At 43.8% G+C, this 72,089-nt stretch overlaps 1 protein-coding gene and 1 pseudogene across 1 annotated transcript; both read right to left on the bottom strand.

Annotated features, from left to right (window-relative positions):
* Positions 1 to 29,088: 29,088 nt before the first annotated feature.
* On the bottom strand, positions 29,089 to 39,985 carry LOC123396071 (receptor like protein kinase S.2-like). Its single transcript, XM_045091104.1, has 11 exons — positions 39,818 to 39,985; positions 39,456 to 39,714; positions 34,962 to 35,171; positions 34,702 to 34,859; positions 34,363 to 34,566; positions 33,674 to 33,949; positions 33,292 to 33,559; positions 31,135 to 31,372; positions 30,815 to 30,962; positions 30,388 to 30,679; positions 29,089 to 29,568 (listed from the first exon to the last, which is right to left on the bottom strand). Exons 1-11 carry the CDS (start codon positions 39,983 to 39,985, stop codon positions 29,519 to 29,521), a joined length of 2,271 nt encoding a protein of 756 aa, XP_044947039.1. The 3' UTR covers positions 29,089 to 29,518.
* Positions 39,986 to 43,888: 3,903 nt separating this feature from the next.
* LOC123396061 lies at positions 43,889 to 49,448 on the bottom strand (annotated as a pseudogene).
* Between the last annotated feature and the right edge of the window lie 22,641 nt (positions 49,449 to 72,089).

Below are 72,089 nucleotides of genomic sequence, written 5' to 3'. Positions count from 1 at the left end.
ATTAATTGAACTAATTGTCATGAACATAGTCTAATGGTCTTTGCGAATTACGATGTAGCTTGCGCTATAGCTCTACTGTTTTTATATGTTCCTAGAGAAAATTTAGTTGAAAGTTGATAGTAGCAAACTTTGCAGACTAAGTCTGTAAAACCGAGGATTGTCCTCGTTGCTGCGCAGAAGGCTTATGTCCTTAATACACCACTCGGTGTGCTGCAGCTCGAGCGTCGTCTGTGGATGCTGTGAACATCCGACATACACGTTTCTGATGACTACACGATAGTTCAATGCAAAATACTTAAATGGCTTAGAAGCAAGGCGCCGAAAACGTTTTGAAACGTCACGAAACATAAGTGATGTTCTAAAGAGATGAAATTGTGATTTCTTGCTTGTGCCCTTGTTAAGAGGTATGAGACCTCCGACAAGATTCTTTGTCCATGAAGTAAAGGAGAAAAGCTTAATCGTTGAGCGTGTGCTCAAATTGTCTGAGTACGACAATCGCTTGAATCAAGTGGGAGTTAATCTTCCAGATGAGATAGTGATGGTTCTCCGAAGTCACTGCCACCAAGCTGTGAGAGCTTCATGATGAACTATAACATATCAAGGATAGATACAATGATCCTTGAGTGATTCGTGATGTTTGACACTGCGAAAGTAGAAATCAAGAAGGAGCATCAATAGTTGATGGTTAGTAAAACCACTAAGTTTCAAGAAAGGCAAGGGCTAGAAGGGATACTTCGTGAAACGGCAAAACAGTTGTTGCACTAATGAAGAGACCCAAGATTAAACCCAAATCCGAGACTAAGTGCTTTTGTAATGAGGGGAACAATCATTGAGGCGGAGAAACTCTAGATACTTGGTAGATAAGAAGGCTGGCAAAAGTCGAAAGAAGTATATTTGATATACATAATGTTGATGTGTACTTTACTAGTACTCCTATTAGCACGAGGGTATTGGATACCGATTCGGTTGCTAAGTGATTAGTAACGCGAAATGAAAGCTACGGCATAAACGGAGACTAGCTAAAGGCGAGGTAACGATACGTGTTGGAAGTGTTTCCAAGGTTGATATGATCAAACGTCGCACGCTCCCTCTACCATCGGGATTGGTGTTAAACCTAAATAATTGTTATTTGGTGCTTGCATTAAGCATGAACATGATTGGATTGTGTTTATTGCAATACGATTATTCATTTAAAGAGAATAATGGTTACTCTATTTTCTTGAATAATCACCTTCAATGGTTTATTGAATCTCGATCGTAGTGTTACACATGTTCATGATATTGGTGCCAAAAGATACGAGGTAATGATGATTGTACCACTTACTTGTGGCACTGCCGCTTGAGTCATGTTAGTATAAATTGCATGAAGAGGCTCCATGCTGATGGATCTTTATATTCACCTGATTTTGAATCACTAGTGACATGCTAATCATACCACATGAGCAAGGTCTTATTTTCATTGAGATGAAACAAGATAGTAACTTGTTGGAAGTGATACATTTGATGTATGCAGTCCAATGGGTGCTGAGGCACGCAGTGGATATCATTATGTTCTTACTTCAATGATGATTTGAGTAGATACAAGAGTATTTACTTAATGAATCACAAGTCTGAAATATTGAAAAGTTCAATTCTGTTTCAGAGTGAAGTTCGTCGTAACAAGAGGATAAACTATCTACGATGTGATCATAGAAATGAATATCTGAGTTATGAGTTTTGGTACGCAGTTAAGACAATGTGGAAATTGTTTCGCAGTTCATGCCACCTGGAACATCATAGTGTGATGATGTGTCTGAACGTCATAGCCACGCACTATTTGGTATGGTGCATACTATGATGTCTCTTATCGAATTACCACTATCGTTTATGGGTTATGCATTAGAGACAACCGCATTCACTTTAAATAGGGCACCGCGAATTTCTGTTGAGATGACACAGTATAGACTGAGGTTTAGAGAAATCTAAACTGTCGTTTCTTGAAAGTTTGGGGCTTCGACACTTGTGTGAAAAAGTTTCAGTGTGATAAGCTCGAACCCAAAGCGGATAAATGCATCTTCATAGGATATCCAAAACAGTTGGGTACATCTCCTATCTCAGATCCGAAAGCAAAGTGTTTGTTTCTAGAAACGGATCCTTTCTCGAGGAAAGGTTTCTCTTGAAAGAATTGAGTGGGAGGGTGGTAGAACTTGATGAGGTTATTGAACCATCACTTCAACCAGTGTGTAGCAGGGCGCGGGAAGTTGTTCCTGTGGCGCCTACACCAATTGAAGTGAAAGCTAATGATGGTGATCATCGAGCATCGGATCAAGTTACTACAAGCCTCATAGGTTGACAAGGTCGCGTACTACTACAGAGTGGTAAGGTAACCCTGTCTTGGAGGTCATGTTGTTGAGCAACAGTGAGCCTACGAATTATGGAGAAAGCAATGGTGGGCCCGGATTCCGAAAAATGGCTGGAAGCCATGAAATCCGAGACAGGATCCATGTATGAAAACAAAGTGTAGAATTTTGGAAGAACTACTTGATGGTCATAGGACTATTGAGTGAAGATGGATCTTTAAAAGGAAGACAGACGATGATGGTGATAAGTCACTATTAAGAAAAGCTTGACTTGTCACAGAGATGTTTCCGACAAGATCAAACAGTTGACTATGATGAGACTTTCTCACTCATAGCGATGCTAAAAGTCTGTTAGAATTATGTTAGTAGTTGCTGCATTATTTATGAAATGTTGCATGTAGGATGTCAAAACATTGTTTCCTCAACGGTTTCCTTGAGCAAACATTGTATGTGATACAACCAGGAGGTTTTGTCGATCCTAAAGATACTAGCAAGTATGCAAGCTCCAGTGATCCTTCAATGGACTGGTGCAAGCATTTCGGAGTTGGAATATACACTTTGATGAGATTATCAAAGATTTTGGGTTTGTACAAGGTTTATGAGAAACTTGTATTTCCAAAGAAGTGAGTGGGAGCACTATAGAATTTCTGATAAGTATATGTGGTTGACATATTGTGGATCAGAAGTAATGTAGAATTTCTGTAAAGCATACAAGGTTGTTTGAAAGGAGTTTTCAAAGGAGTACCTGGATTGAGCTACTTGAACGTTGAGCATCAAAGATCTATGGAGAAAGATCGAAAGCGCTTAATGGAAGTTTCAACAAGATGCATGCCTTGACAAGTTTTGAAGGAGTTCAAAATAGATCAGCAAAGAAGGAGTTCTTGGTTGCGTTGTGAGGTGTAAATTTGAGTAAGACTCAAAACCCGACCCCGGTAGAATAAAGAGAATAGACGAAGGTCGTCTTCTATGCCTTAGCCGTAGACTCTAAAGTATGCCATGCTGAGTACCGCACCTAATGTGTGCCTTGCAGCAAGTCTGTTAAGAGGTACACACAGTGATCCAGGATTGAATCACTGATCAGCGGTCAAAGTTATCCTTAGTAACTAAATAGACTAAGGAATTTTTCTCGATTATGGAGGTGGTTGAAGAGTTCGTCGTAAAGGGTTACGTCGATGCAAGCTTTGACACTAATCCGAATAACTATGAGTAGTGAAACGGATTCGTATAGTAGAGTAGATCTTTGGAGCATTTCCGAATAGCACATAGTAGCAGCATCTATAAGATGACATAAAGATTTGTAAAGAACGCACGGATCTGAAAGTTTCAGAACCGTTGACTAAAACCTCTCTCACGAGCAAGACGTGATCAGACCCCATAACTATATGGGTCTTGGATTCGTTGGAATCACATGGTGATGTGAATTAGATTATTGACTCTAGTGCAAGTGGGAGACTGTTGGAAATATGCCCTAGAGGCAATAATAAATTAGTTATTATTATATTTCTTTGTTCATGATAATCGTTTATTATCCATGCTATAATTGTATTGATTGAAGACTTATATACATGTGTGGATACATAGACAAAACACTGTCCCTAGCAAGCCTCTAGTTGGCTAGCCAGTTGATCAAAGATAGTCAGGATCTTCTGATTATGAACAAGGTGTTGTTGCTTGATAACTAGATCACATCATTAGGAGAATCATGTGATGGACTAGACCCAAACTAATAGACGTAGCATGTTGATCGTGTCATTTTGTTGCTACTGTTTTCTGCGTGTCAAGTATTTGTTCCTATGACCATGAGATCATATAACTCACTGACACCGGAGGAATGCTTTGTGTGTATCAAACGTCGCAACGTAACTGGGTGACTATAAAGATGCTCTACAGGTATCTCCGAAGGTGTTCGTTGAGTTAGTATGGATCGAGACTGGGATTTGTCACTCCGTGTGACGGAGAGGTATCTCGGGGCCCTCTCGGTAATACAACATCACACACAAGCCTTGCAAGCAATGTGACTTAGTGTAAGTTGCGGGATCTTGTATTACGGAACGAGTAAAGAGACTTGACGGTAAACGAGATTGAAATAGGTATGCGGATACTGACGATCGAATCTCGGGCAAGTAACATACCGAAGGACAAAGGGAATGACATACGGGATTATATGAATCCTTGGCACTGAGGTTCAAACGATAAGATCTTCTTAGAATATGTAGGATCCAATATGGGCATCCAGGTCCCGCTATTGGATATTGACCGAGGAGTCTCTCGGGTCATGTCTACATAGTTCTCGAACCCGTAGGGTCTGCACATTTAAGGTTCGACGTTGTTTTATGCGTATTTGAGTTATATGGTTGGTTACCCAATGTTGTTCGGAGTCCCGGATGAGATCACGGATGTCACGATGGTTTCCGGAATGGTCCCGAAACGAAGATTGATATATAGGATGACCTCATTTGATTACCGGAAGGTTTCGGAGTTACCGGGAATGTACCGGGAATGACGAATGGGTTCCGGATGTTCACCGGGGGGGCAACCCACCCCGGGGAAGCCCATAGGCCTTGGGGGTGGCGCACCAGCCCTTAATGGGCTGGTGGGACAGCCAAGAAGGCCCTATGCGCCATAGGAAGAAAATCAAAGAGAAAAAAAAAGAGGAGGTGGGAAAAGGGGGGAGGACTCCTCCTTCCAAACCTAGTTGGACTCGGTTTGGAAGGGGAGGGTTGCCCCCCTTGGCTCGGCCGACCCCCTTGGGAGTCCTTGGACCCCAAGGCAAGGCTCCCCCTCCTCCCCCTATATATACGGAGGTTTTAGGGCTGATTTGAGACAACTTTGCCACGGCAGCCCGACCACATATCTCCACGGTTTTACCTCTAGATCGCGTTTCTGCGGAGCTCGGGCGGAGCCCTGCTGAGATAAGATCACCACCAACCTCCGGAGCGCCGTCACGCTGCCGGAGAACTCATCTACCTCTCCGTCTCTCTTGCTGGATCAAGAAGGCCGAGATCATCGTCGAGCTGTACGTGTGCTGAACGCGGAGGTGCCGTCCGTTCGGCACTAGATCGTGGGACTGATCGCGGGACGGTTCGCGGGGCGGATCGAGGGACGTGAGGACGTTCCACTACATCAACTGCGTTCTGTTGTACGGTCTACAAGGGTACGTAGATCGAATATCCCCTCTCGTAGATGGACATCACCATGATAGGTCTTCGTGTGCGTAGGAAAATTTTTGTTTCCCATGCGACGTTCCCCAACAGGACCCCACAAGCCCCCTAGCCACAGCCAGGGGGCTCGCGCCTCCCGAGCTTTTGGGCTCCCTGGGCCACCTCTTCCCTAGGACTTTCGCCTATATATTCCCAAAAATTCCACAAAAAATCAGGAGATCATCGAAAGTACTTTTCCGCCGCCGCACGCTTCTGTCTCTGCAAGATCCCATCTAGGGCACGTTCTGGTGCCCTGCCGGAGGTGGGATTCGGATACGGAGGGCTTCTTCATCAACACCATGACCTCTCCGATGATGCGTGAGTAGTTCACCATAGACCTACGGGTCCATAACTAGTAGCTAGATGGCTTCTTCTCTCTCTTGGATCTTCAATACAAAGTTCTCCATGATCTTCATGGATAACTATCCGATGTAATCTTCTTTTGCGGTGTGTTTGTCGAGATCCGATGAATTGTGGATTTATTATCAGATTATCTATGAATCTTATTTGAGTTTATTCTGATCTCTCTTATGCATGATTTCATATCCTTGTAATTCTCTTCGAGTTGTGGGTTTTGTTTGGCCAGCTTGATCTATGATTCTTGCAATGGGAGAAGTGCTTGGTTTTGGGTTCATACTGTGCGGTGACCTCACCCAGTGACAGAAGGGGTCGCGAGGCACACATCGTGTTGTTGCCATCAAGGGTAAAAAGATGGTGTTTTCATCATTGGTTTGAGATTATCCCTCTACATCATGTCATCTTGCTTAAGGCGTTACTATGTTCGTCATGAACTCAATACACTAGATGCATGCTGGATAGTGGTTGATGTGTGGAGTAATAGTAGCAGATGCAGAAAGTATCGGTCTACTTGTCTTGGACGTGATGCCTATATGTATGATCATTGCCTTAGATATCGTCATGACTTTGCGCGGTTCTATCAATTGCTCGACAGGAATTTGTTCACCCACCGTAATATTTGCTATTTTGAGAGAAGCCTCTAGTGAACACTATGGTCCCCGGGTCTACTTCACACCATATTTTCGGCCTTACACTTTTACTTCGTTGCACTTTCCGCCTTCAGATCTCACTTTGCAATCAATCTTGAATGGATTGACAACCCCTTTATAGCGTTGGGTGCAAGCTCTTTGTCTTTGTGCAGGTACTCTGGACTTGACGAGATTCTCCTACTGGATTGATACCTTGGTTCTCAAACTGAGGGAAATACTTACTGCTCCTGTGCTACAGCACCCTTTCCTCTTCAAGGGAAAACCAACGCAAGCTCAAGAGACGACAGAAGGTTTCTGTCGACGTAGCAGAAGGATTTCTGGCGTCGTTGCCAGTGAAGGATTTTTGTTGCTGTAGCAGGCTTTGCCAAGCGTTGCGCAGGAGAAAGAAGAGAGACGTAGGGCTGCACCATCGGAGAGAGATGAATTGTTGTGTTTCAAAAATCCCAATACCTCAAGTATATATAGGAGGAGGGAGAGGGAGGTCTGCCTTGGCCCCTCCTCCAAGGAGGAGGGGTTCGGCCGAGATAAGGGAGGAGTCCACCTCCCACGAGGGAGGTGGATCTCTTCCTTTTAAATCTCCTTTAGCCTTATCTCCTTATCCCTAGCCGCATGGGCCTTTAGGGAAGGCCTTGGGCAGCCCAATAAGGGTTGGTTGATAACCCACAAGTATAGGGGATCAATTGTAGCCTTTCTCGATAAGTAAGAGTGTCGAACCCAACGAGGAGCTAAAGGTAGGACAAATATTCCCTCAAGTTCTATCGACCACCGATTTAACTCTACGCACACTTTACGTTCGCTTTACCTAGAACAAGTATGAAACTAGAAGTACTTTGTAGGAGTGAAAGGATAGGCTTGCAAGAAAGTAAAGAACACGTAAATAAAACTAGGGGCTGGTTAGATAAAGAAACAAGTACGAGTGTCTAACGAGTGTGGAAAAGTGGTGGTAGGAGTTGCGGAATTGTCCCTAAGCAATTGACTACGTTACTAGATCGGTAGAAAGTATCATGTGGGAGAGGCCTCTGCTAGCATGTCATCCCTTACTTGGAATTCTATGCACTTATGATTGGAACTATTGGCAATTGTCCGCAACTACTAACGTTCATTAAGGTAAAACGCAACCATAGCAATAAGATATATTGATCCCCTTCAATCCCATATGCATCAATTTCTATGCTAGGTTTGAAGCTTCTGTCACTCTAGCCTGCCAATACATAGTCCTATCAACATACAACTAACCCTATGGTGTGATCCACGTGCGCAATCATATGACAGGCACCAAAGGACAGCAACATAACCACAAGAAAATTAAACCAATCATAGCAATTCATCAATCACCGATAGGACAACGATAATCTACTCAGACATCATAGGATAGCAACTCATCATTGGATAATAATATGTAGCATAAAGCACCATGTTAAAGTATAGGTTACAGCGGGTTGCGGGAGAGTGAACCGCTGAATATAGATGGGGGAAGATGATGGAGATGTTGGTGAAGATGACGGAGGTGTTGGTGTAGATCGCCGTCACAGGATGATGTCCCGGGCCGCGTTCCGGCGCCGCCGGGAGAGAGAGGGAGAGAGCCCCCCTCCTTCTTCTTCTTCCTTGACCTCCTCCCTAGATGGGAGAAGGGTTTCTCCTCTGTTCCATGGTCTCCATGGCGGCGGAGGGGCGAGAGCCCCTCCGAGATTGGATCTCTCTCTGTGTATCCTTCTGTTTCTGTGCTCCCAGATTCTGCATTTCACCGTTTCTTAAATTCCCGGAGATCCTTAACTCCAATTGGGCTCTAATTTTAACACGATTTTCTTCCGGATATTATCTTTCTTGCGGCGAAAGAAGGGCTCCAACCGCCTTAAGGAGTGCCCACAAGCCCCCCTGCCGCGGGCCCACCCCCTGGCCATGGCGACATGGCTTGTGGGCACTCCGTGCATCGCCTCGCGTTGATTCTTCTTCCCAAAAATCATAAATATTCCAAAAAAAATCCCCGTAAGTTTATTACGTTTGAACTTCGTTTGGTATGGATATTCTGCGAAACAAAAAACATGCAACAAACAGGAACTGGCAATGGGCACTGGATCAATATGTTAGTCCCAAAAATAGTATAAAAAGTTGCCAAAAGTATATGAAAGTTGTAGAATATTGACATGAAACAATCAAAAAATATAGATACGACGGAGACGTATCAACATCCCCAAGCTTAATTCCTGCTCGTCCTCGAGTAGGTAAATGATAAAAAAGATAATTTTTTATGTGGAATGCTACCTAGCATAATATTGACCATATAATCTAATCATGGCATGAATACTAAAACACGAGTGATTCGAAGCAATAGTCTATCATTTGACATAAAGACAATAATATTTTTCAAGCATACTAACAAAGCAATCATGTCTTCTCAAAATATCATGACCAAAGAAAGTTATCCCTACAAAATCATATAGTCTGACTATGCTCCATCTTCCCCCACACAACGTATTTAAATCATGCACAACCCCGGTTTTAGCCAAGCAATTGTTTCATACTTTAGTGTTCTCAAACCTTTCCAACTTTCACACAATACATGAGCGTGAGCCATGGACATAGTACTATAGGTGGAATAGAATATGGTGGTCGTAGAGAAGACAAAAAAAAGGAGGAGATAGTCTCACATCAACTAGGCGTATCAACGGGCTATGGAGATGCCCATCAATAGATATCAATGTGAGTGAGTAGGGATTGCCACGCAACGGATGGTCTAGAGCTTATAAGTGTATGAAATCTCACAAAAGAAACTAGTGGGTGTGCACCCAACTTGCTTGCTCACAAAGACCTAGGGCAATTTTGAGGAAGCCCATCATTGGAATATACAAGCCAAATTATATAATGAAAATTACCCACTAGTATATGGAAGTGACAACATAGGAGACTCTCTGTCATGAAGATCATAGTGCTATTTGAAGCACAAGTGTGGAAAGAGTATAGTAGCAATTGTCCCTTCTCTCTTTTCTCTCATTTTTTTGTGGGCTCTTTGGACTTTTTTATTTTTATATATTTTTTATTTTGGTGGGCATCTTTGGCCTCTTTTTTGTAAATGGGCTTCGCTGGCCTCTTTTATTTCGTCACATGGGACAATGCTCTATTAATAATGATCATCACACTTACAACTCAATACTTAGAGCAATGATGACTCTATATGAAATGCCTTCGATAGTGTACCGTGACAATGATCTAGCATAGCAATGACATCAAAAAATGGACAAGCCATGGAAACATCATGCTAGCTATCTTACGATCATGCAATGGCAATATGGAAGTGGTGGCACATGTCATGAGACGGAACGGTGGTAGTTGCATGGCAATATATCTCGGAATGACTATGAAAATGCCATAATAGGTAGGTATGGTGGCTGTTTTGAGGGAGGCTATATGGTGGGTGTACTGCACCGGCGAAAGTTGCGCGATACTAGAGAGGCTAGCAATGGTGGAAGGGTGAGAGTGTGTATGATCCATGGACTCAACATTAGTCATAAAGAACTCACATACTTATTGCAAAAGTCTATTTGTCATCGAAACAAGGTACTACACGCATGCTCCTAGGGGAAAGGTTGGTAGGAGTTAACCATCGCGCGATCCCGACCTCCACACAAAGGATGACAATCAATAAATAAATCATGCTCTGACTTCATCACATAACGGTTCACCATACGTGCATGCTATGGGAATCACAAACCTTAATACAAGTATTTCTAAAAATACACAATTACTCACTAGCATGACTCTAATATCACATATTCATGTCGTAAAACTGTTGCAAGGAATCAAACATATCATATTCGGTGATCTAAAAGTTTTATGTAAGATTTTATGACTAACCATGTGAATGAGCAACTCCTGTTAACTCTCTAAATAGGTATAAGTGAAGCATGAGAGTTTAATTCTTTCTACAAAAGATATGCCCCGCTCTAACAAATATAAGTGAAGCAAAAGAGCATTCTACAAATGGCGGTTTTCTATGTGTAGGGAAACATGCAATCCAAACTTCAAAAGATATAAGTGAAGCACAAGAAGCATTCTATAAAGCCAACCAAGTACTATCTCATACCAGCATGGTGCATAAAATGAAAACGAAAAATTAACACAAAAGACGCTCCAAGCATTTTCACATATCATGTGACGAATTAAAATATAGCTCCGAGTAAAATTACCGATAGATTGTAGACGAAAGAGGGGATGCCTTCCGGGGAATCCCCAAGCTTAGATGCTAGAGTCTTCCTTGAATATTACCTTGGGGTGCCTCGGGCATCCCCAAGCTTAGTCTATTGCCTCTCCTTATTCCTTCATCCATCGTGCTCTCACCCAAAACTTGAAAACTTCAATCACACAAAACTCAACAAAATTTCTTGAGATCCGTTAGTATAATAAAATAAATCACCACTTCAAGTACTGTTTTGAACTCATTCTAAATTCATATTAGCATTATATCTACTATAATCCAACTTCACCATGGTTCATACCCCCGATACTACCCATAGATTCATCAAAATAAGAGAACAATGCATAGAAAACAGAATCTGTCAAAACAGAACAGTCTGTAGCAATCTGTATATTCCGTATACTTCTGATATCTCAAAAAATCTGAAACATTATGAACGTCTGGAAAATTTGCATATCATCAACAGCAAAAAGAATCAACTCAAAATTTCTTCCATAATAAAAATGAAAATTAATTTCGTGAGAAGAAAGTTTCTGTCTTTTCTCAGCGTGATCAAACAACTATCACCCAAACTAATCGTAAAGGCTTTACTTGGCATATTATTTTAAAAAAAACAAAGGAATTGTACAAGGGGATAATTCATTTTGTGAGAATCTTCCATGAAAAATTCTACATTGTTTCCATGAGCATGAACACAAGTGTTCAAGGTCGACCCTTACTTCCGCAATGCATCACCTTTCAATCGCTTCTCTTTTTGAAAAAGTTTTAAGTTCCCCTCTATATTTTTTTTTTGTTTTTAAACTAAATAAAAGCACTCAACAGAAATAAATTACTCTCTAAAACTTCCGGGTTGTCTTCCAGGAAGCGCTTTCTTTAAAGCCATTAAGCTAGGCATAAAGTGCTCAAGTAATGGATCCACCCGGATCCCAAGGTATATCAAAGCCAATTTTAATTAGCAATGATTTGAAATTTAGTAGTGAGCACAAGGTAACATATATCATGCAATGACTAAGTCTAACTCTCTTCATATGCATTGGCATGTCATAAAAGAACAATTCATGCACATCAAGTAAAGGCCAATACATAGCATAAGCAGTTTCTTGCAATTATATCGTATTGGAAACATAGAGAGGTGGAGATGTAGTTCCTCTCTCATAATAATTGCAAGTAGGAGCAGCAAGCACATGCATATTATATTCATCAAAATCATCATGTGTAACATAAGGAACTATAGCTAGCTCATCTTCATAAGCATCATTCATATTGGCAACGTGGCCACAAGCATAGCATGCATCAAGTTCATCAAAACGGGATATTTCAAACGAATCCAAGGGATCATAGCATTCATCCTTCGGTAAGAACGAAGGGAAATTAAATAATGTATGAGTAGAAGAGTTACTCTCATTAGAAGGTGGACATGGGTAGCTAGTCCGCTCTTCCTCCTTTTGTTCTTCGCTCTCCTCTTCATTTTTTCATCTAATGAGGTCACAATTTCAGCATTTTCTTCTTCCATAGTTTCCTGCAAAATAATAATCTCTTCTTGGGCAGCATAGGATTTCTCCTTAAATCGTTCAATATGGGCATTATATTCATAATTAGTATAACAATAACGAAGCATAGCCAAATTTTCAGATCGGTAAGGAGCATCATCATTATCATCACACCTTTTAAACAGAGCCTCAATTTCATAAGCACCCATAAAAGCAACAAACTCTTCTATTTGATCCACATCATAGTAATCATATATACCATTACCATAAGAAGCCAAGGTTCTATGATCATTAAACTCACAAGAAAAGGGAAGGTGTGGAGCCTTCATCCTAGAGAAACAAGTAACACCATATCTCTCGCATAGTTCCCAAGCATACCATTTCAACAAATGGATTTGATCCCATAAAAGTTTCCCTTTTTGAGTCAAGCAATAATCCCTAAAGCATTCACGTTGATCCAACGTATAATTTAATGGGGTTTTCTCGGGATTATTAAAGAAGTGCATAATATTTTCCACATAAAGAGCCTCGAGGGTTTTAGGAGGTTCCCCATCTCCATGAGTAGCAAGTACACCTAATTTTTTTGGTATTTCATGTTCCATATCCATAACTAAAGATAGAGAACAACTTAGAACACAAAATAAATCTACTTAGTGATAAAGCAAACAAGCACACACGAGGATATTCACCCCACGCTATTGCTTCCCTGGCAACGGCGCCAGAAAAAGGTCTTGATAACCCACAAGTATAGGAGATCAATTGTAGCCTTTCTCGATAAGTAAGAGTGTCGAACCCAACGAGGAGCTAAAGGTAGGACAAATATTCCCTCAAGTTCTATCGACCATCGATACAACTCTACGCACACTTTACGTTCGCTTTACCTAGAACAAGTATGAAACTAGAAGTACTTTGTAGGAGTGAAAGGATAGGCTTGCAAGAAAGTAAAGAACATGTAAATAAAACTAGGGGCTGGTTAGATAAAGAAAAAACTATGAGTGTCTAACGAGTGTGGAAAAGTGGTGGTAGGAGTTGCGGAATTGTCCCTAAGCAATTGACTACGTTACTAGATCAATAGCAAGTATCATGCAGGAGAGGCCTCTGCTAGCATGTCATCCCTTACTTGGAATTCTATGCACTTATGATTGGAACTATTAGCAAGCGTCCGCAACAACTAACGTTCATTAAGGTAAAACCCAACCATAGCAATAAGATATATTGGTCCCCCTTCAATCCCATATGCATCAATTTCTATGCTAGGTTTGAAGCTTCTGTCACTCTAGCCTGCCAATACATAGTCCTATCAACATACAACTAACCCTATGGTGTGATCCACGCGCGCAATCATATGACAGGCACCAAAGGACAGCAACATAACCACAAGAAAATTAAACCAATCATAGCAATTCATCAATCACCGATAGGACAACGATAATCTACTCAGACATCATAGGATAGCAACGCATCATTGGATAATAATATGTAGCATAAAGCACCATGTTCAAGTAGAGGGTACACCGGGTTGCGGGAGAGTGAACCGCAGAATATAGATGGGGGAAGATGATGGAGTTGTTGGTGAAGATGACGGAGGTGTTGGTGTAGATCGTCGTCACACGATGATGTCCTGGGCGGCGTTCTGGCGCCGCCGGGAGAGAGGGGGAGAGATCCCCCCTCCTTATTCTTCTTCCTTGACCTCCTCGCTAGATGGGAGAAGAGTTTCCCCTCTGGTCCATGGTCTCCATGGCGGCGGAGGGACGAGAGCCCCTCCGAGATTGGATCTCTCTCTGTGTCCTTCTGTTTCTGCGCTCCCAGATTCTGCGTTTCACCGTTTCTTAAATTCCCGGAGATCCGTAACTCCGATTCGGCTGAAATTTTAACACGATTTTCTTCCGGATATTATCTTTCTTACGGTGAAAGAAGGGCTCCAACCGCCTTAAGAAGTGGCCACAAGACCCCCTGCCGCGGGCCCACCCCCTGGCCGCGGCGACAGGGCTTGTGGGCACTCCGAGCATCGCCTCGCGTTGATTCTTCTTCCCAAAAATCATAAATATTCCAAAACAAATCCCCGTAACTTTTTGTTACGTTTGGACTTCTTTGGTATGGATATTCTGCGAAAGAAAAAACATGCAACAAACAGGAACTGGCACTAGGCACTGGATCAATATGTTAGTCCCAAAAATAGTATAAAAAGTTGCCAAAAGTATAAGAAAGTTGTAGAATATTGGCATGAAACAATCAAAAATTATAGATACGATGGAGACGTATCATTGGTACACCTCCTCTAACAGCCCATGAACTCCTTTGGTCGTCATACCCCTCCCGGGGGTCCTCCGGCACCCTCCCAGCACTCCCGGCATACTATCGATGAGCCCGAAACTTTTCTGGTGACCAAAACAGGACTTCCTATATATCAATCTTTACCTCCAGATCATTCTGGATCTCCTCATTGATGGGGAACGTCGCATGGGAAACAAAAATTTTCCTACGCACACGAAGAACTATCATGGTGATGTCCATCTACGAGAGGGGATTTCCGATCTACGTACCCTTGTAGATCGCACAACAGGAAGCATTAAGAAACGCGGTTGATGTAGTGGAACGTCCTCACGTCCCTCGATCCGCCCCGCAAACCGTCCCACGAACCGTCCAGCGATCCGCTCCGATCTAGTGCCAAACGGACGGCACTTCCGCGTTCAGCACTCGTACAGCTCGACGATGATCTCGGCCTTCTTGATCCAGCAAGAGAGGCAGAGAGGTAGATGAGTTCTCCGGCAGCGTGACGGTGCTCCGGAGGTTGGTGGTGATCAATCTCAGCAGGGCTCCGCCCGAGCTCCGTAGAAATACGATCTAGAGGAAAAACCGTGGAGGTATGTGGTAGGGCTGCCGTGGCAAAGTTGTCTCAAATCAGCCCTAATACCTCCGTATATATAGGAGGGAGGGGGAGGTCCTTTCCTTGAGGCTCCTTCGGAGATACCTGTAGAGCATCTTTATAGTCACCTAGTTATGTTGCGACGTTTGATACACACAAGGTATTCCTCCGGTGCGAGTGAGTTATATGATCTCATGGTCATAGGAATAAATACTTGACACGCAGAAAAACAGTAGAAACAAAATGACACGATCAACATGCTACGTTCATTAGTTTGGGTCTAGTCCATCACATGATTCTCCTAATGATGTGATCCCGTTATCATGTGACAACACTTGCCTATGGTCAGGAAACCTTGACCATCTTTGATCAACGAGCTAGTCAACTAGAGGCTTACTAGAGACAGTGTTTTGTCTATGTATCCACACAAGTATTGTGTTTCCAATCAATACAATTATAGCATATATAATAAAAGATTATCATGAACAAAGAAATATAATAATAACTAATTTATTATTGCCTCTAGGGCATATTTTCAACAGTCTCCCACTTGCACTAGAGTCAATAATCTAGTTCACATCACCATGTGATTTCAACGAATCCAACACCCATATAGTTCTAGGGTCTGATCACGTCTTGCTCGTGAGAGAGGTTTTAGTCAACGGTTCTGAAACTTTCAGATCCGTGTGTTCTTTAAAAATCTTTATGTCATCTTATAGATGCTGCTACTACATGCTATTCGAAAATACTCCAAATATCTACTCTACTATACGAATCCGTTTCACTACTCATAGTTATTAGGATTAGTGTCAAAGCTTGCATTAACGTAACCCTTTACGATGAACTCTTTAACCACCTCCATAATCGAGAAAAATTCCTTAGTCCATTAGTTACTAAGGATAACTTTGACCGCTATTCAGTGATTCAATCTTGGATCACTCTCTGTACCTCTTAACAGACTTGTAGCAAGGCACACATCAGGTGCGGTACACAGCATGGCCTACTGTAGAGTCTATGGCTAAGGCATAGGGGATGACCTTCGTCCTTTCTCTTCCTTCTGCCGTGGTCGGGCTTTTGAGTCTTACTCATATTCACACCTTACAACACAACCAAGAACTCCTTCTTTGCTGATCTATTTTGAACTCCTTCAAAAACTTGTCAAGGCATGCATCTTGTTGAAACTTCTATTAAGCATTTCGATCTATCTTCATAAATCTTGATGCTCAACATTCAAGTAGCGCAATCCAGGTATTCCTTTGAAAAACTCCTTTCAAACAACCTTTTATGCTTTACAGAAATTCTACATTACTTCTGATCCACAATATGTCAACCACATATACTTATCAGAAATTCTATAATGCTCCCACTCACTTCTTTGGAAATACAAGTTTCTCACAAACCTTGTATAAACCCAAAAGCTTCGATCAACTCATCAAAGCATAATTCCAACACCGATATGCTTCCAACAGTCCATGGTGTTCCAGGTGGCATGAACTGCGAAACAACTTCCACATTGTCTTAACCGCGTACCAAAACTCGTAACTCAGATATTCATCTCTATGATCATATCGTAGACAGTTTATCCTCTTGTCACGACGATCTTCACTCTGAAATAGCTTTGAACTTTTCAATATTTCAGACTTGTGATTCATCAAGTAAATACTCCTGTATCTACTCAAATCGTCAGTGAAGTAAGAACATAACGATATCCACTATGTGCCTCAGCACTCATTGGACTGCACACATAAAAAATGTATTACTCCCAACAAGTTACTCTCTTGTTTCATGTGGCATGATCTGCATGTCTCAAGTGATTCAAAATCAAGTGAGTCCAAACAATCCATCCACATGGAATTTCTTCATGCATTTCATACCAACAGGTATGGTTTGCATGTCTCAAACGTTTCAAAAATGAGTGAGTACAAAGATCCATCAGCATGGAGCTTCTTCATGCATTTTACACCAACATGACTCAAGTGGCAGTGCCACAACTAAGTGGTACTATCATTATTACTTTGTATCTTTTGGCACTAATATTATGAACATGTGTAACACTACCATCGAGTTTCAATAAACCATTGAGGGTAATTATTCAAGCAAATAGAATAACTATTATTCTCTTTAAATGAATAATCGTATTGCAACAAACACGATTCAATCAAGTTCATGTTCAACACAAACACCAAATAACAATTATTTGGGTTTTACCACCAATCCCGATAATAGAGGGAGCGTGCCACGCTTGATCATATCAACCTTGGAAACACTTCCAACACGTATCGTCACCTCGCCTTTAGCTAGTCTCCGTTTATTCCATGGCTTCCATTTCGTGTTAATAATCACTTAGCAACCGAACCGGTATCCAATACCCTCGCGCTACTAGGAGTACTAGTAAAGTACACATCAACATCATGTATATCAAATATACTTCTTTCGACTTTGCCAGCCTTCTTATCTACCAAGCATCTAGGGTACCTCCGCCTCAGTGACCATTCCCCTCTTAACAGAAGCACTTAGTCTCTGGTTCGAGTTTAATCTTGGGTCTCTTCATTAGTGCAGCAACTGTTTTTCTGTTTCACAAAGTATCCCTTATAGCCCTTGCCTTTCTTGAAACTTAGTGGTTTTACTAACCATCAACCATTGATGCTCCTTCTTGATTTCTACTTTCGCAGTGTCAAACATCGCGAATTGCTCAAGGATCATTGTATCTATCCTTGATATGTTATAGTTCATCACGAAGCTCTCACAGCTTGGTGGCAGTGACTTTGGAGAACCATCACTTTCTCATCTGGAAGATTAACTCCCACTTGATTCAAGCGATTGTCGTACTCAGACAATCTGAGCACACGCTCAAAGATTGAGAGTTTCTCTCCTTTACTTCATGGACAAAGAATTTTGTCGGAGGTCTCATACCTCTTAACAAGGGCACAAGCATGAAATCACAATTTCATCTCTTTAGAACATCTCTTATGTTTCGTGGCGTTTCAAAACGTTTTCGGCTCCTTGCTTCTAAGCCATTAAGCATTTTGCACTGAACTATCGGGTAGTCATCAAAAACGTGTATATCGGATGTTCACAACATCCACAGACGACGCTCGAGGTGCAGCACACCGAGTGGTGCATTAAGGACATAAGCCTTCTGCGCAGCAACGAGGACAATCCTCAGTTTTACAAACTTATTCCGCAAAGTTTGCTACTATCAACTTTCAACTAAATTTTCTCTAGGAACATATAAAAACAGCAGAGCTATAGCGCAAGCTACATCGTAATTCGCAAAGGCCATTAGACTATGTTCATGACAATTAGTTCAATTAATCATATTACTTAAGAACTCCCACTCAAAAAGTACATCTCTCTAGTCATTTGAGTGGTACATGATCCAAATCCACTATCTCAAGTCCGATCATCACGTGAGTCGAGAATAGTTCCAGTGGTAAGCATCTCTATGCTAATCATATCAACTATACAATTCATGCTCGACCTCTCGGTCTCTTGTGTTCTGAGGCCATGTATGCACATGCTAGGCTCGTCAAGTTTAACCCGAGTGTTCCGTGTGTGCAACTGTTATGCACCCATTGTATGTGAACATTGAGTCTATCACACCCAATCATCACGTGGTGTCTCAAAACGACAAACTGTCGCAACGGTGCACAGTCGGGGAGAACACAATTTCATCTTGCAATTTTAGTGAGAGATCACCTCATAATGCTACCGTCGTTCTAAGCAAGATAAGGTGCATAAAGGATTAACATAACATGCAATTCATAAGTGACATGATATGGCCATCATCAAGTGCTCCTTGATCTCCATCACCAAAGCACCGTTATGATCTCCTTGTCACCGGCGCCACACCATGATCCCCATCACTACTGAAATTCATAAATTTGCCGTCTGCCAAAGCGGACGGCAAAGGGTGCAACCACGGACAGCAAAGGCTTTGCCGTCGGTCAGCAGACGGCAAAGTAGATGGTAAAAAAATCCGGTGAAGAGGTTCTTTGCCGTCAGATTTCCCAAAGCGGACGGCAAAGAATCTTTGCCATGAGTGGGCAGACGGCAAATTAACTGGGACGGCAAATGGTGCAACGTCCCCGTTAAGTGTTAATGGCAGGCCTCCTCCCTTTGCCGTCTGCCTCCCCTCCTTTGCCATGTGGGGGCAGACGGCAAAGAGGGGAGAGAGAGGGGGCAGATTCCCCCCTTTGTCGTCTGCCTCCCCCGCTTTGCCATGCGGGGGCAGACGGCAAAGAGGGGAGAGAGAGGGGGCAGATTCCCCCCTTTGCCGTCTGCCTCCCCCTCTTTGCCATGTGGGGGCAGACGGCAAAGAGGGGAACCAACCCCTTTTTTATTTATTTTTTGTTATATCCAGCATTTTTAACAATAATCAGGATATATATATATATATATATATATATTTGACATAAATAAATTTCTTTCCATACTCATAACCATATTAAAATAACCTCTTATATCCAGCTTTCAAGTTGCATCCACGTGCATACAAAGTTTCATATATTACACCAGTTTCATCCACATCCATACAAAGTTTCATATATTCATATACTACAATAGTTTCAATACAACCCATGGTACAAGAAATCATCTTCAAGCATTCCATCAATATTTTCCAAGCTTCCCGTGAAGTGAAGGTAATCTGCAAAATGACAAATAAGAAAGTTGGAAGAATAATACTAGATGAAGTAGTGTATATATAGGTTATTTCGGAGAGAAATAAGCTAAGTATAGACCATTTAGGAGCTAACTAAGCTAACTATGTCATTTAGGTGGAACCCTAGCTAACTATAGGTCGTTTCGGAGCTAACTTGGGTAAAATAGGTCATTCCGGAGCAAACTATGCTTATTAAGCCATTTTTGATCTAGCTAGGCTAATTATAGGCCATTTAATACCTAAGTTAGGCGGAATAGGTCATGTTGCAGCTACGTAAGCCTTATTATGTCATTTCAAGGATAATTAGCTAAGTATAGGTCATTTTTTATTAAATAGACCATTTAGGAGCTAACTAAGCTAATTATGTCATTTAGATGGATAATTAGCCAATTTAGGCTTTGTTGGATGAGTCTAAGCTGCGTAGAATAAGAGAAAGAGAAGAAGAAGTAAAAGAAGGAGGAGGAGGAGGAGGAGAAGGAGATGGAAGAGGAGAAGAAGAAGAAAAGAAGAAGGAGAAGGAGAAGGAGGAAGAAGGAGTAAGAAGAATGAGAAGGAGGAGCTCCTTCTCCTTCTTCTCCTCCTTCTCCTCCTTCTTCTTATCCTCCTCCCTCTCCTTCTTCTTCTTCTCCTATTCTTCTTCTTCCTTCCTTTCATTTTTCCTCTTTCTTCTCCTCTCGTCCCCTTCTTCGGGCTAAATTGGCTAAGAATGCCTTTTTGGAGCTAATTATGTCATTTCGAGGATAATAAGCTAAGTATAGGTCATTTTTATTAAATAGACCATTTAGGAGCTAACTAAGCTAATTATGTCATTTAGATGGATAATTAGCCAATTTAGGCTTTGTTGGATGAGTCTAAGCTATGTAGAATAAGAGAAAGAGAATAAGAAGTAAAAGAAGGAGGAGGAGGAGGAGGAGGAGAAGGAGAAGGAAGAGGAGAAGAAGAAGAAAAGAAGAAGGAGAAGGAGAAGGAGGAAGAAGGAGGAAGAAGAAGGAGAAGGAGGAGCTCCTTCTCCTTCTTCTCCTCCTTCTCCTCCTTCTTCTTATCCTCCTCCCTCTCCTTCTTCTTCTTCTCCTATTCTTCTTCTTCCTTCCTTTCATTTTTCCTCTTTCTTTTCCTCTCGTCCCCTTCTTCGGGCTAAATTGGCTAAGAATGCCTTTTTGGAGCTAATTATGTCATTTCGAGGATAATTAGCTAAGTATAGGTCATTTTTTATTAAATAGACCATTTAGGAGCTAACTAAGCTAATTATGTCATTTAGATGGATAATTAGCCAATTTAGGCTTTGTTGGATGAGTCTAAGCTACGTAGAATAAGAGAAAGAGAAGAAGAAGTAAAAGAAGGAGGAGGAGGAGGAGGAGGAGAAGGAGAAGGAAGTGGAGAAGAAGAAGAAAAGAAGAAGGAGAAGGAGGAAGAAGAAGGAGAAGGAGGAGCTCCTTCTCCTTCTTCTCCTCCTTCTCCTCCTTCTTCTTATCCTCCTCCCTCTCCTTCTTCTTCTTCTCCTATTCTTCTTCTTCCTTCCTTTAATTTTTCCTCTTTCTTCTCCTCTCGTCCCCTTCTTCGGGCTAAATTGGCTAAGAATGCCTTTTTGGAGCTAATTATGTCATTTCGAGGATAATTAGCTAAGTATAGGTCATTTTTTATTAAATAGACCATTTAGGAGCTAACTAAGCTAATTATGTCATTTAGATGGATAATTAGCCAATTTAGGCTTTGTTGGATGAGTCTAAGCTACGTAGAATAAGAGAAAGAGAAGAAGAAGTAAAAGAAGGAGGAGGAGGAGGAGAAGGAGAAGGAAGAGGAGAAGAAGAAGAAAAGAAGAAGGAGAGGGAGAAGGAGGAAGAAGGGGGAAGAAGAAGGAGAAGGAGGAGCTAACTAAGCTAACTAAGCTAATTAAGCTAACTAAGCTAACTAAGCTAACTAAGCTAACTAAACTAACTAAGCTAACTATGTCATCTAGCTATATTTTATTAAATAGGTATTTTTGGAGCTAACTAAGCTAATTATGTCATCTAGCTATCTTTTATTAAAACACTAGAAATAACATACCTAAGTTAGGGTCAAGCACGGTGGCTCTGGCTTGTTTCACCTGGAGAAGGCTGCCCTGGAGAAGGCTGCCCTGGAGAAGGCTCGATTGTAGAAGGGTCGTGCGATGCGTTTCGGGACATATTCTGCACCAAACATCATTTGCAATGTGTAGTTAGCATGAGGACACTCTTAAGATCACTCCATTGAAATGAAACTCACCGTCCCCGCCACGTTAACGAGTGGCATCGGCGGAGGGACTTGGCCATTCTTCTCGAACATAGACTGTACATTTGGTTTCGACAAGTCAAACTTTTTATTTATTAATGAAACGGACATTCAAATGCAAGATTTGAAATTACATGAAGAAGAAACTTACCACGAAGAGCTCGTATATGGCCTTGGTAGACGCATCATTCCGTGCCCTCTCCGCCTCCACCAATGCAGTCGTCCTCTCCTACAGCTCCCTAATTTCCTTATCCTTCTCCGCCATAGCCGCCTGCATTGCCTCTCTCTCTTTCTGAATAGCGGCCTACAACACAACTCATTGTTAGCATATTGGTTCCAACGCACAACATAATGCGGAAAGATATTTGAGTCCATTAAACTAACCTCGATGGCGAGCTCGACTGGCCGTGCACACGTGTTATCTCTGGACAAGAGCTCGTTTGGCATGCCTTTATCTGCCGAAGCAGTGAAGGGGGTGGTGGCGGCGGCGGCGGTGGGCCGGAGCAGTGAAGGGGGTGGTGGAGGCGGCGCTGTAGGGGGCAGGGGCGCGTGCGAGATGACAGGAGATCGACGGGGAGCGTGCCGTTAGGGGAGCGGGGCTGGGGGCTGGGTGCCGTTAGGGGGAGCCCCCCTTTGCCGTCTGTAGAAGCTGGGAGGCGGACGACAAAGGGGTGGCTGGGTGGGGTGGGCTTCGGCCATTAGGGGGAGCCCCCCTTTGCCGTACGGGTTTTCTTTGCCGTCCGCCTCCAGGCCCTTTGCCATGCGTCAGCAGACGGCAAAGAGGTGGCCGACGGCAAATAAAACCTTTGCCATCAGCAACCTCTTTGCCGTCTGCTTTGTGCCAGCTGACGGCAAAGAAGATCTTTGTCATGTGTCAGCAGACGGCAAAGGCATGGCAGATGGCAAATTTCTCAATTCCAGTAGTGCATCATCATGATCTCCATCATCGTGCCGCCATCGAGGTTGTCGTGTATGCTATGTTATTACTACTAAAGCTACGTCCTAGCAATATAGTAAACGCATCTGCAAACACAAACGTTAGTTTAAAGACAACCCTATAGCTCCTGTCGGTTGCCGTGGTATCGATGTGCAAGTCGATATTAACTATTACAACATGATCATCTCATACATTCAATATATCACATCACGTCGTTGGCCATATCACATCACAAGCATACCCTGCAAAAACAAGTTAGATGTCCTTTAATTGTTGTTGCATGTTTTACGTGGTTGCCATGGGTATCTAGTAGGATCGCAGCTTACTTACGCAAACACCACAACGGAGATGTATGAATTTCTATTTAACCTCTCTCCAAGGACCTCCTCGGTCAAATCCGATTCAACTAAAGTTGGAGAAACCGACACTCGCCAGTCATCTTTGAGCAACGGGGTTGCTCGTAGCTATGAAACCAGTCTCTCGTAAGCGTACGAATAATGTCGGTACGAGCCGCTTCGATCCAACAATACCGCAGAATCAAGAAAAGACTAAGGAGGACAGCAAATCGCACATCACCGTCCACAAAAACTTTTGTGTTCTACTCAAGATAACATCTACGCATGAACCTAGCTCATGATGCCACTGATGGGGAACGTCGCATGGGAAACAAAAAATTTCCTACACGCACGAAGACCTATCATGGTGATGTCCATCTACGAGAGGGGATTTCCGATCTACGTACCCTTGTAGATAGCACAACAGGAAGCGTTAAGAAACACGGTTGATGTAGTGGAACGTCCTCACGTCCCTCGATCCGCCCCACGAACCGTCCCGCGATCTGTCCCACGATCCGCTCCGATCTAGTGCCGAACGGACGACACCTCCGCGTTCAGCACACGTACAGCTCGGCGATGATCTCGGCCTTCTTGATACAGCAAGAGAGACGGATAGGTAGATGAGTTCTCCGGCAGTGTGACGGCGCTCCAGAGGTTGGTGGTGATCTATCTCAGCAGGGCTCCGCCCGAGCTCCACAGAAATACGATCTAGAGGAAAAACCGTGGAGGTATGTGGTCGGGCTGCCGTGGCAAAGTTGTCTCAAATCAGCCCTAATACCTCCGTATATATAGGAGGGAGGGGGAGGGCCTTGCCTTGAGGCTCAAGGGAGCCCCAAGGGGTCGGCCGAACCAAGGGGGAGAGTCCTCCCCCTCCAATCCTAGTCCAACTAGGATTGGAAGGTGGAGTCCTTCTCCACTTTCCCACTTCCCCTTTTTTTCTTTCTCTTTGATTTTTTCTTCTCCTGCACATAAGGCCTATTGGGCTGTCCCAACAGCCCACTAAGGGCTGGTGCGGCACCCCTAAGGACTATGGGCTTCCCCGGGTGGGCTGCCCCCCCCCCCCCCGGTGAACATCCGGAACCCATTCGTCACTCCCGGTACATTCCCGGTAATGCCGAAAACTTTCCGGTAATCAAATGAGGTCATCCTATATATCAATCTTCGTTTCCGGACCATTCTGGAAACCCTCGTGACGTCCATGATCTCATTCGGGACTCCGAACAACATTCGGTAACCAACCATATAACTCAAATACGCATAAAACAACGTCGAACCTTAAGTGTGTAGACCCTACGGGTTCGAGAACTATGTAGACATGACCCGAGAGACTCCTCAGTCAATATCCAATAGCGGGCCTGGATGCCTATATTGGATCCTACATATTCTTCGAAGATCTTATCGGTTGAACCTTAGTGCCAAGGATTCATATAATCCCGTATGTCATTCCCTTTGTCCTTCGGTATGTTACTTGCCCGGGATTCGATCGTCGGTATCCGCATACCTATTTCAATCTCGTTTACCGGCAAGTCTCTTTACTCGTTCCGTAATACAAGATCCCGTGACTTACACTAAGTCACATTGCTTGCAAGGCTTGTGTGTGATGTTGTATTACCAAGTGGGCCCCGAGATACCTCTCCGTCACACGGAGTGACAAATCCCAGTCTTGATCCATACTAACTCAACGGACACCTTCGGAGATACCTGTAGAGCATCTTTATAGTCACCCAGTTACGTTGCGACGTTTGATACACACAAGGTAGTCCTCCGGTGCCAGTGTGTTATATGATCTCATGGTCATAGGAATAAATACTTGACACGGAGAAAAACAGTAGCAACAAAATGACACGATCAACATGCTACGTTCATTAGTTTGCATCTAGTCCATCACATGATTCTCCTAATGATGTGATCCCGTTATCAAGTGACAACACTTGCCTATGGTCAGGAAACCTTGACCATCTTTGATCAACGAGCTAGTCAACTAGAGGCTTACTAGGGACAGTGTTTTGTCTATGTATCCACACAAGTATTGTGTTTCCAATCAATACAATTATAGCATGGATAATAAACGATTATCATGAACAAAGAAATATAATAATAACTAATTTATTATTGCCTCTAGGGCGTATTTCCAACACTCGTGACATTCGGGATCTTATCCGGGAGTCCGAACAACCTTTGGTAACCACATACTATTCCCTTTACAACTCTAGCGCCATCGAACCTTAAGTGTGTAGACCCTACGAGTTCGGGAGACATGCAGACATGACCGAGACAACTATCCGGTAAATAACCAACAACAGGGTCTGGATATCCATGTTGGTTCCCACATGTTCCTCGATGATCTCATCGGATGAACCAGGATGTCAAGGATTCAATCAATCCCGTATGCAATTCCCTTTGTCTACCGGTATGATACTTGCCCGAGATTCGATCGTCGGTATCCCCATACCTTGTTCAATCTCGTTACCGACAAGTCTCTTTACTCCTTCCGTAGCACATCATCCCATGTCTAACTCCTTAGACACACTGAGCTCAATATGATGATGGATTACCGAGTGGGCCCAAAGATACCTCTCCGTCACACGGAGTGACAAATACCAGTCTCGATTCATACAACCCAACAGACCCTTTCAGAGATACCCATAGTGCACCTTTATAATCACGCAGTTACGTTGTGACGTTTGATACACCCAAAGCACTTCTACGGTATCCGGGAGTTGCACAAACTCATGGTCTAAGGAAATGATACTTGACATTAGAAAAGCTTTAGCACACGAACAACACGATCTAGTGCTACTTTTAGGATTGGGTCTTGTCTATCACATCATTCCCTAATGATGTGATCCCGTTATCAACGACATCCAATGTCCATGATCAGGAAACCATGATCATCTATTGATCAACGAGCTAGCCAACTAGAGGCTCACTAGGGACACATTGTGATCTATATATTCACACATGTATTACGGTTCCCGATTAATACAATTATAGCATGAATAATAGAAAATTATCATGAACTGGGAAATATAATAACAACCACTTTATTATTGCCTCTAGGGCATATTTCCAACAAGAGCGGTTGGGAGTTTGATGTATACTATTGTGTGTACAAGGCCTAACATTGCTCATGCGGTTAGTACTGTGAGCAGATTTATGTCTAATCCAGGAAGACCTCATTGGGAAGTCGTGAAGTGGATTTTGAGATATCTCCGGGGCACACAAATCTAAAGCTTTGCTTTGGTAGTGGTGAGGCCAAGCTGATTGCTTTTTCAGATTCATACATGGCTGGAGATGTTGACAGAAGGAAGTCTACTTCAGGTTACTTGGGTACCTATGTAGGGAGAGCAGTGTCATGGCAAAGAAGGTTGCAAAAGTGTCCGGCGTTGAATACAACCGAAGCTGAACTCATCGCAGTAACAGAGGCGAGCAAAGAGCTATTGTGGCTGAAACGGTTGGCTTGTGAGCTTGGTTTTAAGCAAGACAAGTATGTGTTGTTTTGTGACAACCAAAGTGCTATCCACTTGAGTAAGAATGCAAGTTTTTGTTCAAGGTCTAAGCATATAGAAGTCCGCTATAATTAGATTCGAGATGTGTTGTATTCCAAGCAAATGCAACTTGAGAAGGTTCACAACTATGACAATGTGGCTGATATGTTGACTAAAGTGGTGACTAGGAAGAAGCCCGAAGTATGCCACCGGCTTGCTGGCATGGATGCCGGAAGGTAGTGAGACCCTCCATGATGTCGGGAGGGCGAGTTTGTTGGGCTAAGTCCCTCCACATGGAGGTGTGTTGGCAGCCCAACATCAGCCCACAAGTCCAACACATGTAAGTCGTTGATCCTCGCTGCATCCAACGGTTGAGAGTGCTTTCAAGGTAAGGGAAGCAAGAAGAAAACCCTAGCCACTCCATCCATGCCTGTGGTGGCTGTCATTCTGAGAGTGAGAGAGAGCACATAAGAGAAAACACAACCTGTTTAAGAGAGGAATGAGAAGTGGAGGCTCTGTCCAGATTTGGTGCATCTGACTAGACAATGTTCAAGCTAGTGATTGGAGGCTCAAACGTGCTTGGATCGACCCCAAAATTGGTGAGCTCGTTCCTTACTTTGATTACTTCGATCTGGTTAGCTGGTATGAGGATTGGGTCAGTGGAGCATCAGATTTGAGAGTGCTTCTGTCAGCTCTGACTGTTGCAGTTACAGAACAGAGTAGTTTTGGGAGACAAACAGCTTGGATTGGCAAACGGTGGCCGACCGAGCTGAAATTTTGAGTGGATCTCGGGAACTAGTGTGTCTACTTGTCTGCCAAATTTGGTGATGTTTGGTCTAGCGTTTTAGGAGCAGTTTGTAATATAGTGATGGAGACAGAAGTTGTGTGTACTCTGCTTCGTTGGAATCTTACCTCTTGTGGTTGTTGTTGCTGTTGCCGGTTGGTAATGTAGAGAGTGTATTGTAAATCTCTCTAGAGGTTCTAGAGAAGACTTTGTACTCATCAATCTCATAGTGAAGTTGTGTGGACCGGTCGGTCCACATCCGTGGTTTTTTACTCCTCAACTTGAGGAGGCTTTTCTACGTTAAATACACATGTGCATGTTGTTTGTGTTATTCCGCTGCTTACTTGTTGGTTGAAGCTGTCCTCAAAGTTCATCACAAAAGAAGGGGGATGTGTAGTGTGCATATTTGCTGTGTAGGTGAATTTATGCAGCTCATTGTTGCTGTCCAGCCCCAACACCTCTTCCTCCGCACGGTCGTGCCGTTCCTCATTGTGCATGTCCCTCAACTCCGTCTGTGATGGAATAGATAGCTAGCTGCTGCTACCCACGGACGGCGATGTGATGCACAACCTCGAACCCTCGATGTCGTCCAGCCGCTGCTGAGGACAAGGCGAGGATGTTAGGAGCAGCTCTGCGTTTGGGCCGTTGGCGACGACCCGACGCCGGAGCAGCTCCGTGTTTGGGCCGTTGGCGACGACCCGACGCCTGAGGGAATCAAAAGCACTGTCCGGAGGTCGCGGATGGTCGACATTGTCGATTGCTTGAACTTTGGTCGGCCGATTACTCCGTTGTTGCCATGGCTTTTCCTTTCTGAATTTCCAGTATTGTTCTGTGCATCACCGAGGTCACTCTCACATGGATAATTTCCGTTTTATGTATACCTGAAATGTTTCATTCAAAGCAAATCTCACGTACTAGCTTGCTTTAAGTTTTCAATCTCACATACTAGCTTGCTTTAAGTTTTCAATCTCACATACTAGCTTGCTACAAGTTCTCACTAGATTCTGTGAATGGTGATTGTCAAGGAACACGACACACCTTTGCCAAAACTGCATTACTAGCTACGTTTTTCCTGAATTTGACACTAGTTGCTCTAGGCATGAGAACTCGCCGGCAAGATCTAGCCAGCTACATAGCTGGATATACGTAACAGAAACAGTGTTTGACCGCTAGCAACAGCTAGCTAGCTAACTATGAATGCATGCACCATCAACGGTTAGCTGGTAAATTTTACTGCATTGGTGTAACCAAACAGGTTCTCTGATTGTGAATACTGCAAAAAAATGTTGTTATATTAAAATCATGATATTTTCTACCTACAGGTAAAATTACTGTAGTATTTCATACTTTAGTTTTTTTTTATTACTTTGCTATGTAAATGTGCTTGATTTATTAATGGTATGGTTTAGGCCGGCATAAGCCCGCCGTAACACCGTCACAAAAAAAAACTGGACCAAACTCTTTGCACCAGACTACAATACTTGGACTGTCTAAATGATGCAAGCCTACACGCTTAGCATCCTTTAGATCACATGAATGCGAAACATAGACAGATAAGAACATAGACAGATAAGAATACAGAAAGGATCCAATATACAGGAAAACCATCTCCGGCCCCTTCCATAGATGTGGCGCATCGCTTGCGGTACCAGAAGATCTGTGTAACTCTTCCGCTCATGGGGTCAGGTTACACTTACACAACTAAACGCTACTTGTGTCATTGTGTCACTCGCATTAGCTGATAGAACGGGATCCGGTCCATGCGGTGAGCTCCCCCTCCTGATGACTCGGTCAGGGCAGCTCCAGATGCCACGTTCCAACAGTAGCAACTACCAACACAAAACCTCTCAAATCCCATACTTGTAGGTTAACCACGAGCTTTGTTGAACCATCTAAAATATTCACAGAGAACGAATCATTTCTTGAATCATGTCTGCTTCAAAGAATTCCCATCCTCCCTCAGGTGCTTACTTTCGTCTGAAAAATCGTCTCATGAATCCCGCCGGCTTCTCGTTTCCTGGTACATAACATATAGCAAATGTACAAAAGAATTAGATAAGTTTGATCCAGCTGGGAATATGTATTAGCTTTGCTAGATTAAAACTGTAATCAATTTCATGTATGTACTTAAGATTGCATAATCATCAATGGCCTTGCTGACCTTTGATTGATCAATGAGTCAAAGACATAAAATTCAGTCACAACAGTAGAGCCATACATGAACAAAGACACAGAATCAAGGTCGCAGGGAGACCTCAAGACGCGTATCCATGGACAATGAGGGTCATGGACGATCATAAGTGTTTTTTTTAAAGGAGAAAAACCCCGTGTTCTCTGCATTTGATTGATAGACGTAATCATTGACCAACAATTTTGATGGTTATGCTTTCATTTTTTACTTAGGACTGGCTAGGACCTGAAGCAAAATGACGCTTAAATTTTCAGAATATAGCCCATATATGGTGATTTCTGTTAAATGAAATCGGAGAGGGAGCTCTGTTATATATATATATATATACTCCCTCCGTTTCTAAATATAAGACCTTTTAGAGATTACACTATGGACTACATACGGATGTATATAGACATATTTTAGACTATAGATTCACTCATTTTGCTCTGTATGTAGTCTATAGTAGAATTTCTAAAAGGCCTTATATTCAGGAACGGAGGGAGTATGTATATATATATATATATATATATATATATGCGTGCGTGCGTGTACAAGTAAATGAGTAGAAGTAGAGGGATCATAAACGCAATTTTCATCGAAGAGTATTAACTGCATGCAAATGAACAAATTAACACTTGAGAGTTCCGGAATGGGAATTAATACCTTGGATGCGATCATCTGCATGGGTGATATTAGTGGGGACTGGAGATCTTGGCACTCCTCCTGGACCTGTCCTTGGAACTGGGACTGTAGGTCTTGACACTACTCCTCCACCTTCTTTGATTCCTTCCTTAAGCCAGAGCTTGATGTCCTCAGCGGTAGGTCGCTTTTCAGGTTTTGACTGGACGCAGCGCAGGCCGATATGAATGCACATTTTTACTTGCCGCAGCTCGTCGGCTTCTAGTGAGGTATACAATCTTGTTATTTGTGAATCTTCCCTCCAGTTTTCCTCTATCTGTAGAGTATATTAGATCATCAAAGATTTAAAGGAAAATAATTATTTATTTAGATAAAGTTGATTTATTTTTTGTTCTTTTATGTCAGGCAATAAAAGCTAAGTCATGATCAAAGGGTTAAAACAATTGCTTACACTCTTAATAAGCACTCCGTGGTTGCCTTTGATCTCTTGCTGTGTCGCGATCTCTAGAATGATAAGACCCAAGCTGTATATATCTACCGTAGCTAGGTATTTTAGGTCAGTACCCTTGGAGTGGAAGAAATCCGGTGGCAGGTAAGCTCTGCAAAATATCTGAACATATCAGCTTAGTTAAAGCATATTACCATCAATAGACAAGCTAAACCGATCGGCCACAAAACAGACATTTTTTTCGAAATGCACAAAACAAGCACATGTATCATGAGAAAATTCAAGAGCTAGTTTTAAACCAGTAGCACTGAGAGCATACATACATGGGTCCATTCAGCTTAAGTACCACGGATTTGGTGTTCTTCTCACCAATGAGCTTTGAAAAATCGAAGCCTGTGATGCGCGGTATGTAGTTCTCGTCCAGCAATACATTTGACGGGCTTAAATTCAAATGAAAAATTGGACAATTTTCACGACCCTTGTGGAGGTAATGTAAGCCTGCACAAGTCCCTTTGATCAATTTGTAGCGCATTTCCCAATCAATTTGACGAGATCCATGACCTAATAAAACAACAAGTAGAGAGGGAGAGATCAATGAACAAGGAGCTAGCTTAATGAATTATAAATGGTTCGATTTTCCTTATATTTCTTCAAGCGGTTCCTAAATTATACTGAACAAGTAAATGGACTATATATGATTTGTACTGAACGTTGTAGCTCTCCTTGAAAACAGGCTTTTGGCCCGCTTTATATATAAAGCAACAACCACAAAAGTACACAGTCGAACAATACAAAATGATGAGGTAGCCCTCTTACAAACCGATCATCAGATATCCGACACACGTAAACTACGCTACCGGTAACACACACCGGGCGAGCTAAATACCCCCACACTACGACCTAGCAGACCTAGGCTCCATGACAACGCCCTCAAGATGGAGAACAATGCCGAGCGCCGCCCTCGCCGAGTCCAACAGACAAAGGTCTTCACCCGGAGCCCTGCCACGAGGAGAAGAACCGCAACGATGTCTTCAGGAAGAGCACGACACCCACGGGTGCAGCCGTCGTTGGCGCCAAGGCACGGAGCTTTCGCTCGGCAACTCACCCATGCCACAACGAGGCTGCCAAGAGGAGCACGGCGATGTTAGATCCCCATATTCGGATCAAGACACCACCTCTCCGGGAGCACATCCGAGCTACCCGTCACCCCACCTCCCGTTGCCCTCACAACCCAAGAAGGGGGCCACCATCATCACAATGCTACCCTTCGAAGAGCAAGCATGTGACCCACCATCCGAGGATGCCGCCCCGGCATCCCTGTCGCAAGATACCGTCAGTCGCGCACTTCACGTCGCACACAACCATGGTAGGAAGAGCGATGCCAGACCATGAACTCCTAGCCCGGCATCAGTACCCGAGTCCGGGTAGACGCCTCCACCGTAGGAGGCATCCACACCTGCGTCCCCAGCCAATACCCAGCGGACTGGGGGGAAATTACGCCGAGACTGCCGACGGCCGCCGCCAAGCTAGCCTCAAGCCCATGGCTAGGCGAGCTCATCCGACGTCATGCCCGCGGTCACTGTCACCGATCCGTGCACCGACACACCGGTATCACGACCACCATCAACGAGCATTGTACCCGCAAGAAAAGTCGAGCATCCATGCGGACATATCCCGGGTCACTTCCAACCTCTCCTACCCGAAGCAAAAGCTCTGATCCGTCCTGGGCCCGATCTGACCTGCCCGAACACGAACCCTAGATCTGGCCCATCCTCAAAACGCGTGCGGCCGGCACCATCGGTACCCGCCCAACCCCGCACCCCGTCGGACCAGATCCGGTAGAAGGAGTCCGACATCGCCGTCCCATGCCGCCTGAAGGAGCCTGGCCGCCGCGCCATCACAACCTCGTCCGACGCGCTCCGCCGCCCAGCCCCGGAGCTGCCCAAACCGAGCCCACCCCCGATGCCGAGCACCACTGCCGCCCGCAACGCCTGCCACCCGAGGTGAAGTAGAGGCCACCAGCTCCTACCGCCACATCCCGCGCCACCTGTCGGCCAGATCTGGCCGCCACACGAGGCGCGCGCACCCGCCGGTTGATGCCGCCGAAAATCCATCGCACCAGGCTCTCGCAGTCCCGCCGCTCCAAGCCCAGCCGAGCCAACGCAACCGCCGCAGACCCACGTCCACATCGCCGCCGCTGCGCCCTACGCGAGCGCCTCACCTCGAGGTGGCCGATGCATCCCGCGCTGCAGGGAGCCGCCGAGGGAGGAGAAAGGCCCCGCCGCGGCCTACGCCGACCGATCTTTCCCCGGCGGCGGCGAGGGGGAGGGCAGCGAGGGGACGGACTTCTGCAAGACCAACCTTGCAGCTCTCTTCCATTGAAAGCAATTGTTCAGTAGTTGATTACAGATGTTAAAGAAAACAGTAATTGTTACAGATGTTAAAAGAAAACAGTAGTTGATTAGTGATCGCTGTCATACCAATAAGATAGTCGTGAAGGCTCCCATTGTGCATATATTCATAGCAGAGCAGTTGTTCGGCTCCTTTTATGAGTTGCGGTAGTGGTTCTCCTTTGAAATGTACCAGTTTATGTCTTCTAGATTGGTCGTGGCAGTAGCCGGCGACCTTTACTATATTCATGTGATCCAGTCTAGTGAATTCGTGTGCTTCCCTCTTAAACTTTTCAACTGGAATCTCCACTCCAATTAACCTCTTCACAGCTATTATTTCTCCACGTGGAATGTCACCCTGTTCATATATATATACATTTAGTATGTGTGTAACTAAGATCGATCAATATGTTGAACTCAAAGGATACCAGCAAAGCAAACTCCAAAGCAAAGCATCTGAGAATCTGCGTACCTTGTAAACAAATGCCTTATGCTGAAAACCTTTGAATGTACCGTCCTTCCCAACTATTCTTTCGTGTGAAAAATCATCTGTGATTTTCTCCAGAACTTTTAGGTCGGACAGGTCCACCGATGCTGGCAACTCAATTACCAGTTCTGATTTATCAGGTTCCTGTGTGCATGTTTCTCCAGTCATGTCTGGTGAGTCGGGATTCTCTTCAAGAATCTCGGTTGTTGTCTCTGTCTCTAAAGCTTCCGTGTCCGATGTATCCGATTCCTCATCTCCTGACTGCACTTATATATAAATCAACATGTAAGCCTGTATGCAATGGGTGACCATCAATATCCTATTAGATGTGTCATGTAGGAGGACTCATCAGATTTTTGTTCCTCCCTCCGTTTTGAAATAATTGAAGTTCTATATTTGTCCTAAGTCAAACTTGCCGATCGAAGTTTGACCAAATCTACGGAAAATGTGCCAAACTCTATAATAAAAATACACATAATATGGAAATATGTTAATCCTAATTACTCCCTCTGATCCATATAGAATTACTAAAGAAAAATAAATGTATTACTGTATGGTGTCCGTGACGACGTAAGCCTAGCAAAAACTGACTCTCACCAAGAGAACGGCAGCTATACATGGTTAAAATGTAGATAAAGTACAACCCTGTTTCTTTTTATGTTTTCGCTTTGTACCTGCCAAAGTAGTTGTGCAGAACAGTTCACACTTTCGGTTCGGTCAAGGCTTTGGATAATGTCCAGTGCAGTAGGCCTTTTTTCTGGGTCGTTTTCCATGCAGGTATGCGCAATCTCCAGACATGTTCGAACTTGATGGTATTTGTTTTCCCATGATAAAAACACTCCTTTTCTTACCAGCCTTTTCCTCAACTCTTTCAGTTCCTGTAAAAATTTATATCAATACATGGGTCATAATGGCTCAGACACAAGCTCTCTTTGAGTAGTTACTCGATACAATCCAAATAAATTTAGAGTCGCAACACTTTGATCCAAATGTGGTTTGAAAAGTTTCCTCACTCGCTCAACAGTTAGCCCCCGGTGCCACCTTCTCTTCCCAGTCAACAACTCCGTGATCGTAACACCCAAGGCGTATATGTCAGACTTAGTTGACCAACGACCATACTCAAGCATCTCCGGTGGCATATATGCTCTGCATAGATGTATATATACAAACTCTAATGCATTTTATTACCGAACATAGTACGTACTGTCAGCAGAAACAATTTTTTATACCAAGCGGATCGGGTTAACTTACAGAGTTCCGCAGGCGTTTTCACCATCATAATTTAAAGGTTCTCCTTCACATAAGGACCGTGACAAACCGAAGTCATAAATTTTGGGCACGAAGTTATCCCCTATTAAGATATTGCCTGGTTTGATATCTCCGTGAAAAATGTGCACTTTGTGATGGAGATGAAACAGGCCCCGACAAATTCCTTTGAGAATTTGGTAATGCTGGTCCCAGTCAAGTCTTGGATGAAACTCATCTGCAGAAGTATTGATAATAAATTGGTCAAACATGACATGAAGTTGATCTTGTCACCTCGGAAAGCTTTCTTATACAGAATGAAATACATGGAACATAGAAGCATGTATCATCCCGAAATTCCTGTAATTTGCAACAAACCAGCGGTCAAATCCAAGATCCTGTAAAATCATGACGTGTTTTCCACCGAAATGGCCCCAAAGCGAACCTAACCGTCCCAGTCTACCCTAAGATCATCTACAGCTGGATATATATAATCCAACCCCTCAAACACTCGCGGACGTGCCCGGACGTGACGTCAGTGGGCAGCGACCGGCAAGCCCTCGCTTTTCCTTCTCTGCATCTACAGTCGGACTTGGAAAATCCGACGCCTCAAATGCATGCGGACGCGTCCGGATGCGTCCGCACACAGTTATCGGCCCATCCTCAAATAATCTCTTTCACAGCCGGATACCTTCAATTAGAAATCTCAAATCCACTCTTATAAGCAATGTAAACCTAATTTTAAGCGAAGCTCGTCCGACTCCTCTGTGCCCATATCCAGTGGCCGACTACATTCCCAGAGTGTTGATCCGGTCGCTGGCGAGGTAAAGTAAGACATGGGACATGGACCGGCTCATGGGAGTCGAGGCCCCGCCGTCTCCCATGACCTACTCTTTCTTTGAAGTCTGGAACCCTGATCGTGCCAGCGGACATGAGATCGATGATGAATCAGTCATGGGAGGATTCGTCAACATCCACCACGACACGGTTGTGGTACCGGACTGGTGCGTCATATGGGGCGTCGGAGGATGCGATTCCGCCTTGCCAACATCCATCGCCGCGAGGGCTGCAGCCATCTCCTGTGCTTGCTGTGTGCCATATTTGCGTCGAACGACGCCCATGCGTTCACCTCCTCCTCGGGGCGCCAACGAAGGAGTTGTGTGTCCATCACCGCATTCAGATGCTAGACAGACCGCACTGCCTCTGCTGAGGCAGCAGCGACACACCTCATTGTGGATCCATGCAGACGCAATAGATTCCTGACAGAAGGAGTCCTAGCATTGTCGTCGGGTGAACTCCTCTCACACTACTAGGGAAAAGCCTAGTAGTAAAACGGGTTAAACAACTAGTAGTAGCATGGGTTAAATAGCAAGTAATAGCGCGGGTACCGTGCTACTATTAGGCGCTATAGCTAACTAGGTAGTAGTAGCGCGGGTGCCACCCCGCGCTACTACTACGTCTGTTAGTGGTAGCGCGGGTGACACATGCGCTACTACTAATTATCTGCATCGGGTGTCTTGTACCCCGTGATACTACTATTAATTTCAAAAGCAAAAAAAATATCAATCATGTGCATGGTGTCAATGGCGGCAATGGTTTGATCCAGCGACGGTAGGGGTTGACGGAGGCTCAGACGGGCGGCGACAGACCAGATCCAACTACGGCTGCTGGAGAGGTCCCGGATCTAGGGCAGAGCAAGGCGGCGACATGGGGCTCCTCTTTGAAGCCAAGGCAGAGAACTCTTGTCGTCCCTGGCGACGACCTGCACGTGCATGGACATGGGAGGGTGAGTCAAACTAGAGGGAGAAAGAGAAAAAGAAAATTGAGGAAGAGAGGAAGGAGATGGAGGGAGCAGCGGGGCTGGTCGACTGTGGTGAGGTGCTCCCGTGTGGTGGCATGATGATGGGGAAGACCGACGAGCTCCTGGATGCCAAGGGCCCGACGCGGAGCCTCTTTCGGCGCCATGGAGGAGGTGCGCATGGGGCAGAAGGTCCATGTGAGCCTATGGAGAGAGAGGGGCGAGAGTGACGGGAGAGAAGAAGGATTTGGGGGAGGAGATGGGGATTTCAGGGCTGTTGAAAAAGCTGTACTTAGTAGCAACGTGGGGTTTAGACCCCTCGCTACTACTATGACCTCTCACAATGGGCACGGTCGAGACCATTTAGTAGCAGCATGGGTTTATAGCCCGCGCTGCTACTATCAACTTAACAGTAGCGAGGGGTATAAGTCTCGAGGGGTACGATGGAGACCACTTAGTAACAACATGGGTTTATAGCCCACGCTACTACTATCAACTTACCAATAGGGAGGGATTTATATCCCTTGCTACTACAAATTAGCAGCAACGCGACCCATATACCCCTCATTACTGTTAAGCATCTATCTATAAGGTATTTCCTAGTAGTGTTAGGAGCAATGGGGCGCAAACCGGACGGTCAGGCTGCGTGGGGTGATTTGAGAGGATTAGAGAGGATTCAAAAGATTTTTGGAGTACGAGTGGTTAAAACCAGCTGCACCTACACTACACTCCCTCTAGCACAACAATTACTTGGTGTGTGCAATGAAATAGTTCATCAAGTTGATAATGCAATGAAGTAGCACTGATAGAAAACGGGGCTATAGTCCCGGTTCGTAAGGGCCTATAGTCCCGGTTCTCCAACCAGGACTATTAACTTGGAACTAAAGTCCCCCCTTTAGTCCTAGTTTGCCACGAACCGGGACTAAACGCCCTCCACGTGGCTGCTGGGGCTCGAGGACCTTTAGTTCGGTTGGTGTTACCAACCTGGACTAAAAGTTTTTTTTTAAAATATTTTTTTTCAATTTTTTAAATAAATTCATTTTTTTATTTTTTACGATTTCTAAATCTTTGAATTATTTGACAATTTAATCTCTAATCATCCCTACTCACTCCATTCATTTTAAATCATCTAACTTCCTGGCCAGTCACTCTAGTTTCCAATTTTCTGGTTCTATCTCCACTTGTTGTTTTCTTGACAATAATAAGCTATCAATTCTATGATTTAATTTTTTTAATTCCAAACAATTATTAGAATAACAACAATAATTAATTTTAAAACTTAAAAAAAATCAAAAAATGAAAAAATTTCAAAAAAATCAAATAATTTTTAAAAAGCATAAAAAAAGGAAAAAAAATCCAAAATAACTAAAAAGTTCAAAATAAAATAATTAATAATGATAATATTGAATTTCAATGAAAATCAAATAAGTAATAATATTATTTTATTCATTTTTTTGCAAATTATTCATTTAATATGCCATAATTAATATCTTTAAATCTATAAACCGAAATTCAACAAATAGTATATCCATTATTATCAGAAAAATGTGAGGAATCCAAATATGACACCCTTTTTTAAATAAAATTTGAAACAACTAACATAGCAATAAGTAATATTAACTAATTACAAAAACAAATTTATTATCAAAACAACAGAAACTAAAGTTAATTATATTAAAGTGGAAAAAAGAATTACTTTTTAATTTAGGAAAACTAATTCTACCAACTAAAGTGCCAACTTTCAACCTTTTTAGTGTTCATTTGTATTGCTTTTTAATTTCAGGGTCATTTAGCTCAAAAAACCATTAAATGCATGAAAAGTAGGAAATGAAGTTAGAAAGGGTTGAAATTTGAAGATGTGGCTTAGAATGATGCATATTGAAAGCATAAAAAGTCTGGAGTTGAAATAAGTTTGAAATAAATGAAATGTCTTTGTAACAGATGAGTTTTGATCCGAAACCCTCATACTTCGAAGGAGATGGTCCAGTTTGTACACGAAGTGCATCCAGTTTTTGCTGTAACCATCTCAACTTTTTAACACATGCTACGTGGTCGAAATGATGATACATGTATTGCTTTTTAATTTCAGGGTCGTTTAGCCAAAAAAAATCATTAAATACATGAAAAAGTAGCAAATGAAGTTAGAAATGGTTGAAATTTGAAGGTGTGGCTTAAAATGGTGTATAGTGAATGCACAGAAAGTCTGGAGTTGAATAAGTTAGTGTGTAAAATTATTTCAACTATGTCCTTATTTTTCTAAATCTCATTTCCAGTTCCTCTAACTTTCTGTTGTTACTTCGAGTCGTCCACGTTTGGTAGGGCTCTTTTGTGATAATGATGGTTCTTTAGGCATTGCAAATACCTCAAAACTGCCCATGTTAGATTTCTAGTGTGGAAAATTGCTGGAGAAACAGTACTGCAGGCCGTCACTGATTGGATGATTAGAGGACGAACACAGAAGCTGACCTATGATTTATTTCTCTTCTTCCCATGACCGTCTAAGCAACAGAATAAATATATTATACTTCATTTGCGTTGCTCGAAGACTGCCAAGCTCAGTTGGGTTGGTTCAAACACCACCATGAAAATGTTTGAGCGGAAAAAAATTACCAGAAATTCATGAACAGAGAGGGAATTAATATATATTTTTCTGATAAAGGGCATGTTCCATTTGATCGACACTGAGGCGGGCATGCAGTGTTGTTAACTTGTTATCGATCTTACCAGTGATATGAGTAGCAAGGATTCCGTTCGGAATATACTCTGTACAGATGAACCTTTGTCTATACTCTGCTAAGACAAGCTCTCCGTTGTATTCCATCTGTTCATGATTCGTGTGATCACAGTAGCCTATGAGTCGGACTATGTTCTCATGAGCAACCTTCATAATGATAGAAATTTCATTTTCAAATGCACTTTCATCCCATCCAGGCATAGAGTAAAACTTCTTTACAGCAATATGTAACCCACTTGGAAGCACTCCCTATATATTCGGCCACAGTAAGGAGTTAGTACTAATTAACTAGATAGGAATAACTTATATTAGTACTATATATCTAACGAGGTAGGAGTGTATTCGTACGTACCAGGTAAACCACTGCAAATCCACCTCTATCAATTTCAGATTTATTAGAGAAACCATTCGTTATGTGCTCGAGAAGTGAAAGCTTGAGACGTCTTGCCTTCGCTCCTGCATCACCTACGATGCGTTCCAGTTCATCTATCTCCGAAACCTCCAACTCTGGTTGGTCCATTTTCGACTTCGCAGGCAATAAGCGTTCTGTCAAGCGCTAGCGCGCATACAGATATGGATATGAATATGATTGATAGCTTGTTCTTCCTTCGTTGCTGTACAACGCAAATTAAGCAGCATATATCTTGGTACTCAACGGGCAGGAGAAGGAGAGGGGATCAGCTAGCTAGGAACGTGTTAATTACTCACCTAGAGATCCAAGGAGGCGACGGGGAACAGAGCTTCCGCAAAACTGGGGTTGCTTCTCATCTTCTAGAGAACGAGCCGATTAATCATGCTGAGCAAGCAAAAGCATTGACCAAAGGGAAATAAGTAGATCTAGATCCGGACTGACCGCGCATATGCTTGCTTCCTACCTGGTACCTAAGTCCCAGCCGCCATCGGCCTACTTGGAGAGGGCGGCGCACCTGCTCGGGCCGCCGCCGCCACACCTGCTCCTCGAGCCGCCGCCGCACCTGCTCGGGCCGGCACCGCCGCACCTGATCGGGCCGCCGCGCACCTGCTCCTCGAGCCGCCGCAGAGGGAGAGGGAGAGGGCGCCGCCGGAGAGGGAGAGGGCAGCGCCGAAGACGGTTCCGAGTGGTTCCTCCGATTTGCCGATTTGGAGGTACCAGGGATCTTGGGGAAATATGCCGTTTCAGAGAATGAGTTGGTTCCGGTTCCTCTACCCAAAAACTAAACACAAAAACGACCCCTCGAAATGGAATGGACCCGTTACATTCCACTTGATGACAGTAACCAAACACACCCTTAAAAAATGGCAACCCGACCGGGTAAACGGAGGTAGCCTGCATTTTGAAAGACACGCGCTGGAGAGGACCGCCGGGTCGGTCGAGTTTTCTAAACTAGATGATGCCCCGCGCGTTGTTGCGGGACTTTGTTGCGGAATTTCTGCGGCATTGGTATATCAAAAAAGAAAATTACTTGAACAAATAATATAATAGATTTGTTCATGTGAACTCGTGGATGGCAGCCGAGCAGCAGAACCCACTTATCAAAACATGAACCGTAGATAATAGGCAATGCAACCATATCGAGCATTCACACAATGGTAAGATGATAAACTTCAAACAAATTTCCTAGAAATATATATACTGTATTGACATAGTTCAAGTAAATACATGTAATCAGCAAGAATGTTGAGCCCCCCAAGCCTAAGGGCTTAAAGATGGTAAAGATGGGTCACTAAACGTTACTTGTTTGAGAAAAGTACATACACCTGCAAGCTACAAAGAAGAGATGTGAACAACAGAAGCTTACGGGATACAAATATGGAAAAACTCAAATTAGGTGCTTGCAAAGATGACTTTTGTTAGTTTGGTTGTTAACTTTCTGTGTTAAGATGTTGTTTCATAGGTACCAAGAAGACTGGAGATCTCACGTGCTTTTAGATAGCGTGATAGATATAAAAAGGAGAACTTGATATCTCAAGTGCTTCATCAACCTAACTAACCTCTAAAGTTAAATACACCCACGGTAGTTTTCAGCCACTGCAACCGGGGTTGGTCGAGGGATTAGAACAGGTGGCGATGGTTGCTGGCCTGGTCCGCGAGTACGTCAATGACCTTGTCGAACCGCACGACCCTATCAAGAACTTTCTGATACATCCAATTTTCCTAATCTTATAACCACAAGGGTTCGGTAAAATGATTATCCGAATCTCATTGCTGACTAACAGAATAATATGGTCCCTTGTATTGTGCTCCACATGCTAACTAACCTTAAAATTGTTCTCAGAAAGTGTCTCATTACATTGATTTAGTTAATAACATGGTAATACATAAGGTTAAAAAAATGCAAACACATAGATGTGTCTCATAATACGAACATTGATTCATTAATGTCAATAGGTCAAGTCTCAAGTTCACCATAGTAATCTGACAATAAAAGAGAGAACTTGGCATATAGAGGGGATGGTGACGGCCACAGGCAATGTCGAGGGCACAACAGGGTCCTGGCCTAGTACGTTTCCCACCCTCCCGTTAATGATTGCCAGAGAAAACTGCACGGAAAGGTGACATGATAAGGGCAATTCCTGATCAGCAACTTAGTACTAACTTAGTTGATGACTAAACAAACTGTATTGACCACGGAGGTATGCTGATATGGTTGTAAAGTTCTACTTGTAGGCTAAAGATGGACAAAAAATCGGCAATATCCATGTAGAAAATCATGGATGCACACAATTTGTTCAGTTGGTAGCAGTGAGCACCAAAGTAAGAGAGCATTTTATGTAGCTTCAGATAGTAAGTAGCAAAGTAACAGTGGCAATACATAGTAGCATCAAGGATTTTTTGGGGGTATGCATTTGTAGATAAGTCAATTTTACCTGAAGCTTTGGGAAGACGATTAAATTTAAGAGTAAAAGATCAGCATAACAGTCATATCGATAGGATCAAGTTTCAGCATCTCTATGATCTGATGTTTGCATCAACCAAGTATGAATATTTCAACATGGTTAGCTTGTGCAGTTCTACATACATCAATTGTAAAATCTCTGTATTAAGAACAGACCTGTAAAAAACAAAAAACTGAATGTGCAGGTAGAATCAACGAACGCCGCGAGGAAGAAGGTGTAGGGAGAACCTTGCATGGAGAAGCGAGGCAAGGCTGTAGGTGTGTCCCGGGGAACACATTGTGGCACCATTAGGCCATGATTTGTGAATCTGTTGATGATCAAATTCATCCCATCAATGTCCATGATCATACGGAGGGTGAAACGTGGTGACTGTGGATCAGAGGTGTGTGCATTAGACGACGGGAATGGAGCAGGTTCGCCGCTTAAAAGGGGAGTGGGAAGCATGTCGGTTACCCGCGCATGAGCAAGGAGCAGTAAGCCCAGCCGTTTCTTTTCTTGGCAGTTTCTATTGGAAGAGCTTAGTGGATCTGTGTATTGGAGAAGATGAAGAGGAAAAGAGGCGGCCATGGAGAACAGGAGGCGCCGCGACGGGAGAGAACTGGAGCGCTGCGATGGGGAAGAAGAAGCGACGAGGAAGAAGGGGTGCGAGGGGATCCTCTTTTGAGGGAAAATATGTGACACCACGAAGTGGTGGGCCAGGAAAAAAAGAGGACTTCTCTAGAAAAAAAAGACAGGAAAATAAATGATGCCAGCAGGTGACGTGGCATCACCACAATCCAGAAAAAAATCAATAGTGGGAGGCAGCTATTTAGGAATAGAGGATTCGGAAAAATCAAATTAACTAGCACCCACCTTGGGTTAGTACAGATTGTAATTTGAAGGGTACAGTGGTAATACTGTAAGGTTGCAAGTGTCCCCCTCTGCTAGATACCAATCCTCGATCGGAATGGTTGGCATCTGAAGTCGTCGGGTATTGCGTGAGCCATTATTCTGGTACTGGCGATTGGCCAGCAATATTGCATGATCTTTACAAGGCGAAGGCAAACTACCACGACAGGTGATTAAAAGAAGGCATGCTTGCATATTAATCGAGAGGGAGACCTGCAACTTGTTGTATAGATATGATCATCAACAGAGTAGTTAGCTACAACTTGTAGAAAAATATCATCGAAAGAGTTAGAAAAGATCGTCGAAAGAGTTCGTACCCATAAATCAGTGTCGTGCTGCTCTAATGTATTATTGCCTCTTTTTTGGTAAAATAGTATTGGCTGCTTAGTGTTGGTGACTGGCGAGCTTCTTTCTGATTTTTGGCTGGGAACAAGTCTGGAAATGCCATGCTGATGTCATGCTCTCTGATGGCGTTTTGTTTCAGGTGCACATGGGTGGATTCAGTTTAATCTGCAGTTGTTTGGCAATGTGATCAGCTCAGGAAAATTGAAGCACCAATATGATCGCCACTCCCTTTTGTGCAGAATGTTCAACTGGTCGACTCTGTCATCAGACTGTCGGATATCATAAGAACAATTAATTTAGTACACAACCTATATCAGTTATATCGGTATCCATCCTCAGCACCACGCTGCCCAACTAAGTCCGCACCTTCATCATCCTTCTGATTCTCTGGAAGATTTGGAATGTAAGAACCAAGAAAGTCTACCATAGCCAAGAGATAGATGCACGTAGTTCTATTAAAGCTATCTTAGATGATTTGATTGTTTGGACTCATCGGCTTAAGTCCGAAACTCTCAAGGGCCACGCCGGTCTGTGGCGTGAGTTCCTCCACTCAAGAAACTTGCGAACTCTGTAACACCCGGTAACTTTTGAAATATATTCAGGTGGGGAGCCCAGTTACCTTTTCTGCTTGCTTATCCGCAAACTCTCTATCTTTTACGTCGACGTCAGGCTCAATGCCAAGTCTCACCAAGTGTTAAGAAGCCTTCGTTTGAATGACAAGAAGCTTCACGACCAAGTTGCTTCTTGCTGCGTGCTGACATGATGAAGACTTCTTCATGCATGACACCATTTCAAGCACGGAGGCGCAACTGAATGAGGCCCCCCACGACAGTTTCTGTGATGAAAAATAAAATAAAGAAGTTTCTAGAAAAGGGCAGAAAATGAAGTGTTGACGGCAACATTGTGACAGAATTTATAGGTTTTCCTACCAAATCTTTGCAAAACTTGTAACGGATTGCAGCATAAAACTACCAAAAACAAAGGAGCTTCTTTTTGCTCGAGCTGTAACACAAACACAAACAAGCCTTCGTTGTCCGAATCACTCTAGTGCATAATCAGAAGGAATCCTTGCAACTGAAAATACATCAACAACAAGAACTGCATACTTGAGATATTCTAGCAGATTTGTCATGGAATAATATACCTTTTCAAAATGATAATGTCGTGGTTTCCAGGAGCAAGAGCAAATCACAACGGCAGCATGCAGGAATATAATTAATCAATCCAAACATTTGGTCACATAAAACAGACAATTACTCACTACAATATTACAGTTTTTCTGGGAGTAAGGATGGCCTCTCCTGCTTGGCTGCTTCTTACAACAGCAAATACAATAAGGGAAGGTTCACACGTCGACAGTTGCCTATCTTACTGGATGTGACAATAAAATCTGATGCACTGGAATGGAAAGAAATGTGATGCACAATAAAGGTTCATACATGTTGTTCAAACTCAACTCCGGAAACCAAGTGAGGGCATACAGGATGTATTCAACGTGTGAAGGCATGCCGCAGTGTCTGTCATTGATGGCCTCTGATCCACACCAAGGTTAGGACATGCCAAAGCAATTTCTGCCAGAGTATCAAGAGGCTCCAAATCTCCTGTTGCTGCAATTTCTTCATCAAACAATTCAGTTGCTTTCTTCTCTTCTTTGTGACAGTCAAGGAAGCTCATCACTAAGCTGTTATTGTCAGAATGAGTGGCCTTCTTCCTGCTAATGACCTCTAAGATGATAACCCCAAAACTGTACTTTTTTCAGTCAATAGGCCTGTTTGTAGGAATACTGGATCCATATACGTCATATCACCAATTACATTTGCAGTGTGTTCCTTGTCAATCAACCTCGATATGCCGAAGTCTGAGATCTTTGGCACAAAGTTGCCATCCAACAGTATGTTTGCTGGTTTAACATCACCGTGCAGGATTTTGGTATGGGCCTGTGAATGCATATAAGCTAGATCATGTGCTGATTCAGCAACAATGCTTAGACGCAAATCCAAGTTGAGAGGCTCCTTGTTGTCAACCCTGTGAAGAATTTCATGCAAGCTTCCTTTGGAAATGAACTCGTACACTAGCATGGGGGTATCCACTTCTAGGTAACAACCGATGAGCCTAACAATGTTCTTGTGGATGACTTGGGATTGGATGATGACTTCATTTGCAAATTGCTTGTTCTCCAGCACATTACCACTAATTGGTTTCTTTACTGCGACTAGTATGTCATCAACAACCCCCTTGTAAACTTCACCAAAACCACCTTTTCCAATTAAATTGCTAGTCTTTAAAACTGGCTTGAGCTCCTCCTTTTTGAAAAGCTTTATAACTTTAGCTTTCTCTAGGTAAGACCCCCATTTTTCTCATAGAACTCTTTGGTCTTCTGCTTCTCTTTCCGAATAATAATGATGAATGCCGTAAATGCGATGACAAGTGCACCACCTATTGTACCTATATGAACAACGAAGCAAACGTAACTAACTAAAATTTCTGATTATTATTCCGTCAGCAAAAGATAGTAAGTTAACATTTGAGTTTACTCCCCACTTAGAAGCTAGCACTGCAAACATTAATAAAAAGGATTGCAAGATACTGAAACTAAACGTACACCACGTCTCATATCTTACATGATAGTGTTACCAGGTGACCTGAACTCTTTCAGATATACTTTCGCATGCTTTCCAAGTATCGAACAATAATCATCACCCCACTCAATGTCCTACACATAACCCTTCCACTCAGGTAGGTAACTCTACAAGGGGCTGAACTATAGTATATGTCGTACAAAATAGTAAAATGTAGTACAAAACAGGACTACATTTATAGAGAGACAAGTTAGGAAAACCGATAAATATTGAAATCTAGTAAGTCGTCCAAGGTTACCTATGCAAATCTGTGCAGCAAGTGGGAACTTTGGAGTACAGCGTTGAGTTTTGGGGTCATCGCTCAGATAACCTGGACTACAGGTGCATTGGTAAGATCCTTCAGTATCTCTGCATACGCCTTTGCAAGGATACTTTGCTGGATCTGCACATTCGTCTATGTCTGTGTCGTGCAAATTCATAACATAGTTGTTACCAATTAGGGCACTGATAAATAAAGAAAATCATAGTTGTACTAAGCATGGCGTCTTATCTTACTGCTGCATCCGTTGACAAGGTATGAGTTCCCCTGGTAGCCTCTGGAGCACCTGCAGTTGTAACCAGGCCCATTGGTGGCGTTGACACCAGTGATTGCTAACGCAGGCGTACTCCGTCGTCGTGGCCTTGGCGGCTTCAGCACATGATAATGAGGTGGAGTCGTCATCGCCGCGAATGGCCCAGTCCAGCCACACCGGTGAGGTCTGGTTTGTGTCCCTGAGGAGGTCAGACCGTCAGAGCGCCGGAAGGTGTAGTTGGTCCTGTCGACGAGGAAGGCGTAGTCGCATGGGCTGAAGTCCATCATGCCGGTGTGGTCATACACACGGAAATAGAAGTAGTTATGGGTGAGCCCCGGGGGATGTCGACGTGGCAACACCCGACACTGGCGCAGAGGCCGTCCTACGCGGTCGCTGAGTAGTTGCAGAAGGTCATGCACCCCATGTAGTAGGAGTATTCGTCGACATCGCGAGTGGTTCTGACGCTCCCGATGTTGCCCATGGTGTTGCAGCCTAGGATGACGAGCATGTTGTGCGTGTTGGAGAGGCGGTACACGCCATGCTTGTTCACCTCCGTCTCACCATGGCTGTTGGCCACGACCTTACCTGGGCTGGTTGTGTTGTAGCACTGCCACCCAACGGGGAGCATCACCAGCGACTCTTCAGGATCCCCCGACAGGTGCACCACGTGAATGGACGTGCCGGCAAGCACAGGGCCGTTGTTGATGCACTCTATCTCAAAGCCCTTGCGGAAGCAGCCGCTGCCGATGCCGAAGGGGTAGGGGATGTCAATGCCGCCGCAGCTCGTCACGCAGCCACGAGTCACGACGAGGTTCTCGGTCGCCTCTATGGTGGCTGCCGCTGCCGCCAGGAGCACTGCGGACAGCAAGAAAGCCGTCGAATTGCCTGTGCAACATAAGTCACTGCTTTATCGAAACCATAGATGGAAATGTGGAACTTGCACGCAAAATGCTAGCAAAACGAAGAACAAAGCAATATATAGTAGACGCCAAAGTAAATCATCAAGGTGCACGTGAGACTGACCGCGGGAGGCCCGCTTATGCCGCAGGATCCCACATTTTGCTTAACTTTCTGTGATAACAATTTCTACAAAGCGTGCAATCTCTTGTTCTCTTATCTGCTCCCGTGTCTACGAACAACTTCTTAATGTGTGTAATAATAAAATTTGGTTGTATATGATCATCTTTACATAAATTCATATCATCTTTAAATGCTTTTAACTACATTAAAATATTGTTCAATGCATCATTTCACTTTATAATAAAAAAGTTATTTTCCATTAAAAACATGTGCCAAACATACTACACATCCAGCAGCCATAGTAAGGCCTAGTTATTTTCGCTGTTCAGGACATCGGTAACTGGTGCCATATTGATCGGGGGCTGATAAGGGATTAATCGGCGAATCGTTCATTTAACTGAATATATCGGTAACCCATTTATCGATAGGTTAACTAGGGTCATATCTATATATCCGATACTACATAGCAACATGCATTGTGCTGAGTGTCTAAATATGCAATCCTAGGCTGCCTAGCAACAAGGAAGAGTGTTACCTTGATGTTCTGATCATGTCTAGATATACATAGAAGAGCAGCAACGGTAACAACAACAACAACAACAATAACAACACACCAACAGTAATTGTACATCACTATCTAACATCAAAGGAGAGCAGCACAACAACAGTACTACTTGTACATTCTTGGCATAGGGGAGTAGTTTTGGGCCAAAATATGCTGCCCAGTTAATCGGCCCAGCCGATAATTTGCCCTAACAACCGATAAATCGGCTTGTCAGATCGATTAACTGGGCCTCCCAGTTAATGGGCTGAATAGGCCTTTCTCGTATCGGAGGGGGGGCGAATAGCAGTTAACTGCAGTTAATCGGCTGATATTTGTAACAATGGTTATTTTCGGCTGGAGGAGATGGCTTAGGCTTAACTGCCCACTGAACAGCGGTGGAAAAAAGCCGCTAAACAAATGCAGTCATTCTTCAACAATATGTCTGAACATTGCACTAATTTCTTCAGACATTGGTGTGTCAGGCATATACGCATCATTGTCTCCCTAACTATACATCCATGAAGCAGATCTGCAAGTGCACTACTACTGCTGAAAACCACGACCTGTAAATCTACAAATGCACACCAGCCTTTGTTGGAAATCAACCTTTAATTGCTTGTCCCTCCCTGTGTCTATACGCTGATTGCACAATGCCTAATCATACACGAAACATATAATTCCTCAGTAGCAGCCTACCTCATTATTCAGCAACATCTCTGAAGAGTGCAAGTTGATTTCTTCGGACATTAGTGTGCCAAGCATATAATATATGCATCACTGTTTCCCCACCATACATCCATGATGCAAATCTAAGCTACAACTTGCAAATCTATAAATGCACACCAACCTTTGCTTGAATCGACCTTTGGTTGTCTGTTCCTCTATGCGTCTATATGGTTGCGACTTTGCAAGGCAGGAACGAGTACTGACCGCAAAATGGAAGTAACGTCCTCAAACACCATCGTATAAACGGCAAGGGTTTCGAGCGCCGCGTTCGTGCGCACGGTGAAGGTTCTGCACGGAACGCCACCCCGTCGCCGGTCGCGTTGGAGCCGAGCTCGTAGCCGCCGGCAGGCAGACAGAGCAACTGACGCCGGCGCTGGAGCCGAGCTCGTGGCCGCCGGCAGGCAGACCAAGCTGACGCCGGTAGAGCACCATGGAGGGAGGTGGAGAATTGAGAGCGAGAGGGAGATCAGATCGAGCTGGTGCCAGTGGCGGGGGGAGGCAGCGCGGGGAAGACGACGGCGCCGGAGACGACCCGATCTGCTCCAGCGGATGGCGGCGGCTGCTGGATGAAGAAGTCTCGGGCCGGGAGGTGGCTCAACGGGTGGCCCACGTACAGTCCCAGTAAACCGTTCTCTTTTCTGACGCTACTCTTTCACCGTCGTAGTTTAATGCGTTGTCAGTCACTGTTACGTGTCTTTGCTTTTTTTCTTTGGTTTTTGTTTATTTTTTTATTTTTTCACACGCGTTTTTGGTATTAGATGGTTTTTTAAAAATAATATTTTTTTCTTAGCTTTTGGAAAAAATAATGATAACAAATACGTGAAAAAAACATGTATTTTTCAATAGATATGATTTTTCTTTTGTTAGAGACATGATAGTGCTTCTTAAAAAAAATGAGAGGCACGGGTATATCTCTTAAAAACGAAATAAGAACACGAGAAACACAGTTTTATTTTCGTCAGAGGCACGTTTGTGTCTTCTGAAAACGAAAAAATCATGTTTTTTTTATCCGTGAAAGATATGATTTTGCTTTATTGAGAGTCATATATTTGGTTCAGTGAGAGACACAACAGTGGATGTGCCTGTCGGAAGCGAAAGGAAAAACGTGTTTTTCTTCTTTCACAAAAGGCATGATTTTGTTTTTGCGAAAGACATGGTTGTGTCTACCGAAAACGAAAAAATACATGTTTTTTCCTTTCCGCGAGCGACATGATTTTGTTTTCGCGAAAGATAGAGATTTGTTCCTCCTGGTAACAAAAAATATACACGTTTACTATTTTTTTCCTTTCACAAAAGGCACAATCATGAATAGTCATGAATGGTGGCATTATGGTATAGCGCAAATAAAACAATGTGACGACGCAGCCTCCAACACTATAAGCACACAAGTCGAACAAACGAATCAAGATCCAACTATCACCGTATGCATGCAGAATGGTGATGTACTAGCTACTCCCTCCCTTACCAAGGGCTATAACGGCGGCCTTAAAAAAAAAAGGGCTATAACGGCGAACTACGTAAGTGCCCGCTTACCAAGGGCGAAGAACAAGAGTGGAGGTTGGAATAGACCTTCAAAGGATTTTGTTAAATTAAATGTGGATGCCTCTTTTGATCAAGATCAGCTAAGAGGCACTACGGGTGCTGTTATAAGAGATGATAAAGGAAACTTCATTGTACGAGCAAACTGGAAGATTGAGTGTTGCCCGGATGCTCTGGCTGCAGAGGCGTTAGCACTTAGGTATGGACTTTTGTTAGCACAAAAAGGGGATGCAATCGACTTATTATTAATTCTGATAACTCGGAAGTAATTGAAACAATGAGTAACGGAGGATACTCTACGGGAGCGGCGGCTGCAACCTTTGAGGATTGTTTTTTATGGCTTCTGAATTTTTTTTACTAGTTTCGAGCACTGTAATAGAGAAGCGAACAAAGTAACACATGAGCTTGCTAGATTAGCAAAGAGTTCTTATACGAGTGAGGGGATTGAGGAGCCTTTGAAAAATATTGTATCTTTTCTAATAGATGATGTAACAATTATCTCTAATTAATAAAGTCGAGTTTGTTTTTTTCAAAAAAATCTACTCCATTCCTTCGTAAATATTTTTTTTAGAAATCCATTAAAAGGCTACATACAAAATAAAATAAATAAATCTATACTCTAAAATATGTTTATATACATACTTCCTTCGTCTTAAAATTCTTGTTTTAGATTTGTCTAGATATGAATGTATGTAGTCACATTTTGATATTTAGATACATCTATTTCTAGACAAACCTAGAATAAAAAATTTAAAACGGAGGGAGTGCTAGCTAATCAAGTCATACAAACCATAGAAACAGATCCACACTTGTTCTTACATGCGCGTGTTTATAACCAGTGGATCCAAACCGCGAGGCCACCACGGAGATGAACCAGGAACGCCGTAGGAAAAGTTGGGGACGAAGTAGGAAACAGAAGTGAAGGTGGAAGGAAAGGAGACGCGCAACAAACCTCCAATCGCAGCGAAAGCTCGCCGCCGGGGAGATGACGGCCAACTCCAAAGTCTCACACTTAACTTCAGTACCGCTCCCCTAGAGCACGAGCTCGTGGCCAGGGACAAAGCCAGCACCCAAGCATAGGGGGGCAAATTTATTCATGGATTGGGCAAAATTCATATGAAGTAAAAAAAATTAACTACAACAAGCACTATCATAGTAAAAAAATCAATTTGTTAGGGGGGTTTAGGTATGGACTTTTGTTAGCACAAAAAAGGGGATGCAATCGACTTATTATTAATTCTGATAACTCGGAAGTAATTGAAACAATGAGTAACGGAGGATAGTCTACGGGAGCGGCGGCTGCAACCTTTGAGGATTGTTTTTTATGGCTTCTGGTTTTTTTTACTAGTTTCGAGCATTGTAATAGAGAAGCGAACAAAGTAACACATGAGCTTGCTAGATTAGCAAAGAGTTCTGATACGAGTGAGGGGATTGAGGAGCCTTTGAAAAATATTGTATCTTTTCTAATAGATGATGTAACAATTATCTTTAATTAATAAAGTTGAGTTTGTATTTTTTCAAAAAAATCTACTCCCTTCCTTCGTAAATATTTTTTTTAGAAATCCATCAAAAGGCTACATACAAAATAAAATAAATAAATCTATACTCTAAAATATGTTTATATACATACTTCCTCCGTCTTAAAATTCTTATTTTAGATTTGTCTAGATATGAATGTATGTAGCCACATTTTGATATTTAGATACATCTATTTCTAGACAAACCTAGAATAAAAAATTTAAAACGGAGGGAGTGCTAGCTAATCTAGTCATACAAACCATAGAAACAGATCCACACTTGTTCTTACATGCGTGTGTTTATAACCAGTGGATCCAAACCGCGAGGCCATCACGGAGACGAACCAGGAACGCCGTAGGAAAAGTTGGGGACGAAGTAGGAAACAGAAGTGAAGGTGGAAGGAATGGAGACGCGCAACAAACCTCCAATCGCAGCGAAAGCTCGCCGCCGGGGAGACGACGGCCAACTCCAAAGTCTCACACTTAACTTCAGTACCGCTCCCCTAGAGCACGAGCTCGTGGCCAGGGACAAAGCCAGCACCCAAGCATAGGGGGGCGTTGGGCAAAATTCATATGAAGAAAAAAAAATTAACTACAACAAGCACTATCATAGTAAAAAATCAATTTGTTAGGGGGTCTACCCCCCCCCCCCCCCCAATCGTCCCTGCTCGATGAGTTGGAAATAGCGTAGCACCCGGCGCACTGACTCCGACTCCTGTCCGTCGGATGTACGTAGATGAGCCTGCCAGACCATTCAGTGTGGCGGTGTGAACACGTCTGACCGCTCGAGTGTGTGCTGCTCTCTCTCCGACAGCGCCGTGCACCGCGGCCTACACACGTAGGAGTACGTGCTAGGTGCCGCTGGCAGCACGTACGATGAATGAATCACATTGATTGTGACGCGCCAAAATGTATTTTCACAAGATTTTCTTGAAGCGACATTTTTACAAGATCAAGGAGGCACAAGCCTCCCCCAGTGCACGTTTCCGTTAACCAAAATGAAGCGAGGATATAGGATCCACTAGTGGAAAATGGGCCTTTGGCCTGAATCCCTTAGTCCCGGCCTCCCTCTGGGCCGGGACTAAAGGTCCGGTCACGTCGCCCAAAATCGTAATGCCGCCCACGAGGCTTTGGTCCCGGCCCGTAAGGAGTCTTTAGTCCTGGTTTGTGTCTCAAACCGGGACTAAAGGGCTACGCGGTGTGCAGCCCGCATGTGCGCCACCTTTAGTCCCGGTTTGTGTCTCAAACCGGGACAAAAGTCCTCTGCCTATATATAGCACAACCCCCCTCTCCCCTCTTCCTTGCATTTATCTTGGATGTAAGAGTGTGGGTGTGTGCTAGCTCTCCATTTTTTTATGCACTAGAGGTGTTTGTTGAAATGTGTGTTAGAGCGATGCTGCTTCAGTTAACCGAACACAACTACGATATGAGATGCCTGAGCCACGCTTAAACCTCTTCCTCTTTATTTCTACTTATTCTAAAAGGTTGGCAACTATATTTCCTTGTTTAGACCGTGTGGTACTAATTTTTAGGATCGTGATTGTATTTGATATACTGTCGTATAACGCAGATGAGCCATCCATGGATGTAAGGTGATCGACGCACAGCCGCTTACAGAGAAGGCGTGCATTCTTTTCGATATGCAGCCGATGCGAACAAGCATGGTGGTGGCTTTATGTTTTGTCCATGTGTTGAATGTCGGAATGAGAAGGATTACACTTCCTCAAGAGTCATTCAGAGCCACCTGCTTCGGTCCGGTTTTATGTTGGACTATAATGTTTGGACCAAGCACGGAGAAAGAGGGGTTATGATGGAAGACGACAATGAAGAAGAAGAGAACGATGATGACAACTACCGATCTATGTCCCCTGAGTATGCTGATACCGCAATGGAAGACAATGAAGAAGAAGATCAGGATGAAGAACGGGAACCAGATGAGCCCGCTGATGATCTTGGCCGAGTCATTTCTGATGCACGGCGAGGTTGCGACACAGAAAAGGAGAGGTTGCAGTTCGAGCAGATGTTACAGGACCACAACAAATTGTTGCACCTAACTTGTGAAGATGGCCAGAAGAAGCTGGGTAGCACACTGGAATTGCTGAAGTGGAAGGCAGAGACCGGTGTGACTAACTCGTCATTCGAGAAGTTGCTGGTACTGATGAAGAAGATGCTTCCAAGAAAGAACGAATTGCCCGCCAGCACGTACGAAGCAAAGAAGCTTGTCTGCCCTCTAGGATTAGACGTGCAGAAGATACATGCATGCCCTAATGACTGCATCCTCTACCGCGGTGAGAAGTACGAGAATATGGATAAATGCCCGGTATGCACTGCATTGCGGTATAAGATCAGAAAAGATGACCTTGGTGATATTGAGGGCGAGCCACCCAGGAAGAGGGTTCCTGCCAAGGTGATGTGGTATGCTCCTATAATACCACGGTTGAAACGTCTGTTCAGAAATAAAGATCATGCAAAGTTGTTGCGATGGCACATGGAAGATCGTATGAAAGACGATAAGTTGAGGCACACTGCTGATGGTCGGCAGTGAAGAAAAATCGAGAGAGAGTTCCCGAGATTTGCAACTAACGCAAGGAACTTATAGTTAGGTCTGAGTACAGATGACATGAATCCTTTTGGGGAGCAGAGTTGCAGTCACAACACCTGGCCCGTTACTCTATGTATCTATAACCTTCCTCCTTGGTTGTGCATGAAGCGGAAGTTCATTATGATGCCAGTGCTTATCCAAGGTCCAAAGCAACTCGGCAACGATATTGATGTGTACCTAAGGCCATTAGTTGATGAACTTTTACAGGTGTGGGCCGAACCAGGTGTACGTGTGTGGGACGAGCACAAACAAGATGAATTTGACCTTCGAGCGTTGCTTTTCGCAACCATCAATGATTGTCCTGCTCTTAGTAACATTTCAGGACAGTCAAACAAGGGATACAATGCATGCACGCACTGTTTGGATCAGACAGAAAGTATATATCTAGAAAAATGTAGGAAGAATGTGTACCCGTACAATCGCCATTTTCTTCCGCCCAAGCATCCCTTAAAGAAAAAAGGCAAGCATTTCAGTGGCAAGGCAGAACCCCGGGGGAAGCCTGTCATCCGTACTGGTGCTGAAGTATTTGATATGGTCAAAGATTTAAAAGTAATCTTTGGAAAGGGTCCTGGCAGCCAACCTGTTCCTAACGGCCCTGATAAGCGCGTACCCATGTGGAAGAAGAAATCTATATTTTGGGAGCTACCCTACTGGGAAGTCCATGAGGTCCGCTCGGCAATCGACGTGATGCACCTGATGAAGAATCTCTGCGTGAATATTCTAGGCTTCCTGGGCTTGTATGGGAAGTCAAAAGATACACCGGAAGCACGGGAGGACCAGGAACGTCATAAAGGAAGAGATGGCATGCATCCAGGACAGTTTCAAGGGCGTGCCAGCTACGCTCTTACTAAGGAAGAGAAGAAAATCTTCTTTGATGTCCTTTTCAGTATCAAGGTCCCGACTGGCTTCTCGTCGAATATAAAGGGAATCGTAAATATGAAAGACAAAAAATTCCAAAACCTAAAGTCTCATGACTGCCACGTGCTTATGACGCAATTGCTTCCGGTTGCATTGAGGGGAATTCTACCGGAAAATGTTCGCCTGGCAATTGTGAAGGTATGTGCATTCCTCAATGCAATTTCTCAGAAGGTAATCGATCGAGAAAGTCTATCAGGGTTACAGATTCATGTGGTCCAATGTCTGGTCAGCTTTGAGTTGTTGTTCTCGCCATCCTTCTTCAATATAATGACACACCTCCTAGTTCACCTAGTCGAAGAGATTAGAATTCTCGGTCCTGTGTTTCTACACAATATGTTCCCCTTCGAGAGGTTCATGGGAGTCTTGAAGAAATATGTTCGTAACCGTGCTAGGCCAGAAGGAAGCATCTCCAAGGGCTATGGAACAGAGGAGGTCATTGAGTTTTGTGTGTACTTTCTGTTGGGGAACGTCGCATGGGAAACAAAAAATTTCCTACGCGCACGAAGACCTATCATGGTGATGTCCATCTACGAGAGGGGATGAGTGATCTACGTACCCTTGTAGACCGTACAGCAGAAGTGTTAGAGAACGCAGTTGATGTAGTGGAACATCCTCACGTCCCTCGATCCGCCCCGCGAACAATCCCGCGATCAGTCCCACGATCTAGTACCGAACGGACGGCACCTCCGCGTTCAGCACACGTACAGCTCGACGATGATCTCGGCCTTCTTGATCCAGCAAGAGAAACGGAGAGGTAGAAGAGTTCTCCGGCAGCATGACGGTGCTTCGGAGGTTGGTGATGACCTTGTCTCAGTAGGGCTCCGCCCGAGCTCCGCAGAAACGCGATCTAGAGGAAAAACGGTGGAGGTATGTGGTCGGGCTGCCGTGGAAAAGTCGTCTCAAATCAGCCCCAATACCTCCATATATATAGGTGGGAGGGAGGGGACCTTGCCTTGGGGATCAAGGAGCCCCAAGGGGGTCGGCCGAGTCCAAGGGGGGAAGGCTCCCCCCCCCCCAAACCGAGTTGGACTTGGTTTGGTGGGTGGGAGTCCTTCCCTTCCTTCCCACCTCCCCTTTTTTTTCTCTTTGATTTTCTTTTGTATGGCGCATAGGGCCCTTTTGGGCTGTCCCACGAGCCCACTAAGGGCTGGTGCGCCACCCTCATGGCCTATGGGCTTCCCCGGGGTGGGTTGCCCCCCCCCCGGTGAACTTCCGGAACCCATTCGTCATTCCCGGTACATTCCCGGTAACTCCGAAAACCTTCCGGTAATCAAATGAGGTCATCCTATATATCAATCTTCGTTTCCGGACCATTCCGGAAACCCTCGTGACGTCCGTGATCTCATCCGGGACTCCGAACAACATTCGGTAACCAACCATATAACTCAAATACGCATAAAACAACGTCGAACCTTAAGTGTGCAGACCCTGCGGGTTCGAGAACTATGTAGACATGACCCGAGAGACTCCTCGGTCAATATCCAATAGCGGGACCTGGATGCCCATATTGGATCCTACATATTCTACGAAGATCTTATCGTTTGAACCTCAGTGCCAAGGATTCATATAATCCCGTATGTCATTCCCTTTGTCCTTCGGTATGTTACTTGCCCGAGATTCGATCGTCAGTATCCGTATACCTATTTCAATCTCGTTTACCGGCAAGTCTCTTTACTCGTTCCATAATACAAGATCCCGCAACTTACACTAAGTCACATTGCTTGCAAGGCTTGTGTGTGATGTTGTATTACCGAGTGGGCCCCGAGATACCTCTTCGTCAGACGGAGTGACAAATCCCAGTCTTGATCTATACTAACTCAACTAACACCTTCGGAGACACCTGTAGAGCATCTTTATAGTCACCCAGTTACGTTGCGACGTTTGATACACACAAAGCATTCCTCCGGTGTCAGTGAGTTATATGATGTCATGGTCATAGGAATAAATACTTGACACGCAGAAAACAGTAGCAACAAAATGACACGATCAACATGCTACGTCTATTAGTTTGGGTCTAGTCCATCACGTGATTCTCCTAATGACGTGATCCAGTTATCAAGCAACAACACCTTGTTCATAATCAGAAGACACTGACTATCTTTGATCAACTGGCTAGCCAACTAGAGGCTTGCTAGGGACGGTGTTTTGTCTATGTATCCACACATGTAAATGAGTCTTCATTCAATACAATTATAGCATGGACAATAAACGATTATCTTGATACAGGAATTATAATAATAACTATATTTATTATTGCCTCTAGGGCATAATTCCAACAGTCTCCCTCTTGCACTAGAGTCAATAATCTAGCCATCACATCATCATGTGAATTACATTGTAATAAATCTAACACCCATACAGTTCTGGTGTTGATCATGCTTTGGCCGTGGAAGAGGTTTAGTCAGCGGGTCTGCTACATTCAGATCCGTGTGCACTTTGCATATATTTACGTCCTCTCCCTCGACGTAGTCGCGGATGAGGTTGAAGCGTCGTTTGATGTGTTTGGTCTTCTTGTGAAACCGTGGTTCCTTTGCTAAGGCAATGGCACCCGTGTTGTCACAGAACAAGGTTATTGGATTCAGTGCGCTTGGCACCACTCCAAGATCCGTCATGAACTGCTTCATCCAGACACCCTCCTTGGCCGCCTCCGAGGCAGCCATGTACTCCGCTTCACATGTAGAATCTGCTACGACGCTTTGCTTGGAACTGCACCAGCTTACCGCACCCCCATTAAGAATAAATACGTATCCGGTTTGCGACTTTGAGTCGTCCGGATCTGTGTCAAAGCTTGCATCGACGTTACCTTTTACGGCGAGCTCTTCGTCACCTCCATACACGAGAAACATATCCTTAGTCCTTTTCAGGTATTTCAGGATATTCTTGACCGCTGTCCAGTGATCCACTCCTGGATTACTCTGGAACCTACCTGTCATACTTATGGCCAGGCTAACATCCGGTCTAGTGCACAACATTGCATACATGATAGAACCTATGGCTGAAGCATAGGGGACGGAGCGCATATGCTCTCTATCTTCATCAGTTGCTGGGCACTGAGTCTTACTCAATCTCGTACCTTGTAGAACTGGCAAGAACCCTTTCTTGGACTGTTCCATTTTGAACCTCTTCAAAATTTTATCAAGGTATGTGCTTTGTGAAAGTCCTATCAGGCGTTTTGATCTATCCCTATAAATCTTAATGCCTAGAATGTAAGCATCTTCTCCTAGGTCCTTCATAGAGAAACTTTTATTCAAGTAACCCTTTATGCTCTCCAAAAACTCTACGTTGTTTCCAATCAGTAATATGTCATCCACATATAATATTAGAAACGCCACAGAGCTCCCACTCACTTTCTTGTAAATACAAGATTCTCCAACCACTTGTATAAACCAAAATGCTTTGATCACCTCATCAAAGCGTTTGTTCCAACTCCGAGATGCTTGCACCAGTCCATAAATGGATCGCTGGAGCTTGCACACCTTGTTAGCATTCTTAGGATCGACAAAACCTTCGGGTTGTATCATATACAACTCTTCCTTAAGGAAACCGTTAAGGAACGCTGTTTTGACATCCATCTGCCAGATTTCATAATCGAAAAATGCAACTATTGCTAACATGATTCTGACGGACTTAAGCATCGCTACGGGTGAGAATGTTTCATCGTAGTCAACTCCTGAACTTGTGAAAAAACTTTTGCCACAAGTCGAGCTTTATAAACGGTCACATTGCCGTCAGCGTCCGTCTTCCTCTTAAAGATCCATTTGTTCTGAATAGCCTTGCGGCCCTCAGGTAGTACCTCCAAAGTCCATACTTTGTTCTCATACATGGATCCTATCTCGGACTTCATGGCTTCTAGCCATTTGTTGGAATCTGGGCCCACCATTGCTTCTTCATAATTTGCAGGTTCATTGTTGTCTAACAACATGATTGATAAGACGGGATTTCCGTACCACTCTGGAGCAGCACGTGGTCTCGTCGACCTGCGTGATTCGACAGAAACTTGAACTGGAGTTTCATGATCATCATCATTAACTTCCTCCTCAACCGGCGTCGCAACGACAGAGGTTTCCCCTTGCCCTGCGCCACCATCCAGAGGGATGAGAGGTTCGACAACCTCGTCAAGTTCTATCTTCCTCCCACTCAATTCTCTCGAGAGAAACTTCTTCTCGAGAAAACCTCCGTTTTTAGCAACAAACACTTTGCCCTCGGATTTGAGATAGAAGGTGTACCCAACTGTCTCTTTTGGATAACCTATGAAGACGCACTTTTCCGCTTTGGGTTCCAGCTTTTCAGGCTGAAGCTTTTTGACATAAGCATCACATCCCCAAACTTTAAGAAACGACAACTTTGGCCTTTTGCCATACCACAGTTCGTATGGTGTCGTCTCAACGGATTTTGATGGTGCCCTATTTAAAGTGAATGCAGCTGTTTCTAATGCATAACCCCAAAATGATAACGGCAAATCGGTAAGAGACATCATAGATCGCACCATCTCTAATAAAGTACGATTACGATGTTCGGACACACCATTACGCTGTGGTGTTCCAGGCGGTGTTAACTGTGAAACAATTCCACATTGTTTTAAGTGAGAACCAAACTCGAAACTCAGATATTCACCCCCACGATCAGACCGTAGGAACTTGATCTTCTTGTTACGATGATTTTCCACTTCACTCTGAAATTGCTTGAACTTTTCAAATGTTTTAGACTTGTGCTTCATCAAGTAGACATAACCATATCTACTCAAATGATCAGTGAAGGTGAGAAAATAACGATATCTGCCGCGTGCCTCCACACTCATCGGACCACACACATCGGTATGTATGTTTTCCAACAAGTCACTTGCACGCTCCATTGTTCCGGAGAACGGAGTCTTAGTCATCTTGCCCATGAGGCATGGTTCGCACGTGTCAAGTGAATCAAAGTCAAGTGACTCCAAAAGTCCATCAGCATGGAGTTTCTTCATGCGCTTTACACCAATATGACCTAAGCGGCAGTGCCACAAAAATATGGCGCTATCATTGTTAACTCTAACTCTTTTGGTCTCAATGTTATGTGTATGCGTATCGCTATCAAGATTCAATATGAACAATCCTCTCACATTTGGTGCATGACCATAAAAGATGTTACTCATAGAAATAGAACAACCATTATTCTCTGACTTAAAAGAGTAACCGTCTCGCAATAAACAAGATCCAGATATAATGTTCATGCTCAACGCAGGCACTAAATAACAATGATTTAAGTTCATCACTAATCCTGATGGTAACTGAAGTGACACTGTGCCGACGGCGATTGTATCAACCTTGGAACCATTTCCTACGCGCATCGTCACTTCATCTTTCGCCAGCCTTCGTCTATTCCGCAGTTCCTGTTTCGAGTTGCAAATATGAGCAACAGAACCGGTATCGAATACCCAGGCACTACTACGAGAGCCGGTTAAGTACACATCAATAACATGTATATCAAATATACCTAATTTTTCTTTGGCCGCCTTCTTATCTGCCAGATACTTGGGGCAATTGCGCTTCCAGTGACCCATACCCTTGCAATAGTAACACTCCGTTTCAGGCTTAGGTCCAGCTTTGGGTTTCTTCGTCGGATTGGCAACAGGCTTGCCGCTCTTCTTCGAATTACCCTTCTTGCCTTTGCCGTTTCTCTTGAAACTAGTGGTCTTATTCACCATCAACACTTGATGCTCTTTACGGAGTTCAGACTCTGCGACTTTCAGCATCGCAAACAACTCGCCGGGAGACTTGTTCATCCCTTGCATGTTGTAGTTCAGCACAAAGCCTTTATAGCTTGGCGGCAGTGATTGAAGGATTCTGTCAGTGATAGCCTCTTGCGGGAGTTCAATCCCCAGCTCAGCTAGACGGTTTGAGTACCCAGACATTTTGAGCACATGTTCACTGACAGACGAGGTTTCCTCCATCTTGCAAGCATAGAATTTATCGGAGGTCTCATACCTCTCGATCCGGGTGTTCTTCTGAAAGATAAACTTCAACTCTTGGAACATCTCAAATGCTCCATGACGCTCAAAGCGACGTTGAAGTCCCGGCTCTAAGCCATACAAGACTACACATTGAACTATTGAGTAGTCCTCCTTACGTGCTAACCAAGCGTTCTTAACATCCTGATCAGACGTAGCGGGTGGTTCATCTCCTAGCGCAGCATTAAGGACATAATCCTTCTTCCCAGCTTGTAAGATTAGCTTAAGATTACGAGCCCAGTCTACAAAGTTGCTTCCATCATCTTTCAACTTAGCTTTCTCTAGGAACGTATTAAAATTCAGGATGACTGTCGCGTGAGCCATGATCTACAACACAAATATATTCAAAGTGGACTTAGACTATGTTCAAGATAATTAGAGTTTAACTTAATCAAATTATTCGCTAAACTCCCACTCAAAAAGTACATCTCTCTAGTCATTTGAGTGGTTCATGATCCACTTACACTAGCTCAAGTCCGATCATCACGTGAGTTGAGCATAGTTTCAGTGGTAAGCATCCCTATGCTAATCATATCATCTATATGATTCATGATCGACCTTTCGGTCTCATGTGTTCCGAGGCCATGTCTGCACATGCTAGGCTCGTCAAGCTTAACCCGAGTGTTCCGCGTGCGCACCTGTTTTGCACCCGTTGTATGTGAACGTTGAGTCTATCACACCCGATCATCACGTGGTGTCTCGAAACGACGAACTGTAGCAACGGTGCACAGCCGGGGAGAACACAATTTCGTCTTGAAATTTTAGTGAGAGATCACCTCATAATGCTACCGTCGTTCTAAGCAAAACAAGGTGCATAAAAGGATTAACATCACATGCAATTCATAAGTGACATGATATGGCCATCATCACGTGCTTCTTGATCTCCATCACCAAAGCACCGGCACGATCTTCTTGTCACCGGCGCCACACCATGATCTCCATCAACGTGTTGCCATCGGGGTTGTCGTGCTACTCATGCTATTACTACTAATGCTACATCCTAGCAAAATAGTGAACGCATCTGCAAGAACAAACGTTAGTATAAAGACAACCCTATGGCTCCTGCCGGTTGCCGTACCATCGACGTGCAAGTCGATATTTTCTATTACAACATGATCATCTCATACATCCAATATATCACATCACATCGTTGGCCATATCACATCACAAGCATACCCTGCAAAAACAAGTTAGACGTCCTCTAATTTTGTTGTTGCATGTTTTACGTGATGACCATGGGTATCTAGTAGGAAAGCATCTTACTTACGCAAACACCACAACGGAGATATATGAGTTGCTATTTAACCTCATCCAAGGACCTCCTCGGTCAAATCCGATTCAACTAAAGTTGGAGAAACCGACACTTTCCAGTCATCTTTGAGCAACGGGGTTACTCGTAGCGATGAAACCAGTCTCTCGTAAGCGTACGAGTAATGTCGGTCCAAGCCGCTTCAATTCAACAATACCGCAGAATCAAGAAAAGACTACGGAGGGCAGCAAAACGCACATCACCGCCCACAAAAACTTTTGTGTTCTACTCGAGAAGACATCTACGCATGAACCTAGCTCATGATGCCACTGATGGGGAACGTCGCATGGGAAACAAAAAATTTCCTACGCGCACGAAGACCTATCATGGTGATGTCCATCTACGAGAGGGGATGAGTGATCTACGTACCCTTGTAGACCGTACAGCAGAAGCGTTAGAGAACGCGGTTGATGTAGTGGAACATCCTCACGTCCCTCGATCCGCCCCGCGAACAATCCCGCGATCAGTCCCACGATCTAGTACCGAACGGACGGCACCTCCGCGTTCAGCACACGTACAGCTCGACGATGATCTCGGCCTTCTTGATCCAGCAAGAGAGACGGAGAGGTAGAAGAGTTCTCCAGCAGCGTGACGGCGCTCCGGAGGTTGGTGATGACCTTGTCTCAGCAGGGCTCCGCTCGAGCTCCGCAGAAACGCGATCTAGAGGAAAAACGGTGGAGGTATGTGGTCGGGCTGCCGTGGAAAAGTCGTCTCAAATCAGCCCCAATACCTCCGTATATATAGGTGGGAGGGAGGGGACCTTGCCTTGGGGCTCAAGGAGCCCCAAGGGGGTCGGCCGAGTCCAAGGGGGGAAGGCTCCCCCCCAAACCGAGTTGGACTTGGTTTGGTGGGTGGGAGTCCTTCCCTTCCTTCCCACCTCCCTTTTTTTTCTTTCTCTTTGATTTTCTTTTGTATGGCGCATAGGGCCCTTTTGGGCTGTCCCACGAGCCCACTAAGGGCTGGTGCACCACCCTCATGGCCTATGGACTTCCCCGGGGTGGGTTGCCCCCCCGGTGAACTTCCGGAACCCATTCGTCATTCCCGGTACATTCCTGGTAACTCCAAAAACCTTCCGGTAATCAAATGAGGTCATCCTATATATCAATCTTCGTTTCCGGACCATTCCGGAAACCCTCGTGGCGTCTGTGATCTCATCCGGGACTCCGAACAACATTCGGTAACCAACCATATAACTCAAATACGCATAAAACAACGTCGAACCTTAAGTGTGCAGACCCTGCGGGTTCGAGAACTATGTAGACATGACCCGAGAGACTCCTTGGTCAATATCCAATAGCGGGACCTGGATGCCCATATTGGATCCTACATATTCTACGAAGATCTTATCGTTTGAACCTCAGTGCCAAGGATTCATATAATCCCGTATGTCATTCCCTTTGTCCTTCGGTATGTTACTTGCCCGAGATTCGATCGTCAGTATCCGTATACCTATTTCAATATCGTTTACCGGCAAGTCTCTTTACTCGTTCCATAATACAAGATCCCGCAACTTACACTAAGTCACATTGCTTGCAAGGCTTGTGTGTGATGTTGTATTACCGAGTGGGCCCCGAGATACCTCTTCGTCACACGGAGTGACAAATCCAAGTCTTGATCCATACTAACTCAACTAACACCTTCGGAGACACCTGTAGAGCATCTTTATAGTCACCCAGTTACGTTGCGACGTTTGATACACACAAAGCATTCCTCCGGTGTCAGTGAGTTATATGATGTCATGGTCATAGGAATAAATACTTGACACGCAGAAAACAGTAGCAACAAAATGACACGATCAACATGCTACGTCTATTAGTTTGGGTCTAGTCCATCACGTGATTCTCCTAATGACGTGATCCAGTTATCAAGCAACAACACCTTGTTCATAATCAGAAGACACTGACTATCTTTGATCAACTGGCTAGCCAACTAGAGGCTTGCTAGGGACGGTGTTTTGTCTATGTATCCACACATGTAAATGAGTCTTCATTCAATACAATTATAGCATGGACAATAAACGATTATCTTGATACAGGAATTATAATAATAACTATATTTATTATTGCCTCTAGGGCATAATTCCAACACTTTCTTCCTAACCTTAAGCTGATTGGTGTTCCTGAATCTCGGTATGAGGGTAGGCTGACAGGAAAAGGCACACTAGGAAGGAAAGCAAAAGTATGTATGGACGGGCATTCTTTCTCTCAAGCACACTACACAGTTCTACACAATTTCACCGTGGTGGCTCCGTATATCGTGAGACACAAGACTATTCTACGCTCCGAAAACCCGGGGAAGGCTGACTCTTGGATTAAAGGGGAACACGAGAAGACTTTCGGCAGTTGGTTGCAGACACATCTCATGAATGACGACACCGTTGGAGATCAGCTGTACTGTTTGGCCAGGCCACCATCTTCGACTATATGTACTTTCCAAGGGTATGAGATAAATGGGAATACATTTTACACGGTTGCCCAAGATAAAAAGAGCACCAACCAAAATAGTGGTGTCCGCTTTGACGCAACAGACGAGAATGGGCACTGTTTGGAAAAATATTACGGGTACATAGAGGAGATATGGGAACTTGACTATGGACCTACTTTTAAGATCCCTTTGTTTCGGTGCAAATGGGTGAAGCTGACACGAGGCGGGGTAGTTGTAGACCAAAAGTACGGCATGACAACAGTGGATCTCAACAATCTTGTGTACATGGACGAACCATTTGTCCTAGCCAATGATGTCGCTCAGGTTTTCTATGTGAAGGACATGTCTACAAAAACGAGAAAAAGAAATCATCAAAAGAAGATATCGTCCGATGAGCCAAAACGCTACATAGTTCTTTCAGGGAAAAGAAACATCGTGGGAGTAGATGACAAGACAGACATGTCAGTAGATTATAATAAGTTTCATGAAATTCCGCCCTTCAAAGTGAAAACTGACCCAAGCATCCTACTGAATGATGAAGATTCTCCATGGCTACGACCCAGAAGAAAACAGAAATAATAGATAGGAATATTGGTGCAATAATGTAATAATGTATTAAACCTTTTATGTAATGCATGTATGGAATGTACTAAACCTTTTAGTTTTGAATTATTTATTCAATTTCAAACACTTTTCATTTTCATAGTTTTGTCAAATTCTCAAATATGCAAAAAGAATTTTAATAAACCTTTGTAAGAGATGAGTTCTCGTTCGAGACGCTGATACTTCGAGAGAGATTGTCCGTTTCGTACACGAAGTGCATCCATTTTTTGTCGTAGCCCTCTCAAATTTTTAACACATGCTATGTGGGTGAAATGATGATAGCATGCCAACTTTCAACATTTTCAGAGTTCATTTGTAGTGCTTTTCAATTTTAGTGTCAACTAGCTCAAAAAAATAAAGGGTGCGCCGGCCTGCATTACACATGCCAGATGCCCTGATATGAAACTTGCACTTCCAATTCTTGTCCTTCCTAGGCAGCTGGAGTATCATAGTTGCATCTTCACATGGAAAGTATTTGATTGCATAATCCTTCTTTATGGTCTAATCAGAAAAAGGAACAAAATGTGATTGTGATGCTGATAAGTTGCTTATATACTTATATCTGATAGCTGAAGCACTAAGGATCTAAGAAGTTAACACTGTCATAAAGGCTAAATTGTTCGAATTCAATACACACATAATGCTGATTTAGCAATGCACATGCATGTTGTTGTAAACATATCCTTCAGACGTTTTGAGTTAAAACCAAAATACCGACTTCTCTAAAAAGTATGATAACAAGAAAATGTACATAGCTACAGAATATTAGCTAAATAAATGACAATGTTGGAGAAACAAAACACGGATGGTAAAACTAGCTTGTTATATCTGATAGCTTATGTATTAAAGAGTTAAGAAGCTAATGCTGTCACTATGAATCTTCTCTGCTTGTTATATCTGATATGCATTTCGTTGCAAACATATCCTTCAGAGTTTTGAGTTAGATCGAAAATGCTGTCCGACTTAAATAACAAGATAATGTGATTAGGTAAAATTTACATACCAGATCAGCATACCGTTGTACGTTTGACTTCTTCATCTGTACAACTAGCACTTTGTATTTCAGTTGAATTTTCTCTATGAGCGCATCTATTTTCACCTTCTGTGCTTTTGTAAGATAGCATTGCACTGATACGACATAGTTATTCGAAAGCATCTGTAGATTATTTGAGTCCACATGATCTTCTGCTATAAAAATGTTTCAACAGTAAGAAACACATGTGCTGGAGGGTAACTGAATAATCTGAGTATACAACTTAACCTGAAGCTTCCTCGGAAGAAAAAGATCTTTCCTTCTGGCTTCCATCTGAATCGCACGGATTACTCATCTGGGATATGCCCTGTAAAACCAATCATATATTATATTAGGTGGCATTATTCAAAGGTGTTTGCATAACTAATTTAATACCCTGAAATTATTCAAGATGAGTATGACTAAATTTCAAGCAAAGAGTGGAACACGGCAGAACACATTAGAATTTTTGTGCCTAATTTACCCATATGAAAAGATTGTATTGCCACAACTAGAAACATTTGCAATCATGTACATAGTTCATCCAGCTCTGCTTGATCAGACTGTTCGTCTCTGTTCCTCTCGTACAACAGAGAACTCCATTGGTGAGCACATGCACAGGTGATCCATTTTCCTTCCAATCTCCATTTCATTCTCAATTTGGATCCCTCTCTAGCTTCCCCCTTCTGTTCCTGTGTAGGGAATGCGTGCAGTATTTGGCAGTGAAGAATATTTTGGTTCGTGCTGCGCTTGTGTTGCACGCTCCGTGCTGGAACTGAATTGCAAATGTGACCATGGCCCGTGGGTGCTAGGACTGAATGTTTTGTACTCTGATAAGAAAATAGGACTAGAGCTCCTGTTGAAATAGAGAATTTATGTGCAATGAATCGTGAATTCGTGATCAATTTTGTGGTTCGCAAAGGAAGATATGCTGGATGTATGTAGTATAGCAGTGTTTACCCACAATCCATTGGGGATTGGCCTAATATGTTTGCAGTTTAAAACATTTTATATGTCGTTTCCTTGGATTTTCATTGTTTCTTCAGAGGACCCTGCCATAATTTGCCTTTCCATGTGCACCAGTGAGGAAAGTAAGGTCCGGGTTCAAAACAATGGATTTGATGTGAACAGTAATCCAAGATCTACTGCTTTTGCTAAACAGAGAAGCACATATTTGTTGGAAATATGCCCTAGAGGCAATAATAAATTAGTTATTATTATATTTCTTAGTTCATGATAAATCGTTTATTATCCATGCTATAATTGTATTGATTGGAAACACAATACTTGTGTGGATACATAGACAAAACACTGTCCCTAGTAAGCCTCTAGTTGACTAGCTCGTTGATCAAAGATGGTCAAGGTTTCCTGGCCATAGGCAAGTGTTGTCACTTGATAACGGGATCACATCATTAGGAGAATCATGTGATGGACTAGACCCAAACTAATAGACGTAGCATGTTGATCGTGTCATTTTGTTGCTACTGTTTTCTGCGTGTCAAGTATTTATTCCTATGACCATGAGATCATATAACTCACTGACACCGGAGGAATGCTTTGTGTGTATCAAACGTCGCAACGTAACTGGGTGACTATAAAGATGCTCTACAGGTATCTCCGAAGGTGTTAGTTGAGTTAGTATGGATCAAGACTGGGATTTGTCACTCCGTGTGACGGAGAGGTATCTCGGGGCCCACTCGGTAATACAACATCACACACAAGCCTTGCAAGCAATGTAACTTAGTGTAAGTTGCGGGATCTTGTATTACGGAACGAGTAAAGAGACTTGCCGGTAAACGAGATTGAAATAGGTATGCGGATACTGACGATCGAATCTCGGGCAAGTAACATACCGAAGGACAAAGGGAATGACATACGGGATTATACGAATCCTTGGCACTGAGGTTCAAACGATAAGATCTTCGTAGAATATGTAGGATCCAATATGGGCATCCAGGTCCCGCTATTGGATATTGACCGAGGAGTCTCTCGGGTCATGTCTACATAGTTCTCGAACCCGCAGGGTCTGCACACTTAAGGTTCGACGTTGTTTTATGCGTATTTGAGTTATATGGTTGGTTACCGAATGTTGTTCGGAGTCCCGGATGAGATCACGGACGTCACGAGGGTTTCCGAAATGGTCCGGAAACGAAGATTGATATATAGGATGACCTCATTTGATTACCGGAAGGTTTTCAGAATTACCGGGAATGTACCGGGAATGACGAATGGGTTCCGGGAGTTCACCGGAGGGGGGCAACCCACTCCGGGGAAGCCCATAGGTATTTGGGGGGGTCACACCAGCCCTTAGTGGGCTGGTGGGACAGCCCACCAATCCCCTATGCGCCAAGAGAGAAAATATCAAAGGAAAGGAAAAAAAAAGGGAGAGGTGGGAAAGGGGAAGGACTCCCTCCCACCAAACCAAGTAGGACTCGGTTTGGGGGGGGGGGGAGAGTCCTCCCCCCTGGCTCGGCCGACCCCTTGGGGATCCCTTGGACCCCAAGGCAAGGTCCCCCTCCCTCCTCCTATATATATGGGGCTTTTAGGGCAGATTTGAGACGACTTTCTCACGGCTGCCCGACCACATACCTCCATAGTTTTTCCTCTAGATCGCGTTTGTGCGGAGCTCGGGCGGAGCCCTGCTGAGACAAGATCATCACCAACCTCCGGAGCGCCGTCACGCTGCCGGAGAACTCTTCTACCTCTCCGTCTCTCTTGCTGGATCAAGAAGGCCGAGATCATCGTCGAGCTGTACGTGTGCTGAACGCGGAGGTGCCGTCCGTTCGGTACTAGATCGTGGGACTGATCGCGGGATTGTTCGCGGGGCGGATCGAGGGACGTGAGGACGTTCCACTACATCAACCGTGATCTCTTATCGCTTCTGCTGTACGATCTACAAGGGTACGTAGATCACTCATCCCCTCTCGTAGATGGACATCACCATGATAGGTCTTCGTGCGCGTAGGAAAATTTTTGTTTCCCATGCGACGTTCCCCAACAGTGGCATCATGAGCTAGGTTCATGCGTAGATGTCTTCTCGAGTAGAACACAAAAGGTTTTGTGGGTGGTGATGTGCGTTTTGCTGCCCTCCTTAGTCTTTTCTTGATTCCGCGGTATTGTTGGATTGAAGCGGCTTGGACCGACATTACTCGTACGCTTACGAGAGACTGGTTTCATCGTTACGAGTAACCCCCTTTGCTCAAAGATGACTTGCAAGTGACGGTTTCTCCAACTTTAGTTGAATCGGATTTGACCGAGGAGGTCCTTGGATGAGGTTAAATAGCAACTCATATATCTCCATTGTGGTGTTTGCGTAAGTAAGATGCGATCCTACTAGATACCCTTGGTCACCACGTAAAACATGCAACAACAAAATTAGAGGACGTCTAACTTGTTTTTGCAGGGTATGATTGTGATGTGATATGGCCAATGATGTGATGTGATATATTGGATGTATGAGATGATCATGTTGTAATAGAAATATCGACTTGCACGTCGATGGTACGGCAACCGGCAGGAGCCATAGGGTTGTCTTTATACTAACATATGTGCTTGCAGATGCGTTTACTATTTTGCTAGGATGTAGCTTTAGTAGTAATAGCATAAGTAGCACGACAACCCCGATGGCAACACGTTGATGGATGATCATGGTGTGGCGCCGGTGACAAGAAGATCGTGCCGGTGCTTTGGTGATGGAGATCAAGAAGCACGTGATGATGGCCATATCATGTCACTTATGAATTGCATGTGATGTTAATCCTTTTATGCACCTTATTTTGCTTAGAACGACGGTAGCATTATGAGGTGATCTCTCACTAAAATTTCAAGATGAAATTGTGTTCTCCCCGACTGTGCACCGTTGCGACAGTTCTTCGTTTCGAGACACCACGTGATGATCGGGTGTGAAAGACTCAACGTTCACATACAACGGGTGCAAAACAGTTGCACACGCGGAACACTCGGGTTAAGCTTGACGAGCCTAGCACGTGCAGACATGGCCTCGGAACACATGAGACCGAAAGGTCGAGCATGAATCGTATAGTTGATATGATTAGCATAGGGATGCTTACCACTGAAACTATTCTCGACTCACGTGATGATCGGACTTGAGATAGCGAATTTGGATCATGTACCACTCAAATGACTAGAGAGATGTACTTTTTGAGTGGGAGTTCTTAAGTAATATGATTAATTGAACTAATTGTCATGAACATAGTCTAATGGTCTTTGCGAATTACGATGTAGCTTGCGCTATAGCTCTACTGTTTTTATATGTTCCTAGAGAAAATTTAGTTGAAAATTGATAGTAGCAACCTTTGCAGACTGAGTCTGTAAAACCGAGGATTGTCCTCGTTGCTACGCAGAAGGCTTGTGTCCTTAATGCACCACTTGGTGTGCTGCACCTCGAGCGTCGTCTGTGGATGCTATGAACATCCGACATACACGTTACTGATGACTACACGATAGTTCAGTGCAAGATGCTTGATGGCTTAGAAGCAAGGCGCCGAAAACGTTGTAAAACGTCACGGAACATAAGTGATGTTCCGAAGAGATGAAATTGTGATTTCATGCTTGTGCCCTTGTTAAGAGGTACGAGACCTCCAAACAAGATTCTTTGTCCACAAAGTAAAGGAGAAAAGCCCAATCGTTGAGCGTGTGCTCAGATTGTCTGAGTACGACAATCACTTGAATCAGGTGGGAGTTAATCTTCCAGATGAGATAGTGATGGTTCTCCAAAGTCACTGCCACCAAGCTATGAGAGCTTCGTGATGAACTATAACATATCAAGGATAGATACAATGATCCTTGAGCGATTCGTGATGTTTTGACACTGCGAAAGTAGAAATCAAAAGGGAGCATCAATAGTTGATGGTTAGGAAAACCACTAAGCTTCAAGAAAGGCGAGGGCTAGAAGGGACACTTCGTGAAACGGCAAAACAGTTGCTGCGCTAATGAAGAGACCCAAGACTAAACCCAAACCCGAGACTAAGTGCTTCTGTAATGAGGGGAACAGTCACTGAGGCGGAGCAACTCTAGATACTTGGTAGATAAGAAGGCTGGCAAAAGTCGAGAGAAGTATATTTGATATACATAATGTTGATGTGTACTTTACTAGTACTCCTAGTAGCACGAGGGTATTGGATACCAGTTCGGTTGCTAAGT

The sequence above is a fragment of the Hordeum vulgare genome, chromosome 1H (genome assembly GCF_904849725.1).
Source record: "Hordeum vulgare subsp. vulgare chromosome 1H, MorexV3_pseudomolecules_assembly, whole genome shotgun sequence".
NCBI lineage: Eukaryota > Viridiplantae > Streptophyta > Magnoliopsida > Poales > Poaceae > Hordeum > Hordeum vulgare.
The sequence above is the reverse complement of the archived record's forward strand: the minus strand, read 5'-3'. Positions and strand labels throughout refer to the sequence as shown.

What these genes read in the sequence shown, in the direction of transcription:
- LOC123396071 (XM_045091104.1), bottom strand. Translation starts at nt 39,985, where the DNA reads ATGGACCAACCAGAGTTGGAGGTTTCGGAGATAGATGAACTGGAACGC. An exon ending in AGAACCTTTAAATTATGATG is followed by an intron (nt 34,860 to 34,961) that starts GTGAAAACGCCT and finishes AAAATGCATTAG; the next exon opens with AGTTTGTATATATACATCTA. An exon ending in CCTTCACGACTATCTTATTG is followed by an intron (nt 31,373 to 33,291) that starts GTATGACAGCGA and finishes TTGTTTTATTAG; the next exon opens with GTCATGGATCTCGTCAAATT.